This window comes from Carex rostrata, chromosome 11 (assembly GCF_964058835.1).
Source record: "Carex rostrata chromosome 11, lpCarRost1.2, whole genome shotgun sequence".
Classification (NCBI taxonomy): Eukaryota; Viridiplantae; Streptophyta; class Magnoliopsida; order Poales; family Cyperaceae; genus Carex; species Carex rostrata.
The window spans coordinates 12956048-13028136 of NC_135928.1; the positions used below are offsets into that span (position 1 = coordinate 12956048).

Sequence of the window (72089 nt, forward strand, 5' to 3'; positions counted from 1 at the left end):
CAACAGAAATAACTTACTAGATTTGAATTTTACCGTGCTCTTCAACAAAAATTAACCATATCCGTCTGTGTCAAATAAGCTGATTGAAGGCTTCCTTGAACTCGGCGATCTGATTGTCGATGAGTTGATCCACCATTTAATTCTTTCTAAGATGAGAAAATAGGCACAAAAGAGAAAAAGAGGATAATCTATCAGTACTAGAGAGAAAAGATTAAATAATGATTAAGTATGTTAATTTGATTTAACATTTTAGGATTTTACCTGGAAGCAAGATCGGTAGTTGTTTCATTAAGTTTATATATATGAAGTTGTATTTAGCCTTCTTTCCTATCGGAATCATATATGCTATGGATGATTTTTTTCAAAACGAAGATTCAATTGAGCCACAGGCGGTAGCGAGAGGCTAGGGTTGACGGAAACAGTGGTGGTGGCGAAGAGGTGGAGAGGATCGAGTGTGAGCCATAGGCATAGCAGCACTAGGTCCAACAGTCAGTGCTGATGAAGGTGGCACAATTTCCGATGTCGTAGCTGATATGTCTGTCTCTTGTACGGATTGAACACCGTACTCGGAGCTGATCGTGATCTCGAATCATCTCGTCATAGTCATCGGATCTAGATCTGGTGGAAGAGCTCGATGTGGTAGCGGTTGTTTGGTGTTTGTGAGCGAGGAGCAGGATCGGAGAGTCACGGAAAGAAGAGGACCGGGAGAGAATTTGAAGGGCACGGTGTGGGGTGGCGGAGCAGGTGAAAGGAGAGGGAGAGAGCGTGAGAGGAGGAATGACATCTCTACTGAAGAAGAGGGAGAACGTGAGAGGGGATTGGGATTAAAGCTTACCGTAAATGGAAATCAGATAAAGTAACGATCCGAACCGGAGTCCGTTAAAACAAGTTAAACTGGATAAGATGCTGTGCCGTGGACAAACAGTGGACTGGACAATAACCTTTTCTCTATAATTAATATAGCTAGTCCCACGAGGTCTCCATGTAAATTTGATTGGCCAAAGGCGGCAAAGCATATAAATTAATTAATCGATCGCATGCACTTAAAAAATTAAGTGAATTGAATTGCCGTTTCCATTCCGCATATATATATGCAGGTCCTGCACTGCACATGTGACATGACACGCTCCGGTGAACAGAACATCTCGGAATTAAGCAGTAGATACCCAAAGATTCCTACTCTTACGTTGGCGGCACTTTGCATATATTATGAGGATCTCTTATTTTTCCTCCTTCACACAATTAATTTTGCATTTCTAAACCGTATGTTGGCCGACCAACGCCACACTATTTCATCTTCTTTATTGTTTAAAATTAACTACGTAATAACTGTTGGGCTCCATCGATCTGCCACTGCCAGTACTGTTATTGTTCATTTCTTGAGTTGTAAGGAGAAATCATGCATGCGAGGATTTACTGCTGTGTACTTAGTGTTTTATTTAGGAAGCAGCTAACAGTCCTCCAACTCCAGTCCTCCAAAAATCTCCAGAGATTTTCAACTAATCCTGTAAACTAATTCAACAAATCCTGTAAACATAAAAATGCGTGAAAGCTGTTAAAAACATGTGAAAGTGGTTAAAAACGCGTGACAGCTGTCGAAAACGCGTGACAGCTGTCGAAAACGCGTGACAGCTGTTGGGGACCACCTTCTGTGAACATACACATAATATCCTGTAAACATACACATATTATCCTGTAAACATACACATATTATCCTATAAACATACACATATAATTATGTAAACATACATAGTGTACTTAAAATTATAGCAGTTGAAATATCCTGTAAACATACACATATTATCCTGTAGACATACACATTATCCTATAAACATACACATATAATTCTGTAAACATACATAGTGTACTTAAAATTATAGCAGTTGTGACAGTTAAAAACGCGTCAGAACTAAGCTAAAAAGAGAAGGCTTTTATACACGGAGATTTTTGAGGGACTGGACATTACCTTTTCTCTTTTAGTTAATCTATAAATTCCGATGTAAATTAATAGAGTAGGTCCAGACTCACACTTTCTATTATAGGTTCGCTTAATATTCAATTCAGGTTCCCGACTCACACTTTAATGATTGGTCGATTGTCGAGATAAAAAATATCGAACCAATTAAGCTATATATAGTCACGTTTATTTATATTAATAAAATTCAGTTAGGTGAGTAAATCTCCTTATATTATGCACTTAATTATCCTAATCCGCCAATGATTGAGATTGAAATATAAATTTTCGAATTGAATATCAAATATCTAATCACATAATTTGTCTTCTTTTGATTAAATACATCTATTTTATGTGCAAAAGTCTAAATTTAGTTAAAAATATACTCGCCACACAGACTGCTACATGGTTTATCACATTAAATTTGAATAAATCCCTAGCGATCCGTTTCTTTATTTCTCTTTATAACTATCTTCAATTCTTGCAATTAAATTATTTCATTATTTCTCTAAGTGATCCGTTTCCATATTTCTTCTTACAACTACCTTCAATTCTTGCAATTAAATTATTTGCTTATTTTTCCATTTCCTTCGTTTCATTTTCCATCTTCCTTTATGATTTCGATAATGAAAATAAAAACAATCATATCTTTCTGAAAAAAAATTTAGGACTATTTTATCTTATGAATAAATGAATAGCAGATCTTGTGCTGATGGAAACAATCATATCTTTTTGAACTGGAGAGATTAAAAAAAAAAATAATGTTATCTTTTTTTAATTTGTTGTTGTTTCATTTATTGTTATTTATTATTTAAATTTTTTTTCATTTGTCTTTTATTTTCATTTAATTATATATTTTTTATTTTGTGTGAATGTCAAATAAAAAAGTATCTTCGTATTCTATTCAATTTTATAATATATCCCCGTTGCATCGCACGAGCACGATACTAGTACTATACTAGTGTATACTTACACTACTAAAAAAACAACCCTTTTACATCGGTTGAAATCATGTTCCGCCATCGGGATCTGATCCGATGCATATCGCCCCAATAGAAAATGTTTACTCGTACACCATCGGTATGAGCCGATGGCGTTAAGCTCCAACGCAGTTAGAAATTAGGGACCGACGAAAAATATTAGTTTTTTAGTCATTAATTATGCCGTTAAAATTGAAACACCATCGTCTATGGGTGTTATTAGCCGTTAGCAAAAGTGTATTACACCATCGGATGTGTTTGAGTTGGCGTTTGCATGTCGTAGTTTGTCATCTATTATTACTTTAGACCGTTGGTGATTTCTTTTTATATACTTCATTATATATGCCCGTATTAGGGGCTAGCCTCCATTTATATATAGCAATATATATATTTATATATATCTATATATAGAGAGAGAGAGAGATGGGCTACGGTGAGTTGCGAAGTAAAACGTGTTTCTACTTCACGTCGTATTTTTATTTTGAAAGTCCAAATGACCGATCCGAACCGTTAGATGTTTAATCCATATTGAAATGTGCTTGGAGACCAAATTTTACATTTTTTGGAATTTTTTTTACTATTTATTAAGCATTTTTTAAAATTGCTGTTTTGCTGTGAACAATAAAAAAACAGTAAAATTTTCTGGACCATCAGATCAATGACTTTCAAAATTGCTTAATAAATAGTAAAAAAAATTCCAAAAAATATAAAATTTGGTCTCCAAGCACATTTCAATATGGAGAACAAGATGAACGGTTCGGATCGACGTTTTGAACTATAAAATTGTAAAATATGATCGTGAAGTAAAATAGTCGCTTTACTTCGCAACTCACCGTAGCCCACTGTTCGCGTGAAAGCGCAACGCAAGTTTCGGTACGCTTGGGAGCGTACCTTTTAAAATCGCGGTTACACCTTCCGATTAGGGTTGCAAGTGCACAACCCTATCGAGGAGTATAATCGGGTATCGATCCACAGGGACGGTTTCTTTATCTAGATATTTACTTATCTCGACTAAAGACTAGAAGTGAGAAAGAGAGAGTTTTGGTACTTAATTTTCCTAAAGAATCAACTCAAGCAATCAAACAATGTAATAGAATAGTAACTGTGCAAGGAAAGGTATAAACTGTGTTTTGATTTAGGATAAAAGATGTTTCAAGGGTTTCAGACTTCATCTCTGATTTGCCTCTAGTGGTACGGGTCTTACCAAGTTGGTACGGCTAGGCCGCACCAACCTGGTCCGACCAAGCCGAGTGGGGCTTGGTACGGGTAGGCCGCACCACTCTTGTAAGACCCGTACTGATTTACCAGAACAGAACTTACAAGTACGAGTTGATGCATTTCTTGCTGGTACCTCGTATTAAACTCTTGAGAAAGGTTCAATTGACCATACCTAAGGTTCCTAAACCTCAACTCTCGTTTGTTGGTTCAAGATCTAGGTTTTGGAGTCAATTCTTCACCTTCTAGGGTTTCTAAACCTCAACTCTCGTGTTTTGGTCCAGATCCTCTAGTTGATTGATTGGAGATCTAAGGTATCCTCTAATCTGTCAATTAGGGGAGAATTCAACCTTTCGGCTTCAATTCGAACAAGTCTACCTAAAGGGATTGGTTTGGTTGAGAGAAGGCAATGGTCACATGACCTTGTTAGGGTTGATCTACCACTATAGGCACACCATATGCAATCACAGAAAGACAAAGCAATCAAGACAAGCAAATTCTCAATCAAAAGAGTTCATACAAGATCCAAATCAAGAAAAGCAACACAAATCAAGAAAATTCATCTACAAACCCTAGAAACAATGATCTACTACTCACAAGTCATAGATCTGTCCAGAAATACAAATAAAGAGATAAAGAGAGGCATGATAGAACTAGATCGAAGATCGGGAGTGGAGAAGAGGTTGATCCGTCGATTTTCGCCTCTTCCTCTTCCTTCTTCTTCTCTCCTTGCTCCTTTGCTCTCTTTCTCTGAGCTCTCAATCTGGAATATGGAATGGAATGTGGATCTCGAAAATGGAGAGATCCCTCGCTTTAAATAGCCTCTGCCAAGATTTAAATTCTGCCAGGCGGCATCTATGTACGGCCCGTACCAAAGTGGTACGGCTAGGCCGTACAAGATGGGAGGGAGGCTGGATCGGCTAAGTCTGGTAAGGGCCGTACCAAACCTGGTAAGGGCCGTACCAAGCCTGGTAAGGGTCGTACCAGAGAGTCCAAAAACGCCGTTTCTTCGTTTATTTTGCTCCAATCCTGCAGAAAACAAACAAACTCTCAGCAGTACCAAATTCTAAGGATATATCAATGAAATGCACATGATTTTGACAATTTAGAACGTGAATTTGGTACGAAATCAAGTCAAATATAGGCTAAATATGCGAGGTATCATCCACCTCACATATATATATATATATATACAAGAGATCAAGTTACAACAATTTTTGAGTTACAACAAGTTACAACAACAATTTTCTACATTTTTAAAGTCCAAATCATCGATCCAAACCGTTAGATGTGATCTCTACAATAAAATGTGCTTGGAGACCAAATTTTACATTTTTTTTAATTTTCTTACTATTTATTAAGATGGGTACAAAAACTAGTCAAATTCAGACCATTGAATTTTGTACCCATCTTAATAAATAGTAAAAACATTCCAAAAAATGTAAAATTTGGTCTCCAAGCACATTTTATTGTGGAGATCACATCTAACGGTTTGGATTGACGATTTGGACTTTGAAAATATAGAAAATGTTTGTTGTAACTTGTTGTAACTCAAAATTTGCTGTAACTTGATACCTTCTCATATATATATATATATATATATATATATATATATAGGAACCTGCTAGCATGCTACGCGTAGCATAGAGGGCCTTCATGCAACGACTCAATATTCGACTTTTCAAAATTCTAAGGATCAATCCGATTGTTCATCTTATTCTCCATATTAATATGTGTTTGGAGATCAAATTTTACATTTCTTGAAATTTTTTTACTATTTTTTTAGATTTATTGAAAATCGCTATTTTTTTATGGTTCAGATTTGCTAAAAACAGCGATTTTCAATAAATCTAAAAAAATAGTAACAAATTTCCAAAAAATGTAAAATTTGGTCTCCAAACACATATTAATATGGAGAACAAGATGAACGGTTCGGATCGACCGTTAGGATTTTGAAAAGTCAAATATTGAGCCGTTGCATGGAGGAGCTATGCTACGCGTAACATGCTAGCAGATTTGGACTTTGAAAATATAGGAAATGGTTGTGGTAACTTGTTGTAACTCAAAAATTGTTGTAACTTGATCCCTCCTCATATATATATATAACCCCTCTCTAGATCTGTATATATATCATCAAATTAAATACAATTAACATGCAGCAAATTAATCAAGATAATATAGAAGACCAACACACACATATATAGAACAATACATCCAGCACTAAATTAACCAACATAATTAATCTATAGCACTAAAATAATCCAAGTATCATCATTAATTAACCTATATGTTATGTTGCAACAAATTAGAACCACCCCCAAGACATACCAGATCAATCATACACCGGTCCCCTCTACCCGTATGACTAAACTAAAGCCAGCAATGGATCTTTCAAAAATGACACCCCCACTGGTTGTACTTACACCAAAAAACCACCATCATTGTACTTATACCAAAAAACCATTAATTATTAGCTTAGACAATATACATCACAATTACCTAAAGTTTTTAATTTCCCTCCTCAGAAAGTTGTAGTGGTAGAATATACTCCAACATGTACCAGCACCACTGATCACAAATTGAAACCAGTTCTGCGAAAGGATATGAATGTTGTGGTAGGTGAGACACTAGTACAAAAAACCCCTTTACTGACTGTTAAAAAACCTCTTTACTGACTGTTATTGAGGCGTCAGTGATGGCGCCGCCAGTATAGATACTCAACACTGACGGGTAAAAAACAGTCAGTGTAAATAGCCTACACTGACGGTTTAAAAAACAGTCAGTGTTGGGTGCCTACAGTGACTGTTTTTTTAAAAAAACAGTCAGTGTAGAGGGCCAACAGTGACTGTTTTTTTTAAAAAACCGTCAGTGTAGGGTGCCAACAGTGACTGTTTTTTTTAAAAAACAGTCAGTGTAGGGTGCCAACAGTGATTGTTTTTTTTTTAAAAACAGTCAGTGTAGGGTGCCTACAGTGACTGTTTTTTAAAAAAAAAACAGTCATTGATGGTTAAAAAATAGTTAGTGTTGGCGTAAAAATTTTGGCATGGTTCTGCCTGTATCGGGGCTAGCCTCCATATTTTTGCTAGCCATATATATTACTATATTCATTGACTGTTAAATGGAAGATCATGCAAATAATGTACACAACATAAACAAAAGGCAACACAATTTAATAACATAACATATTCATTCACAAAAAAAACACACTATAGTACATAACACATAGTAACAAAATATACATTTGAAATTAACAACATTGCATTTGTTATGACTAGTTTAGAAGTTGTCCAAGAAAAATGTACACCATTGTCGTGTTATTGCATGAAGTTGCGTCGTTGTATATTTTTCTATCGGTAAATCACACTGCATGAATACAAATTAAGAAGTTAATTTTATCCAAGTAATATGAAAAATGAATCAATTTCAATCATAAAATACATACATTAGGAAAAAATGTCAAATTGCGTGGTGACTAGGTTTTGCATGTGTTTCATGACATAAAATCCACACCTTGCCACCTTTTTGCTTAGGGCTATGAAATGTTCAATGCAAGTGAAATAATTATCCGAGAGAGCTCAATAGCAAAGAAGGCAACAAATTAAGTATCAAATTAAAACTCAAGTGTACAATGAAGACAGTTGAAACCCCTTAATTTTTTGTTTATAAAAGCTACCTGAAGTGTAAAAGCAGTGACTAAAATTGTCATGGCCAGAACCAGTCTCCAGGAGGCTAAAATTAAGACCCAAGTTGACTCCCTTCACCCATGCAACAATCAAATAAAGAGGCATCTGCCAAATATGTGATACCCCATAATTAAATATGCCACACATTGAAAGAATTAAATAGTATAAATTTATTGGTGATAATTTAGGATTCAACACCAAATACTGGTAACATTCTTAATATACTTGTTGGGGTTGCATGGATTATTTTTATTTTGGAGATGAAAGACAATAAACTCATTTTATATTTATTTGGTGGACATGTGTGCTTTCGTGTGTAACCATGAGATTTTGCTGCTCTCACCACAAACATAGATATCCGAGTTGCAGAGCCAAGAGTAACACCTAAAGTGATATCCTGCAAAACCAAAAGAAATGAGCCTACTTCTATTTAACTTGTTTCTACAAAATCACATTTTAAGGGGAAGGAACAAATCTTACAATCGTATTCTTGAAAGCATGTTTTGCTGCATATCCAGCAATAGGAAGTAGGATCCCCCAGATGAATCTGACTAGTATGCAAGTCTTTGGCACAGCCTACATAATCAAAGGAGATGAAAAATGCATGCACTTCCTGTACATTCATTTAATATCTAGTTTATTGTGATGTATTATTACCTCAATAGTATTGACAATGTATTCTGATAACTTGATGTAAGATGAATCTGACCGGTATGCCCCAAATTAATGACTCTTCACTAAACTTGGAAAAAAAAATCTTTCGATTTGCATAATATAAACCAATTAACCAAATTAGAAACGAAACTACATAACTTTAAAGCAAACAAAACAACAGAACCATTTTAACCACAAAACATTTTGTTCGGTTGAAACCAAATTGGCTAAACCATTTGAACACTCCAAGATTTGACAATTACCTCTTAGCTTATTTTCAAAAAAAAAGGAAAAAATAAAATAAAAGCAAATGTTAATTAACCGGTGATAAGGAAGACCGATTATCCTCATGTTACCACTTCTACACCAAGTGTATGGATCAGCATTTTTTTAGTTCTTGACCAGGACTTGTATTGTTGCAACTTCCCCCGAGATTTTTTTAGTTCATTAGGCCCAATTAATTCAACAAGAGCGAATGTTCATCACTAATACAACATTTTGGGTCCAATTCATACTATAAATTCAACCAATTAAACCAATATGAGGAATTTTAAGAAAGGTACAGAAAATTCAAGTCACGTATTTAGCAAAGCAGTAAGTCTTTATACAACTTTAGTTAATCAACGAGTTCATTCACACAAATTTCACTTTGATTAGTAAACGTAAAGTTAACAGTAAAACTTACGGAGCGGGGCAAGGAAGTGGTCTAAGAGGAAACCCTAAACCTGGCTGAGCGGGGTGAGGCAGATCGATGACTAAACCCTAAAACTTGGCGCTGTCACAGGGAGAGAGCAGATCGAGCGGGTAGGGGGGTTAGTTAGTGCCGAGAGACATAGAGAAAGGTTTTGAGAGCGGTGTCGCCATTGGTGTGGTTTAGATCTGTGAAGTGATGCGATTTGGGGAGAAGGAAAGACAGGAGAGAGTTTAAAGAAAGAAAATGTTTGGGAGGGATTTAGGGTTTGGCGGGGTGTGAAATATCAAAGAGGCTGAGAGGCGGGGAAACAAATATCAAACTGGGAAAATCAAATTTCATTTTCTGTGGCGCAAAAAAATAAGAGGAAAGTGAAATTTTTGGGGCACAAATTTTAGGAACAGAGACTCCCCAAATCAGCATGTCCAGCACGTAGTTCATCTCTTCTAAAAATAAGGTTTTCTGAAATTCGTCACTGGAATCCAGAAAGGAAGTATTTCATTTGTACATTTACAAGTAATTTATTAGAGTTTTATTTAGTAAATTTTGTAAGATATTTAACAATTATACGTATTTGTTTAAATTAAATTTCTAGATGTAATATATATTTGAGGAGGATTCCAATGCCTCATATTTTTCATACCTCGTCATACCTCATATTTTATATCTTTGTTTTCAAAGTTTAAATTGTCGATCCGAACCGTTCAACATGATATATATACTAAAATATGGCTAGGGATGAAATTTTATAATTTTTGAAAATTTTTTACTATTTTTTAAGATGGGTAGAAAATTATTGTTTTTTGAATGGTTCAAAAACAGTGATTTTGTACCTAACTTAAAAAAATAGTAAAAAAATTCTAAAAAATATAAAAGTTTATCTTCATGCATATTTTAGTATAAATATTATGTTGAACGGTTCAAATCGACAATTTAAACTTTGAAAACGAAGATATAAAATATGAGGTATGAAAATAATGAGGCATTGGAACCCTCCTCTATATATTTTATCGTGCTAATTTAATGGAAAACTATATGAATAATATTAAAAAAAAAATTAATTTTGTACAGCTTCTATGGCCAGATCATACTTATAATTGTCTTTTGATAGAATTTCATCATTATTTGTTCCTACAATGTGTGCTAATATTTGTGGACCGTTCTTTTTCACGTGAGCGATCGACGGTCAATCTGCAAAGAAATGATTCCAAATTTGTTTTGAAATTATCAAGGAAAAACATTAAACAAAAACAACATAAAAATTTTGAAGTTTGATTGTATTTGAGCTCCGATCCAATATGAAGGGTTTATAGCCATTCGATGTTTCGATATTCCATTGCCTAGATGAATAGCTAAATGAAAAAGATATTGATGAAACTTTGCTGAAAGAAAATAAATGCAATGCTCTTTAGTTTCATGTTCATGTATAGAAGATGTGAGTCATATATGCAACATGCATGCCATGCTATATAATTTAATGTGTTAAAATCATTTAATTAAGCAATAAGCATGTTATAACACTAATTATTGCATAAATATTACTAATATAATTTTTATTACAAAATATTCTCTAAAATTAAAGACAAAATTTGTTGTTAATTGCCAAAATTTCATGTTAACATAACGGAGAGAAACACTGACCCTTTTATTAAAAAAAAACAGTCACTGTAGAGTATACTATCAACACTGACCCTTTTATTAAAAAAAACAGTCACTATAGGGTGAAGCAACACTGACCCTTTTATTAAGAAAACAGTCACTGTAGAGTATACAATCAACACTGACCCTTTTATTAAAAAACAGTCACTGTAGAGTATACTATCAACACTGACCCTTTTATTAAAAAAACAGTCACTGTAGAGTATACTATCAACACTGACCCTTTTATTAAAAAAACAGTCACTGTAGGGTGAGGCAACACTGACCCTTTTATTAAAAAAACAGTCACTGTAGAGTATAATATCAACACTGACCCTTTTTTTTAAAAAACAGTCACTGTAGGGTGAGGCAACACTGACCCTTCCTTTAACATAACAGTCAGTGTTGGTGTACTGCACAACACTGACGGTTTTTTAATAAAAGGGTCGGTGTAGGTTGTGATCAACACCGACGGTTATAAAAAAAAACAGTCAGTGTTGATTCACTGACGGTTGTTTACAATTGAACAGTCAGTGTTGAAATTTTTCTTATTTACAATTTTGCCACGCAGTCTCTACACTGACTGTTACACATTAAAAACGTCGGTGATTGAGGGTCAGTGAAAGGGTTTTTTGTACTAGTGAGACTACATATATTTAAGAAATTAAAAATTAGTGCATGTATGATTATTTAAGAACTTAAAAATCAGTGCATGATAGAAACAAATTGACATACCTGATGTGGAAATCGTCTTGCGTAGTGATGAATGATGAAATACATATTTTTCATCACATAGTATCCACGCTCACAATTGGATACTTGCTGTGGAGATTGAAAATAGAGTTTGAAAACAAAATTTAATTTTATAAGTGCAATTTTATAAACCAAGCTTCTGTGAGTCTAAACTCCAAAAGTACATATACTAAGGTAGCAATAACTAAGCCACACAACAAGGGGCTAATGATATAAACTAAGTACACCACAATTTTCATTGACATCTACTGGTGAAGGGGTATAACATCTTCAATGACAGCCAAATACTGTTCAACTATCCTCTGTACTGGTTCCTTGATATTTCTTTTATGTTTGAACTTGAAATAAGTTAAAATGAAATACTCCATTAAATTTTATAATACCTCAAACATTGCCCAGTCACAAGTTTGTCTCTCCTCCGATTGCTGTCCAGTCTCCGGTAGATATTCGACATAAGCCCTACAATTAATAAAGGTCAGTGTGGTATTTATCCTACAAATTTATCACGTAGATAAGATTATTACTTTGTATTTTACATAATAATAATTTTTCTTACTCTCGCAAATGGGATTCGATTGCGAACACCCTACCATCCACAAAGTTGGAGTCGATGCCGTACACCACATTCATTCTTGGAAGTATCACAAGCAGTACCCAATGATCCCTACAATTAAAGTAATAGTAATAAATCAATATGGACTTGTGATTTAGGGAGAAGAAACATGAGTGAATTCTATGATATTACCTCTCGTGATACGGTGCAAAGATGATTGTCTTGTCCTTTAACCTCAGCAAGTTTTTGATGCAGCTCTGCAACGAAGCTTGTATACAGTGTTGAATCATTGTTGCGCACATCATGCATAAAATACGATCTCACAGGAAATATAATTGTATGATGGAAATGTCCAGCGGCCGCCAAGTTATGAAATCCCTGAATTTCGCAAACCCCACTGAGAGATAGAAGCTATTAGCCCTAGTTTTGTCACAAAGGATTTCACACACCCAGCTATCTCCTTTTGATAGGGGCGTCTGAAGATATTCAATTTGAGGCTAACACGCGGTAGAAATTGGAGCACTCACCAAATCCAGAAATTTTGGCACGGCTGTAATGACCCTCAGCTCAAACAACCACAATCAACACAAATTGAACAAAGAAACTCTTGGATTTTATTGAACCAGTAAAATGGATACAAAAGGTGATGCCAGTAAAATGGATACAAAAGGTGATGCCAGTAAAATGGATACAAAGAAGTTAACGAAGTAAGAAAAGTAAGAAATTGAAATTATCATATAGCAATTTTCATTATTCCCCTTGAACTGTTACAAAACACTGCCTTATATAGGCGAAGTTGTTTACAAAAGAATTAAACAGCGGGTCTCCTTGTCAGTACTAACGAATTCAATTAATTCCCTACCTGGGTCTCGCTTTCTTCCTAATCGAACTACCCCAATTCCCTTTCTTCCCCAACGTGAGTCTGACTGAGTCAAAATAAGAATTAGAACGGGTCACTCCTGACCCGGGACATGACAGCAGCTCATTACTTGAAGCGACGCGAAGCAAATGTGTGGTCTACGTACGCTGCTCAAAATTGCGGCTCACCAAAATCCACCGACGAAAGTCGTGATGAACCCAAATCACGAAACCAGAAGGTTCACCTGCGTGGTTCACGGATCAACTTAGGGAAATATGAAACCCAATGACAGCGGAACATATCTTAGCCCTTAAATCACCGGTCGAATTGCCGGCAACAAACGCTCTGATACCAATCAATTTGTTAAGTTTTCTAGAATTTGAGAATAGGAAGAGAGCAAGAGACAAAAAGACAACTCGAAATGATTTTTATTAGACTTAATTCTCTTTCTCACAAAAAGTCTATATATCAAAGATACAAAGTCCAACGGTCCGAATAGCAATTTGGATCAAAACATAACAATAATTTTTTAAAATAAAATAATATATAGATATATATTTGTATGAAGATGATACAATAAAATTTTGTATTTTATTGAACTTTCATAATACAAATTAGTTGTATTCATTAGTTTTTTTTTCTTGTTTTGAAAAATATTTTATCAAATGCACAAATCGAAATGTCAATGATATTTTTTTTTATTCGTTTATCCGATCCATACCATATCCGAAAAAACAGATAAAAGAACAGACTTTTTTTCGTTATTATAAAGAATACTGGCATGAAAATATCTCCTCCCAAGTAACTCCCAACTTGTATGGTAGTAACCATTGACACCTCAAGTGAGTAATTGATTGATGCAACAAAAATAATATAAAAAAGATTTAATTAGACTCCTATATATAAAGCCTCAGGATCCCCTCCCACCATCAATCTCACAAGAAAACTATTCAAATCCAATGGGTATCTCCACCACCACCACTCGCCATTTCCTCCTCTCCACTCTATGCCTCCTTGCAATCTTCCTAATTTTTCTCCATTGGACAAACCCTCCTACTATCAATACAAAAACTAATAAAATAAACAGAATTGCCATTTCATCTTCTTCCCCACAACACCCACTAGATCCACTGTCCTTTGACGAAATCGCCACCGTCCATTCAGTCCTTAGATCATACCCGCAATTTTCTTTCCCCAACTCGTTTCCATCTATCCACAGTCTTTCTCTTGACGAACCTCCAAAACCAGTTGTTCTCTTATGGCAGACAGGCCGTTCCCTTCCGCCACGCCGTGCTTCAGTACTAGCATATACCGCTGGCAAGTCCTATGTCCTGACAGTCGACATAAAATCTTGCTCAGTAATAGTTCACAAAGTAGTCACCTCAGTATCTGGTTACCCCATGCTGACACCAGAAGACTTAGCAGTAGCAGCTTCGATACCTTTCTCCAATTCAACATTTCTTGAATCTCTTGCTTCGAGGGGGATCGACCCAGCTGACATGACATGTGCACCTCTACCTTCAGGTTGGTTTGGTCCCAAGGAAGAATCACGGCGTGTGATGAAAGTACAGTGTTACTCTCATAAAGACACGATGAATTTCTTCATGAAGCCAGTTGAAGGACTCACTGTACTTGTCGACATAGACAGCAATGAAACCCTTCATATATGGGGAATCGATCGAAAGATTCCTATGAACAGAGATTTAGACACTGATTTTAGATATGAGGTGCAAAAGAAGAAGAATAAACCTTCCTCCTGCAAATTAAACCCTATTTTCATGAGCCAACCTAATGGACCAAACTTTGAGGTTATAGGCAAATATTTGATCAAATGGGCCGGGTGGGAGATGCATGTCCGACCTGATGCAAGAGCTGGAGTTATAATATCTCAGGTAAGAAACTAAAATTTAAGAATATCTACTTCGCGAATAATTAATATATTTAATTTGTTCCATCGATCATCGATATTGACTGTACGTAAATTAATTATATGCACTAGAATATTGTCATTTTTAAAGTTCTTGAAAATTCAACTAATAATGCCATAATAACCGTTAAACATGTAATAAAATATCACCTCCAACGCTAAAACTAATTTGCAATTTCAAAACAGTTGTCAATTTCAAATGAGCAATTAATTGCAAAACAGTCGCATTCATGAAATTATACTAATTGCAAAAGTTTACAATATTACACGAATCTTAAAGTACCAATGGACATTCCATTTATTTCTCCCACTGCTCTCTCTCAATTCGTTCTTTCTTCTTGATTAGTCTCTCTCACCTTCCCTCTAAAAAAAGTGAGATGAGATGGGTGGTGGAGGAACTACAAAGGATTTTAAACTTCAACTGCTCTCTAGCAATTTTGTTTCTTTGAAATTCTTAATTGGATATTAAAATTTAAGAGTGTCTTCTAGTTCAGAGACACAGATTGGTTCTGATTGAAATTTTGGAGCGTCTCAAGATGATTCTCAGGGTTCTTGTATCCAGGAGAAAGAGAGTATGGGAATAGGTTGAGGAAGAGCGAAATTTTTGTTAGCAAAAAGGTCATCGGGCGAAGGAGATGAGATGGGTAGTGGAGGTCTAAAAAAGTCAATAGGTTTTGGCAAGAGATGGTAAAAGAATTCAAAATTTTTGGAAGTGGTTTTGGCAGTGAAAGGAAGAGAGAGAGGGAGAAGATGGTTTTGGCAGCAAATAGAAAATGTTTTTTTGTTCCACGTGTCCATTTGAAAGCTTTCAAATGAACTTTCATATTATGAAAACTTTCAAAAATTATAAGCTCTCCGCATCGGTGAAAGTAAAAAAGCAACTGCCACGCAAGCGTCACGTCGTCATTTGCAATTCATTATGCAAGCCGATGGAGATGCTCTAAAGATAGATATATTTTGAAAAAATTTACTATTTCTTTTAGAAAATTTTGAACCATAAAAAATAATTCTTTTAAAAAATTCTACAAAAATAGTAAAAATTTTCCAAAAAATATAAAATGTGGTCTCCAAGCACAATTTAATATGGATATGAACTTGAACGGTTCGGATCGATGTTTTGAACTTTGAAACTCGAGATATAAGCGCAAATTAAAACACTCATTTTAATTTGCAAAGCATGGTAGCCTTACTCATATATATATATATATATATATATGAGTAAGGCCACGCTACTTCGCGAATTAAACGTGCTGTTTTAATTCGCGCTCATATCTCTAGTTTCGAAGTCCAAATAGCCGATCCAAACCGTTAGATGTTTAATCTATATTAAAATGTGCTTGGAGACCAAATTTTACATTTTTGGGAATTTTTTTACTATTTATTAAGATGGTTTGAAAATCGCTGTTTTTTAATAGTGCAGAATTTTAATAAAAACAACGATTTTGAAGCCATCCAAAGATATTTAAAAAAAAAAAAAGTAATTTTCAATATATCTAATAAAATAGTAAATTTTTTTCAAAAACTATAAAATTTGGTCTCCAAACACATATTAATATGGAGAACAAGATAAATGGTTTGGATCGGTTATTTGAACTTTGAATCTGATACTTTATAGTCTAATGTACAAAAATACATATGCATTGCAATGTATGGTAGCCTTACTCTCTCTCTCTTTCTCTCTCTATATATATATAGAGAGAGAGAGAGATTGACTAATATGCTTTCGGTAGCACTTCGGTTGAAGTGTCATAGAATTAAAATTTAAAATTTCATATTTAAAAATTCGACTAGAAAGCATATTAACCTCTGTATGTATATCGTGGATCTTACTAATAGGAGTTGTTTTAAGTATATCACTTTTTAAAAAGAAAACAAGCATGAAATTGATATGCTAACTAGGCGATAAATTGTGACCATTGATATATTTTGTGTAATTCACCCGAAAAGGAGAGGTAGGAGAATAAAATTTCTTACAATGAACAATAGTTGCATGTTGAAGTCTCAGTAATGTAGATATGAAGGTGTACAAATTAATATATTCATGATGTTAGCTAGACAAACTATTCCCGGAAAGTTAATTGAGCAATTAATTGTGTGTAATTTTCAGATTTGTCCATATATACCTACCTTTATATTAATTCATTCATGTACTGGCTATTCAAGAACAGTGTTTTGAGATGGACTAAATTGTCTTATTATAGATTTATAGTAATTTAATTATTGGTTAAAAACAATTAATGCAACTTATTTGAATTAATATATATATGTAGGTGAAGGTATCAGATCCAGATACTGGCAAGTACCGGGATGTGATGTACAAAGGGATGGCATCGGAGCTGTTTGTCCCGTACATGGATCCAACGGACGGATGGTACTTCAAGACATATCTGGATGCCGGGGAATATGGGTTTGGGATACAATCTATGCCACTCGATCGCCTTAACGACTGTCCGACCGGTGCGTACTTCATAGATGGTGTCTTTGCTGGGGCCGATGGGCAACCCTATGTCCGATCTGATATGGTTTGTGTGTTTGAGAGATATGATGGTGATGTGGCGTGGAGGCATGCTGAGGGTCCTACTACAGGAAAAATCAATGTAAGAGTAATACTTTTATTCATATTTGTTTTTTGAGCATCTAGCTAGTAATCATATGTTTAGACAACATGCATGCATCTACATGTACATTTTTATAGACATCCATATATATATAATTTGAGTTACATGCATGGAAATTGCAGAGAAGTCTACAGAGATATCATATATTCTCTGAAATATATGGAACAAAATTTGTTATTTCTTTGTTGGGAATCTTGCATATATCATAATTATCACCAGTTTTCTTCAATTATATATCTATATATAATTAGAATCGATTCTCATATCGATGAATATTGCATATTCATTTTTTCCTCGCACAATTGAAAGTCGTGCGCAGTGCGCACCTATATATGGGTTAATTAACCAGGAGAAAAAAATTGCTACACGATTTAATTGTTGAAAGCAAAAGAAGAATCTTTTTTGTCCTTTTGTACACTGTACACAGCCATTAATTTGTCAACATCAAGATAAGAATTGAATCAATCAATCGTCTATCTAGGGGGAGGACCTGTTCCTGATCGATCGACTTCCTGTCCTATATGAAAGTTTCAAAAGTAGCTTGATAACGAAAGAAAGAAAACCTTGCCAGAGCAGGAAGGAAACAACATAACTGTCACTATTACTTACGACTTATGAGTCATTAATCATTAACGCATAAAATAATCAAATATATAGCAAAATATATGGAAGTCCATAATGGGAGAGAGAGAAGAATTAAATGAGAGGTAGCATAGTTAGCTACAAAAATATCTTAGAATTGTTGTACTTAAAGATCGAGAGTTTGATTTCCCCTCACGAGTTCGTAACTTCTGTGAAGGTTTTCACAAAGAGAGAGAGAGAGAGAGACAAAACCAAACTCTCGGCCACCTGTTGTTTATCCTGTCAAAAATATAAAACAAAGATAAGTTTAATTTGGTCATTGAGTGCCATTAGACAACTGTAATATAATGAACTGTTGTATGGAATTAGCTAATTAAAGAAAGAACAGTTGATTCTTTTGAGAAAAAACAGCTAATAATAGTAATGCAAAAAATTCAGGAATTAGCTAAAGAAAGATCAGCTGGTATGGCTTGACAATAAATATGATGAAATAAATCAATATTATAACATCCTTTTGAGAGAAGAGAGAGAATTAAAGAAAAGGCCATTTTGTTATTAATTTTCATATATTGCCGGAGATAAAAAATAAAATAAAAAGATCCCGTAAAATTGGTATTTTTTTTTTCTATCCAATTACCTTCTTTAGGTAACAAACTCCATGACATATGTCCCAGGTATTTTTGTCAATTACAGTGAGACCCCATGTGATATTTAATCAAGTGATAGCAATGTAACAACTAACAACTACTGATAACGGTTGCATACTGATCAATATTGTGCGCTCTTGACGGCCATTTTTTTGAGCTAGCTAGATTAGCTAGTTTTTTCTTTTTGGTTTGGTTGTGACATTTATGTATAGTGTTAGGTTGAGGAATAGACAACGTAGAATCTTGTATATATTTTTAACACTTTTTTTGATCAATATATTGTAACAACTAACAACTACTGATAATGAACCTTAGAAAAAACAGCTATTGATAACGACAGGTGACGTTTATACGGCACAGAGAGTCAGAGACTATATAGCATTCTGGGGTGTGTGTTCAAAAGCAAAGTTGACATAAAATTACTTGTATAATAGGATCAAGGTAAAGTTGTATATATATATAATGATTTCAAAAGCAACTTAAGCAATGAAATTAATTAAGGAGACCTGGTGGATATACAAGTAGTACTGAATTACCTATTAAGCTATAACTATGCCTTATCTTTTATTTAATTAAATATAAGATGTTGGAAGTTTGCTATAATTGAAAATTCCTTAACTTGAAACAATTCATCCAAATCATCTCATAGTATATATTTAATTATCACTTGTTTAACATGAATAAATTGATAAAATTAAACAGTTAAGAGAAGTGCGACCTAAGATAAGTCTGGTAGTCAGGATGGCAGCATCAGTCGGCAATTATGACTACATCGTCGATTGGATATTTCAAACAGATGGCCTTATTCGCATCAAGGTACGTACAATTTATACAGTAAATTCAAAGGAAAAAAAATCAAAACAAATAGATATCTTTGCATTAGATTTTGACACCATATATGATTCAAATCTGTTACAACAGGTTAGTCTTACAGGCATGTTAATGGTAAAAGGAACCACATATGAAAACATGAACCAAGTTCCAGAGGAAGAGGACTTGTATGGAACTCTTCTTACGGAAAACTTGATCGGCATAGTTCATGATCACTACATCACCTTCTACCTAGACATGGACATAGACGGCTCGAACAATTCTTTTGTGAATGTACACATGGTCAAGAAAGAAACCAGTGAAGGCGAGTCGCCTCGAAAGAGTTATCTGAGTGTGAAGAAACAAGTTGCGAAGACAGAAAAAGATGCACAGATTAAGTTTAAATTGTATGATCCATCTGAATTTCATATCACTAATCCATCTAGGATAAATAGTGTCGGTAATCCATCCGGGTATAAGATCGTACCTGGTGGCAATGCGGCTAGTCTGCTTGATTTGCATGATCCACCACAGATGCGAGCTGCATTCACAAATAATCAGGTACATCGATCTTGTTTTTTAAAATCCTGGCAGAAGCTGGCCAGGAGATTAAATCTTTATTTTTCGATGATATAATTGAGTTTAATTAATTGCACGAAAAAACCTTGTGAGAAAGTTGATTTCTCTGTAGATATGGGTGACACCATATAATAAGAATGAGCAGTGGGCTGGTGGATTGCTTACATGTCAGAGCAAGGGAGATGATACACTTGCAAAGTGGTCTGAGAAGTAAGTATATATATATATATATATTATATCAAATCAATTTAATTAATGTCCAAATGATAAAATATATATATATATACTTAACTAATTAATCAATGTTTTAATTTATGGTTGTATAGGGACAGGCCAATAGAGAACAGGGACATAGTGTTGTGGTACACGCTAGGGTTTCATCATGTGCCGTGCCAAGAGGATTACCCCATAATGCCAACTGTTTTCTCCAGTTTTGATATCAAGCCTGTCAATTTCTTCAAGAGAAATCCAATTCTAAGAGCTGCACCTTATTCCCAGGATGATTTTCCTACTTCAACATCTCAAGCATCTACCTAGCTAGCTAGATGAATCAAAATTATATATAGATGTTATCTCAATGATTATAAACATAATTTAAATAGGGAAGGTGTGAATATATATATAATTAAAAACATAATTCAAATTAAAATAAAATAAAATTGTAGATGTGATGTCAATCATTTAGATAGGGAATGTGTGAAATTTGGGATTCATTATTTGAAAGACTTTCATCCTTCCATCAAACAGAATTTTTAAATTTGAATCCGGTCCATTCGCTATATATATATATATATAGAGAGAGAGAGAGAGTAAGGCTTGGGTGCTATGGATACTACGGCTCAATATTCGAGTTTTGAAAATCCAAACGGTCGATCCGAACCGTTCATCTTATTCTCCATATTAATATCTGCTTGGAGACCAAATTTTACATTTTTCTGAATTTTTTTACTATTTATTAAGTATTTTACAAAATTGTTGATCCAACGGTGGCTGCACAAAACAGTAAAACCGTTGGATTAGCGATTTTCAAAGTGGCTTAATAAATAGTAAAAAAATTCAGAAAATTATAAAATTTCGTCTCCAAGCAGATATTAATATGGAGAATAAGATGAACGGTTCGGATCGACCGTTTGGATTTTGAAAACTCGAATATTGAGCCGTAGCATAGAGGCCTCTATGCTATCCATAGCACCCAAGCCTTACTCTATATATATATATATATATATAGAGTTAGGCTGGGGTGCTATGGATAGCATAGTGGCCTCTATGCTATGGCTCAATATTCGAGTTTTGAAAATCCAAACGGTCGATCCGAACCGTTCATCTTATTCTCCATATTAATATCTGGTTGGAGACCAAATTTTACATTTTTCTGAATTTTTTTACTATTTATTAAGTATTTTACAAAATTATTGATCCAACGGTGGCTGCACAAAACAGTAAAACCGTTGGATTAGCGATTTTCAAAGTGGCTTAATAAATAGTAAAAAAATTCAGAAAATTATAAAATTTGGTCTCCAAGCAGATATTAATATGGAGAATAAGATGAACGGTTCGGATCGACCGTTTGGATTTTGAAAACTCAAATATTGAGCCGTAGCACAGAGGCCACTATGCTATCCATAGCACCCCAGCCTAACTCTATATATATATATATATATATATATATATATAGAGGTGGGCTACGGTGAGTTGCGAAGTAAAGCGACTATTTTACTTCACGCTCATATTTTGCGATTTTAAAGTTCAAAATGTCGATCCGAACCGTTCATCTTGTTCTCCATATTGAAATGTGCTTGGAGACCAAATTTTATATTTTTTGGAATTTTTTTACTATTTATTAAACAATTTTGAAAGTCGTTGATCTGATGGTCCAGAAAATTTTACTGTTTTTCACTGTTCCCAGCAAAACAACAATTTTCAAAAATGCTTAATAAATAGTAAAAAAATTCCAAAAAATGTAAAATTTGGTCTCCAAGCACATTTCAATATGGATTAAACATCTAACGGTTCGGATCGGTCATTTAGACTTTCAAAATAAAAATACGGTGTGAAGTAGAAACACGTTTTACTTCGCAACTAACCGTAGCCCATCTCATATATATATATATATATATATATGCCTTATCTTTTTCATACCTCATTATACCTCATATTTTTATATTTTTGTTTCCAAAGTTCAAATTGTCGATCCGAACCATTCAACATAATATTTATAATAAAATATTCATGGAGATGAAATTTTATAATTTTTGGAATTTTTTTACTAATTTTTAAGATAGGTACAAAATCACTATTTTTGAACCGTTCAAAAAACAATGATTTTCTACCCATCTTAAAAAATAGTAAAAAAATTTCAAAAATTATAAAATTTAATCCCTAACCATATTTTAGTATATATATCATGTTGAACGATTCAGATCGACAATTTGGACTTTGAAAACAAAGATATAAAACATGAGGTATGATGATGTATGAAAGACATGAGGCATTGGGACCCTCTTCATATATATATATATATATATAGAGAGAGAGAGAGAGAGAGAGAGAGAGAGGGTTGGCTACTCTACTTACATAAGCATATGAGAGTATATGCTTATGAGTCATTTTTTCATTTTCAAAATTCAAAAAGTTGATCTGAACCGTTAGATATGATCTCTATATTGAAATGTGCTTGGAGACCAAATTTTATATTTTTCTGACTTTTTTTACTATTTATTAAGCCACTTTGAAAATCGTTGATCCAATGGTGGCTTAACAAAACAGTAAAATCAGAAGCTACCGTTGGATCAGCGATTTTCAAAGTGGCTTAATAAATAGTAAAAAAATTTAGAAAAATGTAAAATTTGGTCTCCAAGCACATATTAATATGGAGAACAAGATGAACGGTTCAGATCGACTTTTTAAATTTTGAAATTTCAAATTTGGACCGGTAGCACTTCGGCCCATATGCTATGAAAGCATGTTAGTCACTCTCTCTCTCAGTCTTTCTCTCTCTCTCTCTCTCTCTCTCTCACTCTATATATATATATATATATATATATATATATATATATATAAGTTGGCTACTCTACTTACGTAAGCATATGAGAGTATATGCATATAAGTCATTTTTTTGTTTTCAAAATCCAAAAAGTTGATCTGAACCTTTAGATGTGATCTTTATATTGAAATGTTCTTAGAGACCAAATTTTACATTTTTCTGAATTTTTTTACTATTTATTAAGCCATTTTCAAAATCGCTGATCCAACGGTGGCTTCTGATTTTTACTGTTTTTGTTAAGCCACCGTTGGATCAGCAATTTTCAAAGTGGCTTAATAAATAGTAAAAAAATTCAGAAAAATATAAAATTTGGTCTCTAAGCACATATTAATATTGAGAACAAGATAAACGATTCAGATCAACTTTTTGGATTTTAAATTTTCAAATTTGGACCGGTAGCACTTCGGCCCATATGCTACCGAAAGCATATTAGTCACACACTCTCTCTCTCTCTCTCTCTCTCTCTATATATATATATATATATATATATATGAGGAGGGTTCAAATGTACCTAAATTTTTGTGCACCCTATCTTTCAAAAAAAAATTCTCTGTTTTCAAAGTCTGAATAATCAATCCGAACCGTTAGATCGGATCTATATATTAAGATGTGCTTGGAGACCAAATTTTACATTTTTTGGAATTTTTTTACTATTTATTAAACTACTTTGAAAATCGCTGATCCAATGGTCCAGAAAATATAAAATCAGCGATTTTCAAAGTGGCTTAATAAATAATACAAAAATTCCAAAAAAAAAAAATTTGGTCTCCAAACACATCTTAATATATAGATCGCATCTAACGGTTCGGATTGACTATTCGGACTTTGAAAACGGAGAAAACAGATTTGAAAGATAGGGTGCATTTGGGTGCATAAAAATTTGGGTGCATTTGAACCCTCCTCCATATATATATATATATATATAGAGGAGGGATCAAGTTACAACAATTTTTGAGTTACAACAAGTTACAACAATCATTTTCTACATTTTCAAAGTCCAAATCGTCGATCCAAACCATTAGATGTGATCTCTATAATAAAATGTGCTTGGAGACCAAATTTTACATTTTTTGGAATTTTTTTACTATTTATTAAGATGGGTACAAAAATTAGTCAAATTCAAACCATTGAATTTTGTACCCATCTTAATAAATAGTAAAAAAATTCCAAAAAATGTAAAATTTGGTCTCCAAGCACATTTTATTGTAGAGATTCACATCTAACGATTTGAATCAATGATTTGGACTTTGAAAATGTAGAAAATGGTTGTTGTAACTTGTTGTAACTCAAAAATTGTTGTAACTTGTTGTAACTCAAAAATTGTTGTAACTTGTTGTAACTCAAAAATTGTTGTAACTTGTTGTAACTCAAAAATTGTTGTAACTTGTTGTAACTCAAAAATTGTTGTAACTTGTTGTAACTCAAAAATTGTTGTAACTTGATCTCTCCTCATATATATAAGGTGCAACAATTACCAATTACAAAACTACATTAATTAACAACTACAATTAACACACAAAGTACACACATCAATACACACATCAATACACACATCAATACACAAAGTATAATTAATACGGCTAGTAATTTCTTGAGTATCGAAATGATTTCTGCTTCAAATATATCTCTTGAACCTTTTTTGTAATCTTGCATCTGAGATTTGCTATTGAAATTAGTAGTGATGTCGCACCAACCATTCCACATATTGCAATTTCGACAACTATAAAATTGTCTTCCATAGTTCTCCGGGGTCCATGCAAACTTCACAACCGTAGGCTTATCACATCTCTTGCAAGAAGGATTTGACGACGAACGACTATTTTGACTACTCATTTTGCCTGCACAAACAAAATTAAGAAAAATCATGTTTTGGAGATCAAATAATGTCTTAATAGACAAAAAGAATACATGTTTTACTGTTAGGGATCTTTTGTTTAAACAATTAAGGGGAATTTTAATTGAAAAGCCAATTTCTACTAACACATGCATAATAGAGCATAACTACACATGCACAATATTCTCCTTGATTATGAATGCAACAAACCATAAAATATGCGATCAGTACTAGTTAACAGCTAGATACAATCATATGGCTTCAAAGATTTGTCAAATTGAAAAATGACATTTTTTTAGAGGTAATTGGTACCGCTTTGGTACAGCTGTAGTTCAAAGATTAATATGTGGCGCTGACTAACCAAGGAGAGGTGGCGCTGACTAACAAAGAAGAGTTCTCAAAGCGTTCTCTGCAATGGAGTCGCCGAAGTTGCAGCTGTGCCAAACCCTAAGTCGCCGCTGGGAGTGAATCGCGCGCGAGAGAGAGAATATAATCGGCGCTGGGAGTGGTCACCAGTGGCATATAATGGCGCGCCGCTGGGAGTGAATCGGAGCTGTTGGAAGTGAATCGCGAGAGAGAGAGAGAGAGAGAGAGAGAGAGGGAGGTAGGAGTCGGGAAGAAGAAAAAATGTGTTTCAAACTTTAACTGGAGGAATCCATTCGTTTTTTCAGCGCAAATTTCAGATCATATCAGATGGGTTTTTCACGAATCAAGAAGGCAATCTAAGGGATGATAATGAAAAGCAGATGTGGTTGTTTGCTTTGCAAAGTAGAGCAGCCTTACTCTATATATATATATATAGAGAGAGAGAGAGAGAGAGATGGGCTATGGTGCATTGCAATGCATAGGCACCCATGTGCATTGGACCATAAAATCACTGATTCAAAGTTCAAATGACCGATTCAAATCGTTCATCTTGTTCTCCATATTAATATGTGCTTGGAGACCAAATTTTACATTTTTTGGAATTTTTTTACTATTTATTAAGCCACTTTAAAAATCGCTGATCCGGTGGTCCAGAAATTTTTACTGTTTTTACTGTTCATCCGGATTTTCAGATTTTCAATAAATCTAAAAATATAGTAAAAAAATTCCAAAAAATATAAAATTTGGTCTCCAAGCACATATTAATATGGAGAACAAGATGAACGGCTTGGATCGGTCATTTGGACTTTGAATCGATGATTTATGGTCCAATGCACAAGGTGTTAGTTTGTAATAATTTAGAAGTCAATAATACGATAATTTATCATAAATCTTTGTTCATGAATTGAATGTTTATTTATATATCATTTTTTTGCCTTGAGTATTATTGAATTTATGGATCATTTCGAGTTCATGACTGAAATTGTGAAACTCCATAATATAGATGGTATATACTCTTAAAAAGTCACTGACCAAGGTAATTAGCAGGAACACTAATTACCGCGATAAGGTTAGTATGTGGATTAAAAGATGGTTAAGTTTTACAAACCACCTGACACGAGATGTCATTTTAATCACATAGATACATGTTTTAAGAACATGGTATTTGACAGACCCCGAATGAAACATTAAATAGAATTGTGTTTGTGTCATTAATGTTTTCATTCAGTGTTAAGTTCTAAAGTATGAGGTATTCATCTTTCCTACTAAGAAATGTATATGTGTGATTGTTATCAAACGCTGTCAGTAAAATGCAGTTATAACGGTAGCTCTTCGGTATACATGGCTTAGTTGAGGTAGTGATGGTTTACAAAAAGTACTATTGTCCCTCGTATCTCTATACGAGATATAGCATCACTGGGCCCCTTGATAGAGTAAGATTATCTGCTAGCAATATAATTACAAGAGTAATTATATTTGATAATCTGCTCAAGATCAAGAAAAGATTAAGTTTGCAAGGATGACACACATCTACCTTGAAACTAATCTAATAGCTATGAGACAAAAGAACTGACACAAGTAAATTGTTTACTGGATCGTGATATTGTACTGTACAGCATCATCTGTGTAATTGGATGGTCATGATGCATTTTTCCAGATGCCTCTCATGATTATAGAAGTTAAAACGGTTTTAACTCTATTTACCAACATAACACATATCCTATTAGGTCACACCATATAGGAGCTAATCGGAGAATCTTATTGTGATTGATTATAAATTGGTTATGATCAGTAGTAAGATGGTTATAATTAATTATACGTGATATAATTAAATTATAAATGTTATGTAAAAATAACAAGCAAAAGCATTGGTTAATTTATAAACGTGTGTGACACGTTCTATAAAAGTTAACCGGTTAATTTATAAATGTGAATGACACGTTGTATAAATTACCGAAATCAACAACCGCAACAGATGTAATTGTTCAGAATAATTATACAAATATTATTTGTATTCGGGCCAAGGGCATTCGGGTCTTTTCAAATTCGTCCTTATCTGCATGACATGTCATCGATCCTATCCACATAACACCTCACCCCCCTAGGTGACATGCCTTGTCATAGGGGTATTTTGGTCTTTTCACACCATTTTAGAGGCTATAAATAGAGGGGTGCATGAAGAGAATAAAATACTAATTCACTCGTATCGTTTCGTGTCGAAACAAATCGGTATTTTTTCTTTTTTTCGATTTCTCTCCCAAATAGTGTTTCGGTTGAGAAAAGAAAGTTATACGTAGTTGACGTATAATCTTGCGGGTTGTTGATTAGTAAATTTACAGGATCGGTGAATAGTGTTTTCCCGAATTTCACGGTATTTCAGTTTTGCTTATTTGTGAAACTGAGTAACCGAAAATTCGTGTTTACGGGTTTTCGTCTTTTCCCTGTGAATAGTATTTTTGCAGAAAACCACAGTTTATAGTATTCTTGGCAAAAGAAATAAACCGCTCTATGGTTAGTCCTAGTGGATAACCTATAGAGGCACCATACGTTTGGTGCTCCGTGGAGAATCATTCCCCTGGTGTAGCTCTTCTCGCTCGGTCTGCATTCCAACTGTGATTTGGAAACAAGGTATAAATTGTTATATTAATCTATTTAATTGGTAAATATATTAAAGCTTTAGAAAATCAATTATGGAGTAGATCTGTAAATAGGATTAAACGGATCTTCTTGATTCATTTAATCCGTAGCTTAAGTTAGATGTAAAAAAAAAAATTTACTCTTTCCGCAGCTTAAGCTAAATTAAGGGGTTTGAACCGACAAAACACCAACACAAGGGTGCATATGCATTGCAATGCACCATAGCCCATCTCTCTCTCTATATATATATAGAGAGAGAGAGAGAGATGGGCTATCCTACATTGCAATGTATTGACTCCTCTGTGCATTGCAATCTAAATCGTTGGTTTCGTTTAAAGAAACGTGCAGATCTATGATCAGATCAGTTCAAAAAATTCGTAACAGGAGGCCTCTAGTCTTTGCCTGGAGACCAAATTTTAGTATAGACCAAATTCCAAATTTGGTCTCCAGTCTTTCTCTCTCTCGCCCTCAAACATTTTCGATCTCCTCTGTGGAAAGAAAAAAAAAATAGAAAACCTAAATCTCCAATCCCGTGCAGCCACTCCTCCGCCAATCCCTGTGTCATCCCTCCTCCGCGGATCATCTCGCGCACATCTCTCACACCCAACGTCACTCTCTCACAGCCCCTATCGCGCCTTGCTTCCAGCCTGTCCTACCTGAGCATCTCTCGCCTCCAACCCCTCATGCCCCCTTCCCCCTCGCGCCTCATTCCTCCAACCTCTTCATTCCTTTAAAGCTCGTTAATTTTAGATATGAAAACCCTAGTTTTTCAAATTGGTAATTTTTTTTCTTTGATTAATAGCTGAAATGTTTGTCAATTTTTTTGGTAATGTTTGGTTCCAAGCTGAAAATTGATGATCCATAGTTTAATTTTTTTTTATTAAATGTTTGGTATGAAAACTCTAGTTTTTTATTTTCTATTTTTTCTTTGATTTATGGCTTAATACAAATTAGTAAACCCTAGTGCTTGGTCAAACGAGGTTGGTACCAGTACTTGTTCAGTGGGCTTTGAATAAGATGTATAATATGTTTTGTACATATTGGTAAACCCTAGTGCTTATTCAAACGAGGTTGGTACCAATGCTTGTTCAGTTGGTACCAGGTTGGTACAAAATTAGAAAACAACACCTTATTGTAGAGAAATGGACTTTGAATAAGTTGTTTGTCAGTGGTTGGTACCAGTTCATGTCCAAAGAAGAGTAGGCTGCATTTTTTAAGTCTACTTTGTTGACATTGTTTCTATTACATTTCTTTAGAATTTGTCGATGGAAGTTTCTAAAGAAGAAAGCTGCTAAAGAAGACCCGAACTCAATTAGCAATTTTATTTTTCTTTATAAGATGTAAAATCTAGCAATTTTATTTTTCTTTATAAGATGTAAAATCTAGCAATTTTATGTGAAAAATTATGTTATGTTTTGAGAAGGGGTAATTTGAATTTCTTTTTGTTTTTTGTACATGTGTCTTGGAATTGCTAAAATCATATTATTATTTTTTATCATAGTTGTTGATTTGTATGCAAGTTTTAGTGGGTTCGAATGAATTATATATCAGTGGCTTTTTTCTCATAAGTTGCATGTATTATGTTGGTACTTGGTACCATAATAATTGGAATATATTATGATGAATGTAACTTAAAAATCAAATGATTGGATTATCCATTTGACAACCATCATCATTTGCTACAAGTTCATGCCTCACAAATTGGTTATTGTTGTGCAATCAAAGTAAACTTTTTTGAGACTTTAGAAGTTAAGCAAAAGCAAACCAAAAAAAAATACGAAATTGCATATCTAGGGAGAAAAAAATTGCAAATTACATCAAGCAAACATATTCATGCAAAAAAAAAACATGAGAAACAAATAGTTCATTACTTGTAATTGATGAAAAACATATATGTTTTGAACAGCATACAAAGGGTTGTGCATCAATGAGAATGCAACGCACATTTCTCACACAAAAATAACTTCTCATTATTGTAATTGATGAAAAACAGACAAATTTGAATAAAATAAGAAAGTTATATTACTCAATTGAAAGTACCAAGAGAATAAATTTATACAATTAATAAGTTCATCCACCATGCGAGTTAAATAAATAGAGGATACAGTTAGAAACTTGTCAAAAGCACTTGTTTCATCTTTGCTCCAAATTGTATGTATAACCATTGCATAAAGTAATTTACAATTTTTTGTACAAAATAAATGACAAGATGTTCTCATAAGCTTCCCTTCATCTTGAAACACTGGGATTGCCAAGTCAGTCTTTGTAAAGAAAATTCAAGTTAACAACACTTATGTCATGATAACTACTCATCTTTGCCTCCTTTGCTCTAAAGAAAAGAATAACATAGTTATAGTACTTATTTAATATTCATATTTACAAAAACAGTAATTGCTGCAAAACAGTATAGCATGTAACTTGGAGTTTACAAAAACAATAATTACCAAAAAGGTGAATAGAAATATTTCTAATTAATTGTGCCTCAATCAGAAATGGTTATGAAAGGGCATTTTTGTAAGATTTTCCTCACTTGACTATGTTACATTGAGCATCACAACAGTAATACAACAACTATTATCTCAAATTGAACATTCAATTAAGAAGTGCAAATAAACTATTCGAAATGTTCACATCCTACTACGTAGCTTACGGAACAAGTGATCTATAATATAACAAAAATGCTTATTTGTTACATGATACTTCATAAATGGGTCCACATTGCTTCTTTTGCTCTGTTCAATCCAAAACCTGAATACCAAGAAGGTTAACAGAAATGATGGATGTTCACATCCTACTGCTTCTTTTGGCTAAATCAGTTCTATTTCACATAAATTAAATTTCACTGCTATTTTGGCTACAAATCAGTGCTATTTCACAGAAATTAAATTTCATTGCTATTTTGGTTACAAATCAGTGCTATTTGGGCATACCAAAAAGGTTTATAATAGGGTTTTGAATCAAAAACAAAAATAAGGGAAAAAGAGAGGTGAACCAAGAATAATCAGAAGTCAAACCAAGTGAGGAAAGTGACAAGCGAGAAGGGTGAGAGGCAAGAGCGAGCAGCAGAGATTTATGGTTCATGCATTGCGGGGAGAGAGAGGAGAGGGCGGGGAGAGACCTTGGTGATTTAAGGTTCAGGCATTGGCGGAGCCGCTCAGGCGGAGGCCAATGGGGGGGCCGGGGGTCAAGAGGTGCAGTCGTTGGAGGAGTGTTAGGCAGCAGTTTTGTTTCTTCTTCTTTTCTTTAGAAGGAGATTGGAAATGTTTGAGAGCGAGAGAGAGAAAGACTGGAGAGGTTCGGTCCAGAAACTTTCTAATTAAGCAAGACTGGAGACCTCCTGTTCCGAAATTTTTGAACTGATCAGATCTGCACGTTTCTTTAAACAAAACCAACGATTTAGATTGCAATGCACAGAGGAGTCAATACATTGCAATATAGGATAGCTCATATATATATATATAGAGTTAGGCTAATATGACATTGGTGTTATTTGAAACTAAATAACACCACATCTTAAATTCTTAGATCTGCTTTAAGATTCGTAATATTCGTTTTTACTGTTCAAGCACTTTATTTTGTACGAATCTTAAAGCAGATTTAAGAGTTTAAGATGTGGTGTTATTTAGTTTCAAATAACACCAATGTCATATTAGTCTAACTCATATATATATATATATATATACTAGCATGGATTTTAAAGCGATCTGTATGTTATAGGTTTGGATGAATTAGCTCAAATTTTATTCGGACTGTCCGAATTGAAACTAAAAAAATTCTGCTACCTCGTAAGATGCATTCCCATTGGGTGACTATATATATATGAGCATTCTGATTGATTGAAGAGCAATACTGTACTTTTTAAACTTTGTTAATTTGTCAAGTGTACGTTCCAACCAAATTAGTATACAAAACAAAAATTTAGTGGGGCAGGTTAGGGACTGGAATCTTCATAGATAAATTAATCCATTTAGATACACAATTGCGTCTCGAGATTCACCACCTCGTTCCCCGTATAAATAAATAGGAAATTTTTCTGGTGTATTTATCTAAATACTTGAAATAGCCAATTTCTCCATTAAAATACTATAATATCTAATATCTCCATACAAATTTTAAATTTTTTCTCCTATCCTCATTTATTTATTTTTCTTTTAATTAATTATTTTAAAATTTTAAATTGCCATTATACCCCTCTAATTGTAAATGAATATGTCCATTTAATATTTCCTTCTGTCTATCGTATTTGTATCGTCCCTTCCTTTCATCGCTAGAAAAATAGAAAAGAAGGATCCGTTCTGTACACCTCCAATTTTGACTTGGGCAAGGGAAAAATTGAAAAGAAGAGGAAGAGATGGGCTTCGTGCAAGGGATGCGTGCAGCACATTAAGAGAAAATTAGCCTCTGACGCAAGGGACCCAGCTTGACCAAACTTCTAAATTGATCGTTATTACAACTCAGCGAAGATTGTTGAAGTGCATGCTAAGTTGTATCTCGTGGTTAATTAGAGTGAATTAGGATACTTTTTGAAGAAAAATATGGGTCTAGTCAGGGCCGATCCTGAAGATTTTGGAGTTCGGGATGAGAGAAAAGTTTGAGATTTTAATATAAACAATTTTTTTTATTATTAATATGTCAATAGGCCGTATAAAATAGGGAGGACATAAAATCAATACCTCTCAAAATAAAACATATACAATGAGTAAATGATTAATATTAGAATCTCTAATAGGATCATTTCCAACAAGCAAATTTCTCAGTTTTGAATCTAATCCGTCCCACACTCTATAATCATATATATTTACAGATAACGAAGAATCTAAGCACTTAGATATATGATTAATTTTTCACTATTTTCATTTGTCTCATTTTCAAGAATATTTGTTATTTCTTCATTTACCTCATTTTTATTTTCAAACACATTTGTTATTTCTTCATTTACTTCATTTTTCATTTTCAAATACATCTGTTATTTCTTGACTTTGACACATCTTGATTTTGATATATCTCAAGACCAGTTGTGTGGAAGGTTGTTGTTGTCTAGATACGAATCATACGACGCATGAATGTTTGTGATGTGGCCCCACATTGACCCGTTATTTTTTTTGTTCTTTCTGACTGATGTCTGGATCTTTTCATCTAAGAAATCAATGGTAACGATTCAGGTGGAATTTAAATTTTCCTTTAGCATGAAACCAAACAAAAATATACTTTGCACCCAGAATGTCCCAAACATTTTTTTTTTTAAAATGACAAAATTTAAAATGATTAAATTTTCCTTTAGCATGAAACCAAACAAAAATATACTTTGCATAACAAATATAATCTTACGAGAATTTGCTAAAATACTTTCGGAAAGCCCTTAAGGGTATATTGAGGCATTTTCATAAATTTTATTTAGTTTGTGAGTTTTAAAGCTTTTAGAATATACATTCGCATTGATTATATGTATGACTGTATATGATTAAGTGTTGTGCAAAACAGAAAATGCCAACGGCATACATATTGAAAATCACTTTTTTTTTTAAATTGTTTAATATCACAATTTGTAAATCAAGTGACAAATTTTTCATTTTAATAACACGGGATTTTATATGATCAAATTTGACGCATAAAATCAAACATATAAAGCTATTTTTACAACAAATGTATATTTATTACCATCGTTTGTTGATCATACTTTCAGCAAGGTTGTCACAACTCACAAGAACTATATTGGTAATAATATTTAAATCAAACTAGCAACTTTTTCATTTGAAGTTGTCGTACTACAGTGTCACACCCCGGGACAACCCGTCACGTATTTACACGTAAGGCATAAGCATATCACATACATTATCAATAATAAATACTCATGCAACATTTAAAAGTCAAACAATCTTCAAATACCACAATTAATTTGAGTACATAACACATATTCAACATGAGATCAAGACAAACATGGCAAACAATCCGATAATTGCCATGTCAGTCAATGTATCTACTTTTAAATAGAGAGAATTAAAGTTTAACTAAAAGAAAATAAAAAGATATTTGAGCCATCTGCTCGTTTGCCTCCTGATCCGCATCTCTCCTATTCGTGCTTCATGTCGGCCTCATGATTTCCTGGAACCCACATAAAAGTGGAACGGATGAGAGATTGAACAGTCTCTCAGTACGGGATTCAGTTCCAGTCCCGGAATTTGTCAAATTCACTTATTAACACAAACATGATATTAAAATTATATCCTTACATGCGATCTTACTAATGAATATTTGAAACAAACACACGCGGGGGCACACACACACACACACTTCTTAAGTTATCTTTCAAGTTTTTAACTGCCTCACCAGGGGGACTCAAACCCCACTAGATCTTGGCCATGTCACTAGACGGGGACTCGAACCACCGCTAGATCTTCTTTACCTCACCAAGGGGACTTGAACCACCCCAGCTATTGGCGTCTCACTAGGGGGACTCGAACCACCACTAGTTCAACTGTCTCACTCAACGGGGACTCGAACCACCGCAAGATATTGACCCGTGACAGAAAGTCCAACTAACGCCACGTTAACGAGGGGTCCAGTCGGACACTAGACCCAATGTATACATTCCAACATGCGTTCAACGCATATTGGCCCCTTTTCCTTTAACTTATCCGTTACTTTCCACGTTTATTTCGTTTAATCACACAAATATCATACTCTACACTACACATCTTAAAAATCTGTTGATTAATCGAATAATCTTATCCTAGTATTCTAAACAAAACAAAAAGGATCGTTCGATTCAACATGCATAATTCCATAATTAAATAAATGCAAACAAAACAATAAGTAACAATTTGACAATGTCCAGGAAACCCGTACCTGAAATTTCGTAGGTTTTTGGAGCGTACTCCTCACGTTCATCAAAATCCGTAATCTCTATATTTGAACCTAAGTTTTTCAATTACTAACTTTAATTAATCGATAGTAAAATACTTGTGTTACTTAATTATATTAAATCTTTTTAATATAATTGAAGAATTCTTATTAGCAAACTGAAGTTCTCGATTTAAAAAAAACAAACAAACTGAAAGAAATACTTATTATTAAATAAGGAAGTTTCCAGATATTTTTATTCTTAAGAAAACAATTTATAATAGATTAGATTTTTCAGATTTTATAATAATAAATAACCTTTCATATTATAATAGTCAGAGAAATTCTTACCAACATACAATTTAAGAACACAATTTTATTCTTACAAAATAGATCGAATCAACGTATCTTAAATTATTAATGAAATTCATTTAATAAAGTATTGTATTTTTCAATAATATCAAAAGATAGTTTTAAGTTTTTAATATAATTAAAAGACTACTCCTCAATAGTTTAAATTATCTAGGAACAAAATTGACTTAACATCGACATGGATTCATTTATCATATTGATTAATTCAATTTATTCAACCATCAATTTATAATGAAATAATATGATTCGAGTTAATTACCTTAAGTGCAGAAATTCTCCAGCATCATAAGACTACTTTCATTTTTCCATTTGGTGCGGTTTGGGGTCTCTTTGATAGTTGTGAAGTAAAGAGAGGATAGAGGGGAATTACGGTTGATGGAGAGAAGGGCAGGGGTGCAGTTTTCTTTTTAGAGAGAGAGAGAGAGAGAGAGATTATTGGTCTATATTTATTTCTAAATTAATGGACAGAGAATATATAATTTAATTTGAAACGGTTATATAAGAATTATGACGAAAAGATGCATTACTAATTTTCAGTTATCATTAACCAAGAGGTGCAATATTTAATTGTGACTAAAATAGGTTGAACATATTTTCTTACTGGAGCCTCTCTATTTCCATTTACTCAGTGACGATTATCAATCATAGAAACTAAGAATTATATTAATTAGATATTGAGACTTTTCAGTTTAGTCCACAATTTATCAAATATAACAAATAGTAATAAAATCTGCATTCTTGAGACTCAGATTTCAATAGAAAAATAATCTATATTTTACGAAATGTTACATACAGAGATATGTAAGTTATAGTGTTAACTAGATAATCAAATATATGCTACAAATAAGGAGTCGAGCATACCAAATTATAAACATGTGTAAAATAATCAACGTAAATTAAAGATGGTAAACTTAACACATAAAAATTAGATTAGAATAGAGGGGTTAATTAACGTATTGTAATTGTTTTTTATTGTTAGTATGCGTTTAAGCCGCTAATTTTAAAAAAATACATAAACATTTTAAAAATAAAAAATATTGATTTCTTTTATTTCAAATTAAGAATTTTAAAAATAAAAAAATATTGATTTCTTTTATTAGGATCGGTTGTTTAAAATAACCGATTCTAATTAGCACTATTAGGATCGGTTATTTTAAACAATCGATCCAGATTAACACCCATTAGGATTGGTTGTTTAAAATAACCGATCCTAATAGTGCTAATTAGGATCGGTTATTTGAAACAACCGATCATAATTCAAACTTTTAGAATCGGTTGCTTAACCAATCCAGATTAGTTTCGTATTAGTATCGTCCGGATCAGAATCGGTTAAATTCTGATCCTAATGTGCGTAAATAACCGATCCTAATTCCAGTTTTTTCACTAGTGTCTATTCGATATTTTTAATTTAAAACATTATAATTAATTTCTTAACAACAAATTTAAGGAACTTTTAATAACTAGTTATATCAATATAATCAAATAAATATCAACAAAATTCCAAACAAACTCTGGTGTTGGAAAACATTTCTCATACGTTGGGGCCGCTAACTATCCACAATCCACATTGAAATATAGTAGAGATGAGAAATCGGGAAAGAAATAGCAAAAAAACTCAATCAAAGCGAAATATAATTTGAAAGAGAATAGAGTGTTCCAGCGCCATAAAGTTGAAAAGTTGTCTGCACGTGCCACTCGCTGCATCTTCTTGGAGTATACTTTGCTTCAGATTAACACTGAAGACACAACCATTTCGAATTTGCTAACCTAACATAAAAGTACAAACACATCCACAACAAATGCCACACAAGTAGAGTGGAAAAAAACTTAACGTGACGTGCCATCATATGTGTCATGTCGTGCTATGATCAAAATATTGAGAGGTGGTCACATCGTGACTCGCGTATCATGATTATTTGCATAACGTATTCAAACGTAACTGGTTACGTTTCTCACATTTAACTATTTTTTTTTCATAATTTAAGTTAATTTATTCAATATTCATCATTTGATTAAAGACCTAACGGTTCTAATTACATGTGATTCGCGTGATTACATGTTGTGCCATGATCGGATCTTTCGTGTGACGTGCCGTGTTGTATCAAAATGGGAAATGGGCTTTTGCCTCTTTTTTAAAAAAAAAAAAAAAAATTTGAAAAGTTGATCACGGCACGGAACACGTGAGTCGTAGTACAGAACAGTTACATGTGCCGTACCATTCAGTACCGTAACCGTATCGTTCCGTTCCGTGACAGAGCCGACTCCGCCGTGCCATTTTTCCCGCTCTACACAAGCATCCAAGTCAATATCACCCCTCACCTGATAGCTACTGTCCGGTTTTCAAAAAAAAAAAAAGTCAATATCAACCCCTTAGAAAAGAATATCCTAATGGATTCCAAGTGTCCATCTCTATCCTCCTCTTTCAGCTCTATCACCTCCTCAACCTCAACTGCTCCATTTCTCCTTCAAACCCCCTCTCCTACGTAACAGACTCACTCACTCACTGTGAGTTTGTGACACATACGCACAAACAAAGATGGATTACTCTTCTCTTAACCGATTCTTCTTCCTCGCTGCTGGCGCTTTTCTCCTCCTCCTATTCACCCATTTCTCTCTCCACTTCCCCTCAAGTCCCTCCTTCTCCCGTTCCTCTCCATTCCCCTTCCATGGCCCCTCAATCACAACCGCCAAACATACAACACGAAACCATGAATCCGACATCGCAACCCATCCGTTTGATCCATTAACCATCCAAGAGATTAACCTCGCTCGGTCTATTCTCCTCTCTTACTCACCATTCTCTTCCTCACCTTCTTCTCTAGCTATTCATTCTCTCTCTCTAGATGAACCTGATAAGCCAGTCGTACGCTCATGGAAACCTGGCAACACCTTGCCTACCCGAAAAGCCATAGCAGTGACTCGGTATAAGAACAAAGCTTACGTCTTATCCATTGATCTCTCGACTAAGGAAGTAGTACAGTTGCCGGTACCTGATTCAGGTTATCCCACAATGACCATAGAAGACATGATGAGCGCCCCATGGGCACCAATGTCTGACAAGGCGTTTAATGAGACTATCACTGCACGTGGGGTCCGTATGTCAGACTTGGCCTGCTTGCCCATCTCTCTCGGTTGGTTCGGACAGAGAGAGGAAGGGAGGAGGCTGATAAACATACAGTGTTACTCGGCCGAAGGTACCGCAAATTTCTACATGAGACCTATTGAAGGCTTAACTGTTTTACTAGACATGGATACTAAAGAAGTCGTAGAGATCACGGACAAGGGCAATGGTGAGTTCAAATTATCACATCAATTTTGTGTACCATGCTATTGCAAAAGAGAATTCTCCTTTTTAATTAACCTTATACCGACAACAATGGCACAAACAGTCAAACACATGCTCTTATCTGATCATCTCCTTCTATGATCTTTTCTTTTACAAGTTTACCAAATAACCCTTCATTCTTATCCTTTTTGTCGTATTCGAATTATAATAGATATTTTGAGATTTTTATTAAATATGTCAAATTTACATATTTCAACAAAATTATAAAAACAGCTTCACCTACTTAACTATGCTTATACTTACTGCGCATGCTTACTGTGCATATTTACTATGTTTATTATTTACTAGAGTTGTTTTTTATAAAAATAAAATTCAATGTAATTGTTTCGTTAAAATATTTAAATTTGATTATAGTTAAAAAAAAATCGACATTTTGCTCATCCCACTTAACAAATTTTTATATCTTAATTTTATATTTAAATATTAAAAAAACTTTTGGCAGGTATCCCGATTCCAAGTTCAACAAACACAGATTACAGGTACACTGTAACGAAAAATAACCAACCGGCCTGGCTAAAACCACCAAACCCCATTTCAATAGAACAGCCTGCTGGTCCCAGTTTCACAGTCTCAGAAGACCACCAGGTAAAGTGGGTCGGATGGGATTTCCACATAAAAGCAGATGCCCGGGCCGGTATAATCATATCGGGTGTCGGTATCATCGACCCGGAAACCGGTAAGAGAAGAGAAGTTATGTACAAAGGGTTGGTATCAGAATTATTTGTACCGTACATGGACCCAACCGATGCGTGGTACTTTAAGACATACATGGATGCGGGTGAATACGGGTTCGGGTTACAGGCAATGCCGTTAGTACCGCTTAATGACTGCCCAAGAAATGCACATTACATGGATGGTGTTTTCGTCACTGCAGACGGGAAGCCTTATGTAAGGGAAAACATGATTTGTTTGTTCGAGAAATATTCAGGAGATATTTCATGGCGCCACTCTGAGTGTCCCATAACAGACATGGAGGTAGGGGCTTTTCCATTAATGAACCAAATTTTAAATAAACTATATTAGAAACAAAAAAGGCATATTTAATTTGGCGGGTGCCATTACGATTATCATAGCTCTGCTATCAAGTAAATATCATTATAAGTTCGATTACAGTCTTCTCATGGCAAAAAAAGAAAAAGAAAGGGAGCATTGATTTTGGGTTTTCCTTGCAATTATTTATGACTGCTTTCTTTAGGAAGAATGACTGCTTGTTAATTTTGTGCTTTATATTTGTATTTCAGGTTGGCTAATATTAAATTTATTGTTCTTGAGGTCCCGTGCAACTAAGTTGTTTTTCAATTTTCAAACTTTAAAAAGTCGATCCAAACCGTTAGATGTGATCTCTATATTAAAATGTGCTTAGAGACCAAATTTTACATTTTTTTATTTTTTAACTATTTATTAAGCCATATTGAAAATCGCTGGTCCAATCTGGTTTTATTGTTTGGTTAAGTCACCATTGGATTAGTGATTTTTAAAGTGGCTTAATAAATAGTTAAAAAAATATAAAATTTGGTCTCCAAGCACATTTTAATATAGAGTTCACATCTCATGGTTTGGATCGATTTTTTGGATTTTGAAAATTAAAAAACGACTTAGTTGCATGAGAACTCACAAACAATCGATTTGATCGATATTAGCCAACCTCTTTGCTCTAAATTTTTAATTTCTTACAGTAGGCAGTCATTAATATTTTTTTTACTTGTGTATTATATTCTTTGACTGGTTCAAAGAATTCTACTTCAATTATATATTACAGATTAATTTAGTAACCTCAAAAATCAATTGAACAAAAAAAAAATAATAATAAACTGATAATTTTTGGGGTGGTACATGCAGATAAAAGAAGCAAGGCCAAAAGTGACACTAGTGGCGAGGATGGCAGCGTCGGTGGCGAACTACGATTACATCGTCGACTGGGAGTTTCAGACCGATGGCCTTATTCGAATCAAGGTAATTAATTTTATTTCCTTAATTATTGTTAATTTTTGTTGTAATATATATATACCTAATCAAGGTTTGATCTCAACCATGCATGCACCTCATCTGTGCCTGTCTTAGTATCAGTTTTTTCTTTGTCTTTGTTGAATCATAAGAAAGCTACTGATGAGATATTTACTTATAATTTATCTGTGGTTGAGATATTTCTCTATTCCTGTCTGTCCCCATCGTCCCCAGAAAAATAATTAAGAAGAGAGCACCAATAATTCATAATTGTGAATTTAAGTTTTGGCAAACAGACTTCCACAAGGAACTTCTAATGAGTGGTCCTTAATTTGTTTTTGGTAGAAAGAGATTCTAAATTAAAGTACATTGAATATTTTGATTCCTCAGACTTCGTCCAGAAATAATAAATATAATAATATATGATTGGTCCTTTGTTTTTGGTGAAAAGAGATTCTAAGTTGGAAGTATTCTGATGTCTCGTCAAAAGTTCAAATCCTTATTAATTACGCGAAAATTTTCAATTATTGGTGGATGGTTGTCACTTAGGGGTGTAAACGGAGCCGGATTATCCGACGCATATCCGCTCCGAATTCGAATTAAATGGATCTGGATAGTTTCGGATACGGATCTGGATAATTATTAAATATCCACAGAATATCCGGATTCGGATACAGATGATAAATATAAAACACAGCGGATATTCGAACCATCTGGAATGTGATTGGACCCGCTAAGAACCCCATTTGCTGAGGCGGACCCGCTAGGAGGACCCTCAGCGCTAAAATAAATTGCTTATGCTGGGATTCAAACCCCTATCCTCTAGTATCATTCATTTATTTTGTATATATAATATATCAATAAATCATCTCCCGTCTCTTCAACATTATAATTAATATTTATATTTAATTCTTTTTATTAATATTTGTATCTTAAAAGTTCATATACCTCAATTATCCGACAATTATTTGTCTTGTATTCATATTCGAATCTGTATCCGTAAATTATCCGCTTCGTATCCGTTTTAGACGGATTTGGTTTTGAATTTTGATATATGTTTACTATCCGTATCCGTATTCATATCCGCTCATTATCTGACGGATGCGGATATGATATCAGCATTATCCGCTCCGTATCTGCTCTATTTTCACCACTATTGTCACTACAAAGAAAAAGAGATGTCACTAACAAATTAAAGTATTGAATATTTTGATTCCTCAGACTTCGTCAAGAAATAATAAATATAATAATATAGAGTCCGGCTAGTATAACATCGGTGTTATATGACACTAACTTCAAAATCAATTAAATAAACTTCAAACGACTAATTCAAACCGTTCAAACCGATTTACTTTATGAGTGATGCGTTTACATACAATTTTTTTTATATTTTCGAGTTATTTTAATATCAAATCAAGCGGTAAAAATGTTGGAAAATGAATGTATTAAAATTAACTTAAAAACTCACACATTTGACCGCTTGACTTTATACTAAATAAATTCGAAAAATTATAAATTTTGATGTAAACGCACAACTAATGAAGTTGATCGGTTTGAACGATTTGGATTCACCATTTGAAGTCGATTCGATAGATTTTGGAATTGATGTTATATAGGCTGAAATGACACTGATGTTATACTAGTCATACTCAATAATATATGATTGGTCCTTTGTTTTTGGTGAAAAGAGATTCTAAGTTGAAGTAATCTGATTTCTCAAAAGTTCAAATCCTTATTAATTACGCGAAAATTTTCAATTATTGGTGGATGGTTGTCACGGCTAAGAAAAAGAGATGTCACTAACAAATTAGAGTATTGAATATTTTGATTCCTCATACTTCGTTAAGAAATAATAAATATAATAATATATGATTGGTCCTTTGTTTTTGGTGAAAAGAGATTCTAAGTTGAAGTATTCTGATTCCTCAAAAGTTCAAATCCTTATTAATTAGGCGAAAATTTTCAATTATTGGTGGATGGTTGTCACTACAAAGAAAAAGAGATGTCACTAACAAATTACGTAAGAGACTCAAAGTGCATTTTGGCGCACACCTTTTTAGTGGATGTATATCTGCTTGGGCAGATTCATTATTTTTATTTTATTTTTTTTGTCTCTATTTCCTTGTCAAGGAATCATCTTAATTTTTCAATTAACAAATTAAGCTAAGCAAAATTATAAAAGCAATAGGTAAGATCGATGATGTCACAGTTCTTAATAATTAATTATGATGTGGCACTGAAAGGGAAATGGTTTTATAATTAATTCAATTAAATTCTCAGGTGGCTCTCAGTGGAATCCTAATGGTGAAGGGTACCGGTTACACGCACACAAAAGACATCCCAAGTGACGAGAACACACACGGGACCCTCTTGTCAGAGAATGTGATCGGTGTAATCCACGACCACTTCATCACCTTCAAGCTCGACATGGATGTAGACGGGCCAGCCAACTCGTTCGCACGAGTCAAACTTACCCGTCAGGCGACCGCATCCGGCGAGTCGCCTAGAACCAGCTACTTGAAGGCGACACGTCACGTGGCGGCCACAGAGAAGGAGGCCCAGGTGCAACTTGCATTGTATAAGCCAGAGGAGTATCATGTTTTTAGCACAGAAAAGACAACCCGGGTCGGGAACCCGACGGGCTACAAGGTTGTGTCAGCTGGCACAGCTGCCAGTATGCTTGACCCGAATGACCCGCCACAGCTAAGGGGTGCTTTCACAAATAATCAGGTTATATTATATAAGTCCATTCCATTATATGAGTGTTTTTGTGTTGTGTAACATGCATATTTTGAGTTAATTAAATGGAATTGATTGATATATATTATATTAGTGCAAGTGCAATTAATTAATTAATTGAGTAGTTGGTATCAATGGTATGTAATTAGATATGGGTGACGCCATACAACAAGAGTGAAGAATGGGCTGGTGGGCTTTTTGTTTATCAGAGCAAAGGAGAAGACACACTCGCTGTCTGGGCTGATAGGTATGTATGTATACTTTCATTACTACCCTTCTTCTTCTTTTCTTTTTTTTTGGGCTCCAATCGCATTTTATCATGGGGATCATGTTCATCCAGGCTGCTTGGATCCTAAAAATGGCACAGAATGGCATAAAGCACCGAATAATCTATGTTTTATAAAGCACCTTAGCTCATTCCATTTATAAATATACTAATCGCTTAATTGATTTTATTAATTAATGTCTTTCCTGAATTACAGAAACCGACCGATCGAAAACAGGGACATAGTGTTATGGTACACGCTCGGATTCCATCACGTACCATGCCAAGAGGACTTCCCAATCATGCCGACAGTTTACTCGAGTTTTGATCTCAAACCGGTGAACTTCTTCGAGAAAAATCCCGTGCTCTGGCTGCCACCACACCAGGAGAAGGATCTCCCGGTATGTTCGGCAACAACAGCTACTGCTTAATTGAGATATATATTAATTAATGCAATGGCAGAGATGAATTAGCTAGTGTTGCTTGGTTCATGAGGCAACCAAAAAGATGTGGTAATTGAACTGAAATTATCATGTTGTTATTCAAAATAAAATGCTGGTCTCATCCTAATTAAAATAATATAATTCAACTCAAGTGATGTTCTCGTTTCTTCAGCATCGGCTCCCTTTTGTTATACTATTTAATTTTTCAATTTGCAATAGAAGGACAATTTTTTTTATATATAATAAGAAAGTTATAATTATCAGTAATTAACTAATTATAAGAACATTCGTATTACTCAATTGCAACCCAAAAGCAATCCAACATTTTTTAAAACAAGAAATAATGTTTTCAGTGTGAGAGGTCATACGTTCAAAATTTAGATTGAATTTTTTTTGTGAATATTAAAATAGTTGGGTAACTTGACTCTCAACTTTACTCAATATATATATATATATATATGGATTTGGCTAATATGCTATGGGTAGCTAAGAGGCCTCCCGTACTACGGCTCAATATTTGACTTTTCAAAATCCTAACAGTCGATCCGAACCGTTCATCTTGTTCTCCATATTAATATGTGTTTGGAGACCAAATTTTACATTTTTTGGAAATTTTTTACTATTTTTTTAGATTTATTGAATATCGCTGTTTTTTATGGTCCAGATTTGTCTGAAAAACAGCGATTTTCAATAAATCTAAAAAAACAGTAAAACATTTCCAAAATATGTAAAATTTGGTCTCCAAGCACATATTAATATGGAGAACAAGATGAACGGTTCGGATCGACCGTTAGAATTTTGAAAAGTCGAATATTGAGCCGTAGCACGGGAGGCCTCTTAGCTATATATATATATATATATATATAGGAGGGATCTGATTACATCCTTTTTTGGTGACACCAGATTACACCCTATGTTTACAAAGTCCAAACAATCGATCCAAACCGTTCAACTTGTTGGATATATTAAAAATGTGCTTGCAGATCAAATTTTACATTTTTCTGAATTTTTTTACTATTTATTAAGATGGGTACCAAAATTCAACGGTCTAAATATAGCGATTTTGTTAAATACTTAATAAATAGTAAAAAAATTCAAAAAATGTAAAATTTGATATGCAAGCACATTTTAACATATCCAACAAATTGAACGGTTTGAATCGACTGTTTAGACTTTGTAAATTTTGAAAATGGAGAGTGTAATTCGGTGTCACCAAAAAATGGTGTAATCAGATCCCTCCTCATATACACACACACACAGAAGGCATGAGAAGAAAATTCATATAATTCACATTTGAATAGAGTGAGTCTCCGTACGCTACTATGCATATTATATATTAATATGTATTATGAATTTATATTTTTATTTTTAAAGTTCAAATAATTAATCTGAATTGTCTCAACGTGATTTCATATTAAGATATACTTGGATGCCAAATTTTACATGTTTTAGAATTATTTTACTAATTTTTAAATAGTAAAAAAAAATCATTGGATCTAAAGATTGCGAAACTATGCATGATTATGTATTTGCCTAATATGCATCTTTAGTTATATATTTTAAGATCATATCGAAATAGAAGGACAATAAAATTTTAAAAACAACTTGAGGGTCACAACTCACAAATCAGAAACGGAAAAAAATAAGAAACTATGCATGATTATGCATTTGCCTAATTGGCATCTTTAGTTGATATATTTTAAAAGAGGGGGTATCAAGTTACAATAATTTTTGAGTTATAACAAGTTATAACAAGTATTTTTTACATTTTCAAAGTCCAAATCGTCGATCCAAACTGTTAGATGTGATCTCTACAATAAAATGTGCTTGGAGACCAAATTTTACATTTTTTAGAATTTGTTTACTATTTATTAAGATTGATACAAAAACTAGTCAAATTCATATCATTGAATTTTGAACCCATCTTAATAAATAGCAAAAAAATTTCAAAAAATGTAAAATTTGGTCTCCAAATAGATTTTATTGTAGAGATCACATCTAACGGTTTGGATCGACGATTTGAACTTTGAAAATGTAGAAAATACTTGTTGTAACTCAAAAATTGTTGTAACTTGATCCCTCCTCATTTTAAAATCACATCGAAATATGACACAAACGCGAGATCTTTTCTCATTTTCAACAACTAAATGGAGCAATACAGCCGAAATTTTTAAAAATACTATATTTTCAAAAATGATAAACCAAAAGACCATAATGCTGTGAAATATCGAAAAATAGCATGGCCGCATCCCCAAAATGCGGCCACTTTTATAGTGGGCGCATCTAGGGGATGCGGCCACCATTTTTTTTTGTTTTTTTTTTGCCTTCTCGTGCAGCAGTTTAACCTATTAAAAAAAAAGGTGGCCGCATCTAGGGGATGCGGCCATGTTATTTTTCGATATTTCACACTATTATGGTCTTTTGGTTTATCATTTTTGGTAATATGGTATTTTTAAAAATCTCGGGCAATACAGACCGCACGATCATAATAAAGTGCTTAGATAGGTCTTCATGTTTTTACTCTTTTCTTTTAACCATTATGATAATTTTATGAAAAAAAAAAACTGGAATTTAGAAAAAAAAAATGCAGAGATATATTTTTTATAAGTAGATAATATAATTTATAAATTTATTACAATTACAATTTGACCATCGATCAACTATTTTGTGGAGAAATTAAAGAATAATAAAAAGACAATTATTTTAATTTGGATTTGTTTAGTTAATTAAGTTTTATTGTGGTATGTCTTCTTTCCGAAGTCACTTGAACTGAAACGTGTCAACCAAGTGTCAATTGCCAAATCGACGTTTATTGTGGTATGTCTTCTTTCCGAAGTCACTTGAACTGAAACGTGTCAACCAAGTGTCAATTGCCAAACCGACTCTAATACTTGAATTCCTTATGTTCGGATCTGCTGAATTTGGGTCCCGCGTACGAAAAGCATACCGAATGGTAGTAAACACCAAAAATTCATTTGTCAGAGACCCGCAACAGCTAATACATGAGAGAAACGACACTGGAAAATCAGAATATGTTTTCTGCTTGTAAGAAGAAGAACTAAGAACCCGATCCAGACAATAAAAGGCACTTCCTTCCTCAACTGCGGCTGCAAGCCCAAAACCAGAGAAGAGAATAAGAGAAAATAGAAGGAGATAAAAGCAAACAAACGAGCATCGATCTAAGATGGAACCGATGGTTGAGATTAACTCTCATGCACCATCCACCTCCGTGGCCGTAGAAGCTGTCGGAAACGATGATGAAGGCGATTGGAGCCGAGATGATGACGGCGTGGCTGTAACCGAGCCGATGCAGAGTAAAACTGAAATCATAACTCCCGCAGCTCAAGGTATGATTATCTCAGCTTCTTTTCGACAAATTGTTTTGTTTTCTAAGGAATTATGTAGTGTATCTTTCCAACTGAGATCTGTTGGAATTGTATCCTTAACATTTGGTCTGTATCTGTTTCGTTTCAGATGAAGTTGTTAACTTAGAAATTGACATAAGTAGAGGTACTGTCATTTAATTATCATTTGTAATTTCAAATTGTTTTTTGATCAAACTAAAAGACCTTTAAACTTAAAGAATTGTGGTTGCTTCTCTGCATACATGTCTTGTGTTATCACCACTGGTACAGATAATTAGATTCTGTGGAATCCTGATGCTCTCTAATTAATAAGTCATGCCAGTATGCTACTATAATTAACCAGTCAATTTTGTGCTTTCTGATAAGAGCTTTCATTAATTAGGTACTAGGCATGGATAGGTTTCACCAACTTCTTTTCTATACTATAATATGTAATTGCATGTGTATATGGAGATTGGTACTAATTACGAATACTAGTTATATTCTGCCATAAAATATTGTGCCTGACAAGAAGCTCTATTAGTGGCTCTTATGTACTTCGTTGCTTCAACTTCTTATTTGTAATCTGGTCTCTTTTTCTTACATCATGTAATTAGTTATTTAGCTAAAATGTACATTTCAATGTGTCAGTTAAAGAATCAAAGATTGACTTTATATTACTTCCTCTTGCTAAATGATGGGCATGGTTATGAGCCAATTCATTAGTCCCCTTCCTTCTGATGCTTCAAAAAGGGCATAATTTTTTTTTTTTCACAACATATTACTATCATAAGATGCATCATAGGCTTCATTCTATATCATAGCACATGGCCACGTTCATAAAAAAAAAAACCAAGGTTTTATCTCTGCTGACATCAGCTCTGCATTATGCTGTCAGATGTAAAGGAAGTTGAGGCTGGTGTTCAATCCCTGGAGTTGGGAACAAAAGGTAAATTGTTGTCTTTTGCAAATAATTTCTAAAAATTGAATTTTACTCCCATTTTTTTTTTTTTTCGTTCTTTGAAATTTTTGCAATTGACAACTAATCTCTCTGATAGTGTCACTGAAAAGAGAGTTGTCTGAAATTTCTGACAGTTTGTCAAACTTCAGTTCTAGTTGGTAAATATAAGGTCGGTTCCAAATTTCAATTGGAAGTATTAATTAACAGAAAAACACCATATGGATGTTATAATGTCAATTGGAAGTATGAGAAATTGTGGTGTTAGTTTCAAATATTGAAGTGCTGATTACAGAAAGCTTTATTCCAATTTATCAGGAAAAGTGAAAGAAGTGGTTCCTGTAGAGGAGCCAGAAGCTGAAGAATATAACGAAGAGAACAAGAAGAGGCACTTGAATGTTGTTTTCATTGGTCATGTTGGTAAGTTTCTTAAGGCAATGCAGTACCATATCCCAAAAAATAAATGAAAAAAGAAGAAGCACATTCCATTGTTTGCTTTAATTTTTTCTATCCATGCAGATGCTGGTAAGTCAACGACTGGAGGTCAGATACTTTTCTTAAGTGGCCAGGTGGATGACAGAACAATCCAGAAGTATGAGAAGGAAGCAAAAGAAAAAAGCAGAGAGAGTTGGTATGCTTTTATTTAATTTGTCTTGCAATCAGTTTTATATTTTTATTTTTTATTATTGGAAATGCTGCAATGTAATGGTATTTCTGTGGTTCCTAGGTACATGGCATATATTATGGATACTAATGAGGAAGAACGTGTCAAGGTGTTGTATTTAATTCTTGCAAGCAATTTTGGTATGGAAAAATGATTGCATATCTTACATGTATGACAAAGTTCATTTTCTTTTCTTTTTTATTATGTTGCTCTAGGGCAAAACTGTTGAGGTGGGGAGGGCCCACTTTGAGACAGAGACCACAAGATTCACAATTCTCGATGCCCCAGTAATTTTCTTTCTTATCCATGTTGTTTTCATTCTATTTATGTTTCTTCAAATACTGTACTAATATATTTCGGGAATAATTAAAACGGTGCTCTTTGATTGAGCAAAGACTGAGCCTTATTTGTGTATGCTAACTGTAGTAAGGATAGCAAATGCTGTATTCTATTTTCAGAATATTCTGTTTTGCTTGTATTCCAAACGCTTAATCAAAGGTTTTAGAATAGTGCTGGTACTGCTATTTTGCAAACCCAGCCTTTAGGTGGAGTAGCGAACTAAGCTCTCTAACCCGAATAGTACTATTCATTTGACTATCCAGAAGGTACCCTACCAGATTATTTTTTTTTTAACAGAATAAATCCCATTCCTCCAATTTTTTGTGGAGATAGTATATCGAAATAAAGTCTTACTATTCCAGTCTTTTTAAAACATTCAAGGACACAAGAGCCATGTTAGGTACCCTACCAGATTATTTTTTTTTAACAGAATAAATCCCATTTTTCCAAATTTTTGTGGAGATAGTATATCAAAATAAAAGTATTACTATTCTAGTCTTTTTAAAACATTCAGCGACACGAGCCATGTTAGGTACCCTACCAGATTTTTTTTTTTTTTTAACAGAATAAATCCCATTCCTCCAATTTTTTGTGGAGATAGTATATCAAAATAAAGTCTTACTATTCTAGTCTTTTTAAACATTCAGCGACACAAGGGCCATGTTAGGTACCCTACCAGATTATTTTTTTTTAACAGAATAAATCCCATTCCCCCAATTTTTTGTGGAGATAGTATATCAAAATAAAGTCTTACTATTCTAGTCTTTTTAAAACATTCAGGGACACAAGAGCTATGTTCCTAACATGATAAGTGGTGCTTCCCAAGCTGATATAGGTGTTTTGGTGAGCATATATTATCTGTCTATTTATTCAATTATTTATTTGATGGTTGAGCACACACATGTGTGCCTGTATACACTTGGATAGTTTTGGTGCTTGAACATTGAACTTAATTACTGAATCCTTCTCTGTTCCTTTCTCAATGAAGGTCATATCTGCGAGAAAAGGTGAATTTGAGACGGGGTATGAAAAGGGTGGCCAGACAAGGGAGCATGTGCTTCTTGCCAAAACACTTGGTGTTGCCAAATTAGTTGTGGTGGTTAATAAGATGGATGATCCTACTGTTAACTGGGACAAGTCAAGGTTACTTTCATCATGTCTTATCCCTTTTCTTCCACCACAGCGTAGTTTATAAGTGTTTGACAATTTCCTGTTTTTCTTTTAGATACGATGAGATAGAATCAAAGATGTCTCCTTTCCTCAAAACTTCTGGTTATAATGTCAAGAAAGGTAACATCCCTAACTTAACCTAAAGTATTTTTATACCAGTATCAATTTCAAATTTTGGTACTTAATTAGTCTCTTATCATGCATTTGGTTTATTCTCAATGTAATTGAAATAACAGATGTTCAATTCTTGCCTATCTCGGGTTTGATGGGGTCAAATATGAAAGAACGGTTAGACAAGAAAACATGCAGTTGGTGGGATGGCCCTTGCCTTTTTGAGGTCTTGGACAAAATTGAGGTTCCCTTGGGAGACCCTAAAGGTCCAGTAAGGTCCATGATATGTACTTCTTATTGTACATTTTTACCTTTCCTTTTTTTCTGTCTGCTTACTATCTGTCTGTTCAGTTCTCATTCTTTTAATATTACTTTCATAATTTACTAGTATGCTGGTTTATTTACATATACAACTAAACTTGCATATAAACTGAAAATGGGAACATAAATATAATTTACTTTTACCAAAATATGATCATTCAGGCAAATGACAGGAAATCTGACCTTCCTCACATCCTTTATGTTGTAGATAACTTTTGCTTTAGTATGTCATTGGCTTTGCTTCAACTCACATTTGTTTTTTGTTTTTGTTTTTAATTCAGAATGCCAATGATTGATAAATACAAGGATATGGGAACTATTGTGATGGGAAAGATAGAATCTGGTTCAATAAAAAGAGGAGATAACTTACTCGTCATGCCAAACAAAGTATTGTGTAGTTCATTTTTTTTAATATGTTTCTATATAATTTATGTAGCAACTAAGGCTAATAATTTATCTATTGAGCAGGCAAATGTGAAGGTACTATCGGTACACTGTGATGAAAATGAAGTCGAAATAGCGGGCCCTGGAGAGAATGTGAGGGTCAAATTGTCTGGCATTGAGGAAGAGGATGTTCTATCTGGTTTTGTGCTCTCTAGCATTTGTATGCTCTATCTCTCTCTCCATCTATCTATTTATTTATCTTTATTGCCTGTATTGGTGGGATTCTGAGTGCTTAATTACTTATTTACATGTACCCAGTACTGAGTATGCTTATCAAATATTTATGACTTGTCCGAGCATTTGTCCATAGTTATAACATTTCTCAATTTGCAACTAGTTTCAAGATTTTTTGGATTACCATAGATTATGCTATTCATAAAAGATTATAGATGTTGACATTTTGCATTCACACCTACTAGTACTCCTAGCCAAAATTAAATAAAATAAGTGTTTGTTGTAAATTTGTGAAATGCTGGGTCTCACTTTTATTTGGGTTAATATTTGAAAGGATCGACGCGAATTGAAAAGAACATGTTGGATCCTAGTAAAGTTGTGTATTGTAAGTGCAATTGATAGGTTTTTTTTCGTGTTCTCTATTACTGTTATGTTCTGGTAAAATTTGAAAGGATTCTAGTATGTTCAGTCAGGATTGATGTATAATTGTGATTTGTTTTAGTTTATGGTAACTCTGTGTGTGTCTGAAGCCTATTTATATGCTATGCACAGTGTGTTGTAATTCAGTTTTTAGTAATAGATATTTCTTTCTATATTCTCCTCTGTGTGTTTGTCTCCTTACTCTCTTTCTAATTTTCTGAGTTGCATCAAGAATTCTGGTAATATTTTGACTAATTAGCCTTTGTCTGAGACATGCAGCTAACCCGGTGACAGCTGTTACTGAATTTCACGCTCAGTTGCAGATCCTTGAGCTACTTGACAATGTATGCCTACCTTTCTGTTCTATTTTTTTCTTGTGTTTGTTGTACTTTCTTTTAGTTTTTATTCTGATTTTTATTGTAGAAAACTAAATAGTGCAAGTTTTTGTTTTGTGAAAAAGGCTATATTCACAGCAGGATATAGTGCAGTGCTGCACATCCACTCAGTAGTAGAGGAGTGTGAAATAGTGGAGCTGATAGAAGAGATCGATACAAAAAGAAAGAAAGATGACTCAAAGAAGAAAAAGCCCAAAAAGCCTCGTTTTGTTAAAAATGGTGCTGTTGTTGTTTGCCGTGTCCAGGTTAGACTTATTTCTCAGACATGCATACAAAAAAAAAAATACAATTTGTTTATTTAATATTAGCAAAAACCTTGTAAATGCTTATGATGTTTACTTCTTTCTGTGCTCTTTATTGTAGGTAAACAATTTGATATGCATCGAGAATTTCTCTGTTTTTCCTCAGCTTGGAAGGTTCACCCTTCGGAGCGAAGGTAAGAAAACAATCTCACATTTTGATCTTTTTCCTTCCTATTGGCATCATTAATTTGATCTTAATTCTTTGTTATTGAATTTTCATGCAGGGAAAACTGTGGCTGTAGGGAAGGTTGTGAATCTTCCCAGGCCTGGAAGCACAACTTTCTAAGCTTAAGACAATTTTGTAATAGTTGGTATGATCTCTTTTGCCAACTTTCTAAGATTTGATTATGAAAACAAAGCATATCCATTTTTATAAGATAGTTATAATATGTGGCCGAGTTGTAGATGTTTCTGGCATTTTGTACATCTTTTAAACAAGATCCTTGTCTGAGTTGGCTTTCCAGTTCAAAAATTGAGGGCTAGTAGGCTGTCTTACGAAAAAAAAATCGGGAAGTTGAAAAAAAAATTATTAGGAAGTGGATGAATTAATAAGTTTATTTATTAGTTTTTGAGTCCTATCAATGTAATAAATTATTGAAAGGGATATCATGTGATTTGGATAATAGGATATCTCCATGTTGGTCTTAATAAATATGATGCTAATTTCTTTTGCAGGAGGGCATTCTGTACTGAGAAGCCTAATCGAGTATTTTTGGAAATATTAGAACGAGGGACCATTTTATCTTTAGCTTAAGTTATTATCATACCCATTTCCATTTCATGTTGTATTATTTAATTGGAGAGCCATGGAATGGGGGAAGAGGGAGTCATTAATTGCCCTTTTCTTGTGTTTATGTGTTTGCAGTGATTATGGAGGGATATAATTATATTATCATCCTTTTTCCTGTTGTCAGATAATGGTATATTATATGTGAAAAAAAACAAATAGTTGGCTATGAGTAGATATTTGCCTTTTATTTTAATATATTCATGTTCAAAGAGTTTATGCTTGTTTATGTTTGCATTATACTTTCCAAACAAAAATTTATATTAAAATATTAACACTTGAAGAGCTTCTGATTAATCTGGGCATGTGCCATATTCACGCCCGATAAGTTTCATATTTATACGACCCTATAAAAATTGATTTAGAAATGTTATTTTTATTTTTATTTTTATCAGCATCCATGCGTTTGCACAAGACAACGTAGGAAAACAAAAGCTGCAGAGTGCAAAATTTAATGAAACTTAGAATACCCGTTAGTAATTTATTGAATGATGTTGTGCACAATTTATATTTTTAATTTAATCGGAACCACAAGAAAAGAGTTCTTAACAATAACAAGTAAAACAAAATTTTCAATTAAAATAAACTGACATGATAAATAATATTGTTCTTGTTTGATTCATCTACTAATTGTCAAATAGCTCAAAAATATGCAGCAGCTTTTACTTGAAGAGATTAGGATTAACCCAGTCCCTGGAAAGGATAAGAAACACATGTCAGAAATCTCCTACCATTAAGAAGAAACAGATGCACACAAAGTAACAATATATAAGATCCAAACTTAAATTAAATCCTTTTATCTACTAACTAGGTAAAAATGGTTAAGGCTGGAATTACAATTCCCATTGGAATAACTTACTTGCTTATGTCATCGAGGTGGTCTTCAAAATCAACTATTTCTAGCCACTTTTTTGATGCAATATAATCAGACAGTAAAGCATGTGCTGACGGCTCTTTTAGAACTAACTTGTTTGTACCCTCAGACCCAACCTGGTGCCAACCTTTAGATGAGTCCCTTGTGAAAAGCTGTAATTGGATTCAAATTTGAGGATGAGCATTTTTTAATTTAGGGATGAAGTTTAATTATTCCAACTTAATTTTTTTTAAATTTTCAGAAAAGAAGAATATTACACATCAACAATGGGAAAATATACAAAGGACAAGTAGTCATGTTTGTGCTGGTATTAGCAAGCAGAAATAAAAATAATTAATTAACTAAATATACAATAAATAAATAAATATCAATTAAATTATAACTTAATACAACCAGTCAGGTTTGTCCTAGTATAAAACACATATGTACAACTGGTAAACAGAGATAGAAAGTCCTTGTATCATGTAGAGATTGGTTATTTGAAAACAAACTTCTTGGACAACCAACCAAACGGTGATCAAAAAGGAAAAACTAGAATTTCAAATACGGTCTTTATAGTTTGCATAGGATCTGTCTCAAATTTGGTATAATTTGAAAAAATATTGGTCATTTACTGAGAAATGTGGAAAGGTTTCGGTTGTAGCTTGAACAGTTGATGAATAACCAAATGATTTTCAAATTGCACCAAGTTTGATACGCAACCCATCTAAACTATGGAGAACATAAAGAGTTTATGATTTTGATAACCATTTTCCCAGTATGCTTGGCAGTCAATATATATTCTTCCCCATCATGATAAGCTTTAACTAGATAAAAATAGGTACAAGGAAAGGTGTGGTTACCATAACAGCAGGATCACGTGCCTTCTCCTTAATTAAATGATCAAGCTTCTTGTTATCCAACTGTCGCAAAAAAAAAATTATATTCAATTTAAAAATGATTGGGATTTTCTAATAATTTAAAAAGAAAAAGATGACAATGTAATAAAAAACAAGAATCAATTAAGGCAGGCATATACCAGCAGCACTGCAGCTTGAGGAAAGTTGCGAAAGATGTGATCCCCATTTCTGCGAGCTGCGGGGCCCAGCTCGCAATCATCATATCTCTCATTTGCATGATAGTACCCCACCACGTTTAGCTCACCTTCCTTCAAAAAGTACTCCTCCCCCTGTACAATTTTTAATTTTATTTCTTCAATATATATGAAAAAGGGAGTAAACTAAAAGATATCCACCAAAAGTAAAGAATCGTAGAAGACGGCAATTACTAAGAGTAGGGATCCAGTTGCAAAGACTTTGGTGCCAAATCCTTTTCAATAAAATTACATCTCGAATAACTATTTTTTTTAACTTTCAAATAATAAAACTAATTGATTAATAAAGTTACACATAAAATGCACTATGTGTCCACAAGAAAATGCATCACTTCAACTTTATTTTGTATGCATCAAGAGGTAACCAAATCAGTGGACAAAATTTTGCTACATTTGAGGATCTCTTGACGGTAGTTGAAATGATGTCAAAATCCTATAGTTTCTAATACACATGGTGAGATTATATGAAACACATATATTAAGCACAGAGAAAAAATTTGGCACCGTTTGGCACCTATATTAATTGGAATGGATGGTTATTCAATGACACCAATTCAGAATACCAGTTTTTAATTAAAGAAAAAGATAACCCTGGATGCTCGAACAGAACATCAGTGTGCCATGTATGCTCCTCTAAATGAAGAAAGCACCGTAGTAATTTGGAAAGTGTCAACTCAAATTTATCCCTCCTCTACTAACTACGACAATGCTTAGAACTATTATTTTTTTCTTGATCATTTGTAAGGAGAGAAACAGTTGGGAAAAGGGACGTTTTGGGGCTCTTGTGAAACTTCAATAGGGAAAGGCATGCTATGTTATGATTTTTTCGTGTTCCATATAAAATCACCTTAACAAATAATAAATTAAACTGAATCTTAAAAGCCATAAAAAATTTGAAGGATGGATGAATGTGGAATTTTATTAGTTGAATGGTGAATCGAGACCATTACTGAAGAAACATAATTGACTTGATACAGTGATTGATTAAAGGTACAGTACTTGGTCAACTCAAAGGGCTGGTTGAATGAATAAGGAACTGAATTTCACCTGATCCGAAAGGGCAGTAGCTACTAGCTAGACTAGAAGTTGCAAAGCGAGATTAATAGAAAATGAAACCTGAGTAACAGCGATCTGAAGAGGAGGGAGGAGAGAGCATGCAGAGTGCGAGACAGGAATCACATCTGCGATTTGAATGGTGGTGGTGTCGGAGCTGAGACGGCCGACGAGGATGCCATTGACGGCCGATGAAGGATGCTTCAAGGCGTGCAAAACTAGCTTGATGTAAGCCTTTTGGGATAGCTCGAACTTGATCTCGTTGGATCCACCCATCTCTCTCTTGTCTTTTATGATTTTATCGCGATCGGATCTAATTGGAGAGGTGAAGAAGGAAATTAAACCCTTGGCCAAGAGATCCTCAATTGTCAATTTTATTCTCCTCCCTCCTCACAGTCACAGACACACAGTCACAGGAATAATTGGCTGTAAGCCTGTAACTGTAATACCATTTATTTTATTTTTAACAGAAATTTCATTTATTTCTCATACTAATATACACATATTTCATTTTTGCTATTAAAAATACTAACTTCCCTACATAAACAAATTTGTTTAGTGAAGGGTAGCTTAAGTGATAGCGGCTTTTTTAATAATAAAGGACAATTTTATGTATATTCTTCAAAAACTTCATAATTATGTATTAGGATTTAGCACAGTTTCAATACTTCATATTTTTCATGCCTCATCATGTTTTATGTTCTATATTTTGTATTTTTTTTATTTTAAAGTCTAAATTGTCGATCCAAACTGCTCAACATGATATATATTTTAAAATATATTTGAGATGAAATTTTATAATTTTTGAGATTTTTCTTACTATTGGTTAAGATAGGTTAAAAAATAAACGGTCCAAAAAAATTATTTTGTACCTATCTTAACAAATAGTAAAACAAATTCAAAAATTATAAAATTTTATCCCTAAGTATATTTTAGTATAGATATCATATTGAGTTGTTTGGATTGACATAACTTTAAAATCGAAGATATTAAAATTCATAATATTATATTTATTCTTCAAAATTTCAAGAATTCACAAATATTTCCAACTTTCTTTTTATTAAAATTCTTTTTAAATTTATAAAATTATCATTTTATCATTTATTTAAAAATAAAATATGTAGTATGTGTAAGAAAAATGTTAAGTCTTCTAGTTGGTATATTTACTTAAATGTCACATTACCGAATTACAAGACTTGTCAAATTATTTTGGATCGGGATTTACCATGAAATTGTTTACTCAAACTCTAATTTTTGTGCTTGAACGAAAAACTTATAAGAAAAAGAAACCTGTTGTTGTACCCTAAAAATTAAGTTGAAAAATAATTATCTGGACAAAGATGCTATTTAATTAAATTAGAATTAGTCAATTAATATATCAATCATATATTAAATGGTACAAAAGCACAAAATAGGAAATAAATTCTACAAAATAAAATTCATGATTAAATCATGAATTTTGATATATTATACATTTCCTAATTCAAAATGATTGAAAAGTTATGAAATTTGATAAATGACAAGCTCTGATTGATGCCATGTGGCTTTGGGTACCCATAGCAATTACTCTGGTCAAGTCAGGTACAAATTGGAGTACCAAAGCATAACCCCAGACCCTGGGCCCACAAGTCAGTCACATAAAATTAATTTCGCTGAAAACTCGCGATGGCTGGGCATGGTTTGCCAAGCTATAACTTGTAAACCAAATTGTCAGAGATACGGTGCATAGTAAACCGTACTCAACCAAAAACAGGGGTCTTAAGTAAACCGTACTTAACCCCTTCAATTCGCGCGAAGACCACCCGAAAGTAGGGGATTAAAGTCGGGTAGGGCACGGGCGGGCCGGGTATACCTGGGCAGGGGCAAGGGTATTGGTCGGGCACGGGTATCACGGGTAGACCGGTATCTCGGGTGTTTTTTTCAAAAATCGTGCCCTGCCCATCCTATATCTGTGCCGGTTGTACCCTTGAGGGGCAGGGCAGTCCGGGTAGGGCGGTCTGGGTAGGGCGGTCCGGTCCGGTCCGGTTTTTTTTTTCTTTTTTCTATTTTTTCTGTTTTTTTTTCTTTTTTCTTTTTTTTCTTTTTTTTTTTGAACCGGGTGGGGGAAAATTAAATTTTGGGTTTGAATTTGAATTAAAGTGGGTCGGGTATAAGGGTACGAGTACGGGTAAGGGTAGATGGGTACCTGGGTAGAGTAAAGTCGGGTACGAATATGGTCGGGTATTTGTCCAAAAAAATTGATCCGGTCTGTTTTTTGCTCAACACTTCTTGAATTTTAGGAGTGTGGCTTCTTTGCTTGCCCCTTGCACCAGCATCACATGTGCCAGTATCATATCAGGAGCAGTGTTGTAAAAAGTGTTTTAACAAGCGTTTAATTAGCCGTTTAATTGTTAACGGCGGTTAAACCGTTACGAATACACTTAACGGATGCATATTTGCGAATGAAAATGATTAATCGGTCATTTTTCCGATTAATCAGCCGTTTTACCGTTTAATCATTCGTGTATTCCCGTTTATTTCAATTTATTCCCGTTTATTCCAATTTATTCTCATTTATTCCTATTTATTCCTGTTTATTCTCGTTGATTTCTATTTATTCCAATGAATATTTATTTTCCATATTGACTTTTTTTTCTGTGATAGCGTGTGATTAGGGCTGCACAAAAAATTCGTAGTTCGTGATTCGATTTGAGTTTGATTCGAAAAAGCTTGTAAAAAAATCGATTCGAAATAGTTCAATTTTTTTTCAAACCAAATTTAAACTGGACCTGGTTCGTTCGAAATAGGTTCGCGAATTATTCTAGTTCGAAATTCAAAGTAACGTAAACCGTTGATTTCCACTAATAACTTATATTCGCTGATGACTTAAAAATTAAAACATAAGGCCGCCCAGCCATAAGTTATAACTCGTAAGTCGTAATTCTCTCTCTCAGTTCTAAAATCCTAGATGACTTTCACCTCTCGCTTTCAATGACTACGATCACTCTTTCTTGTCGTAAAAAAATTCGTAAAAGATTCAAAATTGAGTTCGTAAAAAAATTGATTTGAAATTAATTCAAACCAAACTCAAACTGGAGTGAGTTCGATTCGGTTCGATTCGTTTGCAGCCCTATGTGTGATATAAGTTTTATAAATTATGTTTTATATTTTTAGAACTAATATCAAACTAATATCATGACAAGGACATGAAATTTTGAGCAAGAAACTTGTTGCATCGTTTTCATTTTTACCTTCATCGTAAGATAATTTATCTATTATAAAAATCACATGTGCAGTATTGATATGACGACATAAGTAATGCATGTATATTGCATATGTTAAGTTGATGCCAATGATAATTTATATTGATATCTGCGGCCCATACAGACATACAGTCTGTACTTCTGAGCCCAAATATATCAATGCTTCCTAAACTTGTTTACTTTTCTCTCGTTAATCACAGGAGTTTTAACTTATCAAATGAAAGCCGCACAGTGCATAGTTGCATTTACTGATCTGTGATTTCTAATTGACCAAAAGAAAAGCAGAGATAGGTTAAATTCTTTATGAAATAAATTTGTCTTTTCAATTTACAAATGACAATAATCTAGCGCGGAATATATTTTATTCTTTTTTTTTCTTTTTCCTTTTTTTGCAAAATGAATTATTATTCACTGGGCACTTTTCCAAGGAAGAGGAGAATGAGGAGGAGGGGGACGACGACGACGAACACAGTGATGAAGTTGTAGTTTTCTCTCTTCTCTTTAATCATTCTTTAAATCAGTGCGGTATATCGGAATTGACAACTAATATAAGAGGATTAAATCTCATTTATTCGATTACTGAAATCAATCCATATTTCATTTTTATTAAAAAAGAATCTATACATTCATTAATCATAGAAAATAACATAAATGAATTGAAATAAATGGAATTATTAACAAAAGCTTCCAAACCCTTATATCATGCAGTGTCTGCATAAAAATCTTGAATGATGGTACGGACAACAATTGGAATCCGCACCGAGTGGTTCGAGCTGTCAGACCAAGTCAAGCTTCCAAACGTATAGCCTCCTTGCACCTTGCGGTTTGCCACAAAAGTCACCTTAAATCTTTCAACGCTCTTATTGCTGTTGAAAGAAAGCAAATTTGGCTCAACAACTACACTGACTCCAGCTGGAGGCTGTATAAAAGCCCTGTAAGTCGAGTTGGTGGGTCCCACATTGGTAACAGTTCGCCAAACGGAAACGGTATCCTTAAGATCCGGTACAGCAATTGATGGGACGTTTAGTTGGTACAGTTGGCCTGTGTACGAGTCACAGTCATCTGATGGACCGAGAGTGCAGTTGAAGAACTTGGTATAATCGTTTGGGTCTATGTCATAGATTAGGCCAGGATCAGCTGCCTTGTTCGGGTCGATGTGGCCCCCTCCATAGTCAAATGGATCTGCGATTTTTCTGGGAGTAGCCTCAGCTTCTATTTGTACACCATATGCATCAACAACAGATGCTAAAAAAACCATCAATGAGTAAGTCTCTCTATTAATCAATAACAAGTTCGATAAATAATATTGGATTTGATGGATCAAAATTGGAGTTATTCATCTATTGAATCACGAAAAATGATACAAGTTTTGCTAACTGGTAAGAATAATAAATCTGGTGTTGTGCAGTTGGTCTAGGTACATGACACTTAGTGGGACAAAATTGGGATAAGCTGAACCCAGAAAGATTAATTAAAGAAAAGGGAGTCAGTTTTCTAGAAAGTGAACTGATAATTTTGCACTGACCTGTTGTGACAATTGCAGATTTGATAGCTGCAGGCGACCAATCAGGATGCAGAGATTTGAGTAGTGCAACAATACCAGTCACATGGGGACATGCCATTGACGTACCGGAATTAAACTGGTAACCTCCATTCACAGCTGCCAGTATGCTCACTCCAGGTGCAGCTATATCAGGCTGCACACATACAGATGAAAAAATGTTAGAGCTTACATAGTATGTAAATAGTGCTGAAAGTTTATATCACAATTGTATTATGGATCGCATGCCTTGAGGATGCCGGGAAATCTCGGGTTTGGACCTCTTGATGAGAATGCAGCAACTTCTGGTGCTAATACTTGTTTGCCTTCTATATTATATGCTGGAGAGATTTTCACCAGTGGAGAGCTGCTTTGCAATTTTAAAAAATGATGGGTTAATCACAAATCTATTGTAGTATCAGGAAAATAAGTATGTTTCTCTTTTTTCATGTACCGTGTGGAATATATATAGGAATAGATTTTGTTTGCAATCTCGAAATCTACTAGAGCATAAGGAATTCCTTGACGTGTTGGTAGTAAGTTCACCGTGTATTGTGCATATATGAGACCCCTACCCCCAGCATTTAGTACATTTTGTTCTGCTACTGGAAAGTTTGATCGAGGTAAAGTTCGTGGTATTGCAGTCGGATCATAGCACAGCACAATCTTGCCGGTTACTGTTAGCTTGGCTAATATTGAATTGTCACAACTGCAAAAGAAAAATAAAACCACAAAGAGTTCAATTATTATTTTTATTTGAAAAAAATTAGAACATTGTAAAATTAAATCTCATAATGCAAAACATTTTTCTAATTTCATATGTATGGAATACCTCCAACCATGAACAAGCTGTAGCATGGTGAAATTGTTGTTATTAGATTGTTGAGTTTCGTAGAAGATCGATTGACCCTATAAATTAGAAAAGAAAAAAAAAATTAATGAGCCACCTCTATATAGGCTGTGGCTAATTTGCTGCCGGCGGTGCTGCCACTGTTTTTTCTATTTTTTGATGTTCAAACGACAAATCTAAACCGTTAGATGTTTAATCTATATTATAATCTACTTGGAGACCAAATTTTACATTTTTTGGAATTTTTTTACTATATATTAAGCTGGTTTGAAAACCGCTGATTTCAATGCTGCAGAAATTTACTGAAATCAGCGGTTTTCAAACCAGCTTAATATATAGTAAAAAAATTCCAAAAAATGTAAAATTTGGTCTCCAAGTAGATTATAATATAGATTAAACATCTAACGGTTTGAATTTGTTGTTTGGACATCACACGGCTAAATATAGCTCCGGCAGCACCTCTGCCGAAATGCTGCCAGCAGCAATTTAGACAGACCCCCTCTATATATATATATATATATATAGAGAGAGAGAGAGAGAGAAATGGGCTATGGTGCATTGCAATGCATAGGCCATGGTGTGCATTGGACCATAAATCACCGATTCAAAGTCCAAATGACCAATCCAAACCGTTCATATTGTTCTCCATATTAATATGTGCTTGGAGACCAAATTTCATATTTTTTGGAATTTTTTTACTATTTATTAAGCCACTTTGAAAATTGCTGATCCAACGGTGACTGTTTGGAACAGTAAAATCAGAAGCCACCGTTGGATCAGCGATTTTCAAAGTGGCTTAATAAATAGTAAAAAAATTCCAAAAAATATGAAATTTGGTCTCCAAGCACATATTAATATGGAGAACAAGATGAACGGTTTGGATCAGTCATTTGAACTTTGAATCGGTGATTTATGGTCCAATGCACACCATGGCCTATGCATTGCAATGCACCATAGCCCATCTCTCTATATATATATATATATATATATATCTGAAATTAGTTTTTCTGAAATAAAAAAAATTATCAACTTGAATTACATACCACCAATCTTTGACTATTTCCAAGTGTGATAACAGTTGGAAAAGATCGATCGATTGTGCTGGCAGCCACGGTTATTACCCAAGGAACATTATTTTTTACACTCTGAGGTGCAGGCCCCTCATTTCCTGCTGAGAAAACCACTGTAATTCCTTTAGCAATGGCATGCAATGTTCCGGGAAACTCGTCTGCGCCACCAATAGACATAGATATAACATCAACACCATCATTTATTGCATCATCTACTGCAGCAAGAAGGGCAGCTCCACTGCACCAGACATTTCGGCCCCAGCATGCCTTGTATATAGCAAGCCTGGCACGAGGCGCTCCTCCCCTGACAGATCCAGCAGCAAAACCATGGAAGCTCGTGTTTGACACTACATTACCTGTAACAAGGAATGAAAATCTAGCCACTTAGAAGGAAATTTCTTCTGAGATTTATGATCGTTTTGTTTTTGGGTAATTAATTAGGTGGCTATGTTTTCTGCTGTGCAAATCTTGATCTTTTCAATTTTATTTTGTTTAATAATGAAATCGTTGGGTTTCTCAAAAAAAATAATGAAATTGTTGGTTGGTAATCACCAGCAGACCTTCAAAATATTAGTTGACTATATCAACTGAGTTAATCAAATAGCCTACAATGCTGATGATGTCGTAGCAAACTAATCAAAGACCGAGTATTATATTATCTAGACTAGGAATATTAGTATGTACCCAAATTAACATTAGGATCAATTGGAAAATATACATGGTGCATCTTGAAATTTAAGAAGAAACCCTTAATTACCTGCAGCTGTAGAGGCAGTGTGGGTACCATGTCCTGCATAGTCTCTAGGTGACCGGTATTCCTCTTCGAGGTCACTGGAAGACAGATCGCTGTCATACCAACGTGCACCAATGATTTTATTGCTGCAGTTGCTGGCACCAAATAACTCACCAGTTTGACATATGCCTCTCCACCGTTTCGGTGCGGGTCCAAAACCGGTAGCATCAAAGCTTTTTGATTCGGGCCATATACCTGGTGAAATTTCAAAAGAAGCCATATCAGAGAGTACATAATTTAGGAGAAGCCCTTAATTATCAGAAAAGTGAATCTAACCTGAATCTATGATTCCGATAATTATATCTTCTCCATAATTTCCTTTCTGAAGTAGTGTATTAGACTGGGAATTAGTGTCAAGCCCAAGAAAGTCCCAGCTGCGTGTCGTGTGTGCTGCGAACTTGCGATTAGGTGTCACACTAATTACATCTGGCATATCTGTTGACAGTGATAATAAATTTAAACAAAAAGGTTATGACATATAGAGATAAAATAAGGAAAAACAAAAATTTACTATCGCTGTTGTCTTCATTTAAATATAGCTTGCTTGAGGCTGTCTAGCAACACAAAAAAGGAAACTAATAATACGTTCCTAATTAATGTGAGGAAATAAGTAAAATCACAAACTATATATATTACATGGTACGTAACTACGTAAGGAAAATATACAATTAAATTAATAAACTTTCATTTCTGACAGTAATTACTTGTAACTAACTGTACAAATACACTACACATGTTACTTGTAACTAACTTTCATTTCTGCGATGCAAAAGAAATGCATTCAATTTATTGTAGATTAATTATAACCTGAAAGAATTTGTGCTTGGGACTTGTTGAGCATTGCGGCAAAACCCGAGAAGCCATGCTTATAGCTGTACACAATTGAACTCACTGCTTCCTCCTTACTGTATGGTACGCACATTTAATCACATCTTAGTTGTAATCGTATACATATGTATTAATTGTAGGTCAAGATATATATTCCACTTGAATACTTTTGATGTCATTTTGAAAGGGAAAATTAAGTTGGTCTTCAGGTTCTAAAAGCAATTAGCGGCTTTTCACCTAATTAACTAATTAAAATCTGAAATAATTAGAATGAAAAAAAATATATAAGAACCTTTCAAAGAGAGGAGTTAGTTTCTCATGGTGCGAGGCCGTTACAAATTCCGGATCATCGTGTTTTTTCTCTCCAAGGTACACAATATAGATCTGAAATTTACAAGAAGTTTTAGCAGAAAGAAATTTAATATGTATATATGTGTCATTTAGTTAATTGACGTGAGCATTACTTACTTTGCTTGATGCATCTACTCTATGCACTGTTAATTGGAAAATTTGAATGCAGAAAATCAGTGCAAGAACGATAGAAGAGGAAGGCTTCAAATTCATTTTTGATGTGTTTGGTGCAGATATATGTTTGTATTTGCTCCCTATATATATATATAACTAATACTTCGAGACTTGGTTCATATGACTATTTGTTTATTAACTTTTGCAAATCTGACCTGGTCAAGTCAATGTTGAATATGTGTAACAATTTTTTTTTTAGTTTACTTGGCAATCGTGAACTCAAGTAATTAACAAGTTAGAAGTAGTTTCATTGACAAAATAATTCAATATATATCTTAATACAAGTTGACAATTTCAAGTTGTACATTCTTTAATTATTACCTCACAAACGGCTCTTGTACATGCATCCGAAATATATATTTGGAATTTAAATTTAATTTAATACTTAAGAGGTAAATTAGTTAATTAATTCATGAAACTCTCAAATCTATTTTCGGAAATTTGGATTTTGAATTTATCATGAAAATAACAAAATCAACAATCATCATATATAATCTTTGTATAAAAGGTTCGCATGCTTAAAAATTAGCTAGAGAATTTATAATAAAATTTTAATTAAAACTGAAAGATTTAAATCTTCATCTGTTTATCTCAAAAGGAAAATAAACAAACTTAATTTAAGAGCAAAAAATTATAAGGAGATTTATACTCGTATGCACCAATTCTGAGCCCAAATTTTTCCAATGTGTATGATATTACTGTTAATGTAATCTTCTGTAATATAGTATTGACATTCCGGTCTCTAATTGGAAGCACCAAGTCCTTTTGATATATATAGATGAATTTTATTTTTCTAGAAACCTTTTAGACGTAATTGCATATTCTGAGCCAGAAGATATATATATAGATTGACTAGCTAGGTAATCCTTGCTAACTATTTTAATTCTTTAAGAGTATATTTTATCTGCATCAAGGCGTACATATTTGACTAATTTACAATATTTATCTCTGATATACCATATATTTTTACTTCATAAAGATTGTGAAACATTCAAAAAATTTCAGCAATACATGCATACAACACGTCATCTAAATTTAATTAGTTGTCCGACTCAATTTCTCTCTTCTTATCTTTTTATCACATAGCTCTTGTATCATGCTTCTCTCTTCTAATCTAAAAATATATATTTTTAACATGTCTAAGATATAATATATTTTCATAAGTTTATCAAGCTCCTTTGTGAAATCAATTCTAAAATCTATTAAATTGGCTTCAAACGACGAATCAAAACCATTGAAATCCATCTACTTTACGCGAGTGATGCATCTTCATGCAAAAAAAAATTAATTTTATTAAAGTCATGAAGTGGTCAAAAAACATTCAATAAATGAATGCATCAAAATTAATTTATAAACCTTCTAATTTTGACTGCTTGGCTCTATACTAAATTAATTTGAAAGATTAAAACTTTTAGATATAGACGCATCACTCATAAGATACATGAGTTTGAACTATTCAGATGAGTTCTACAACTTTTTAGTTTTTATTTTATTTAACTGCGTGGTCAATCATATTATTTATATTGTATATCTCTTCAATATTTCAAAATGTTATTTATTTATATATTAAATTTTTTGAATGTAAATATTTTTTTATCAAAAAATAATTTTAGAAACTAGCATTTTCTTATAGATAATTTTTTTTTCCTGAAGCGAAATCCGAAAAATATTTATAGTTGACCCTAATTATGATTGATACTTGAGAATTATATACATACAGTCCTCTACAACCATGTAAAGGAATGATACAACCTCTGAATATAGTATCATTCCTTTGCTTCCAAATATATATTTCGGATGCATGTACAAGAGCCGTTTGTGAGGTAATAATTAAAGAATGTACAACTTGAAATTGTCAACTTGTATTAAGATATATATTGAATTATTTTGTCAATGAAACTACTTCTAACTTGTTAATTACTTGAGTTCACGATTGCCAAGTAAACTAAAAAAAAAATTGTTACACATATTCAACATTGACTTGACCAGGTCAGATTTGCAAAAGTTAATAAACAAATAGTCATATGAACCAAGTCTCGAAGTATTAGTTATATATATATATAGGGAGCAAATACAAACATATATCTGCACCAAACACAGCAAAAATGAATTTGAAGCCTTCCTCTTCTATCGTTCTTGCACTGATTTTTTGCATTCAAATTTTCACTAGTACAAATAACCCCTTTACTGACTGTTAAAAAACCCATTTACTGACTGTTATTGAGGCGTCAGTGATGGCGCCGCCAGTATAGGTACTCAACACTGACGGGTAAAAAACAGTCAGTGTAGATACCCTACACTGACTGTTTTTAAAAAAACAGTCACTGTAGGTACCCTACACTGACTGTTTTTTAAACCGTCACTGTAGGTACCCTACACTGACTGTTTTTTAAACCGTCACTGTAGGTATCCTACACTGACTGTTTTTAAAAACAGTCACTGTAGGTCCTAAAAACAGTCAGTGTTGGCGTAAAATTTTTGGCATGATTCTGCTTGTATCGGGGCTAGCCTCCATATTTTTGCTAGCCATATATATTACTATTCAACATTCATTATCATTAAACAAAATATCATGCAAATAGTTTTGTAATATACACAAAAGATGACAAAATATAAACAACATACCATATTGATTCACAAACATCCAAACAATATAAACAAAATTTACATAACACATAAACTAAACTAGATGGAGACCTCATCTTGCTTCAGCAATTGCTTTGGAGATGAATAAAAAGTATATCTACATGGAAGTTATACACAACAAAAATTAATAAGTTGTATAGGACTTTTACAATTTACAAAACTATACTATCAAAATGAGGATTGATAAGAACCAAATCAGCATGAAGTAAAATTGAGAAGAGAAAATTACTTGAAAAGCTGGTGTCTAACTAAAAATCTATACCATATATCAGGACATGTAATAAGTTAGATGAGTATTAAATAAAATTCACAAACACAACTGAGGTCCTGATGCCTAACTATAACAATATTTCAATGGATTGAAAAAAATATTGTAATTATAAAGATAAGGACATACATTTGCACATAATACAATGAACATCTACAACAGATTTGCAAAAATAAATTAAGCATTGACATTAGATTTGAGAATGTATTTTTGTAAAAAAAAAAGATTAGAGGAATACCTTAATAGATGTATAAAACCAAAGATACTCAAGCAGATGTATAAGACAGTAGAAAAAACCTGAGGAATTTTATCATGGATTTCTACCACTGAGAGCAATCAAATAGCATATGAGCATATTAGTGGATAAGAAAATATTATTTTTAAGTAACAAAAGTAACATTGTATAGCATATTACAAGTTGTAAAAAATCATGAGCACGTCAATTATTGTAGAACTTCTACTGAGAATCATTTATACCATCACAGAACTTCTTCTCTATCTGTTATTCCTTTTGTTACTCTATTGGTAATTTATCCAAGCACATTATAAGTCTAAGAATGACATGGAAAATTAAAAACAAAATGAGGATTATATAACTTACATGGATCAGTAGTGGTGGTTATATACATAAGAAGCCAATTTGACCAGATTATTTGCCTCATAACAAGCTTGACCCTATTGTATGAACGAATAGTCGGCTCCATCAAACTGGTGACAATAAATGAAAGAAATATTAGAGACAAATATGCATGTGACGAGATTAAAACCAAGCACAAGATTGAATGCTAAGACAAACGACACATATCTTGAAGTTCAATCACAATATAAATCACAAGATCTCTGTTCTTACAATATAAATCAGAATTTTCAATATTGATGTTCATCCGGGTTTGGAGCACTAAGAAGTGCTTGAATACTGAAACAAAACAAAAATAATAACCAATTACTTTTATATGTAACAAATCAAAGTAAAATATGATAACATAAATTTTGAAAACATTAAGGATTACCTTAAAAGAACGGTACTAATCTGGAGAGCAGGAGTACTCCATTTGTCCTTTAATATTTCAATAGACGTTGTTAGTGTTTATATAAGAGTATTCTACAGGGTGACATTGGCTATAAATTATGATGCGAACTAATCATGCCCTCAATTAATGGAGAATCAAAAGATCTTCAGGGTGACATTGGCTATAAATTATGATGCGAACTAATCATGCCCTCAATTAATTTTTGTACCTAAATATCTCAACTCTAAGGTAATCAATGGTACCGTGTACCGCTACATGAGGCTTACCGACCTTGACACACACAGCTGAAATCTGAGAGAATTTGACAAGTGTGGTGTTTGCAATTAGATGAGCCACTGATTCCAAAAGGTACCGTACCAGTAAAGTAACACTGGTACCATGCCAGTAAAGTAACTAAACTGGGTTTGAATATAAATAAAGAAAGTAATTAAGGTTAAATAGATGGTCCCTTTGTAGTTGAGGCCTACTTAATTTTTCAGTGTTATACGCATGCCAATTAAAAGTAATTAATCTCCCATATGAAAATAGAGTTTGATTACGATGACCTTTCTCCAGTGACAAATCTGACAAGGGCGACCTTCGCCTGAGTGTCCTGCTCAACAGCGATGCGAGAGATGAGAGGTCGGTGTCGTCAAAATAATCAGCGAAGGAGTTGAAGAAATCGGAGTCGACGGGATAGAGATGCTTATCAAGATCGAGGAGAACATAAACGGCGTCGTTTCCACTACCTCGTCGCCGAACGGATGCTCCAGCTGAGGGAGCACATCTCCTACCTGTTGCTTCATTTGCACTGAGGTGTTTTGATTTGGAACTGTGACCTTAGTTAGGAGGGAATCCGACTTAGGGTTTATGTCTCTCTGAGAGGGATTTGGGAGAGTTTGTTTCTCTGAGAAGGGGGAAAGTTGAGAAGGGGGAAATTAAATTTTCTTGGCGGCTGATCGAAAAAGATGGTGGGAAATTAAATTTTTCGGGAGGGAGTAAATACAATTGAGTTCCGAAATAAAAACAGTCATATCAACTGTGACGGTTCCGGAAAAAAAATAGTCAGTATAGTGTATCAACACTGACTGTTCCGAAATAAAAACAGTCAGTAAAGATATCAACACTGACGGTTTCTGAAATAAAAACAATCAGTAAAGGTATGAATACTGACGGTTTTGAAATAAAAACAGTCAGTAATGGTATCAACACTGACGGTTTTGAAATAAAAACAGTCGGTGAATCAAAAATTACAAAAAAAAAGACAATAAAATCAACATAAAAGGAAGTTTGGAATCAGACCGTTCATTTTCATGCGGAAAATTAACGGTCGATCTACAGTGAAATCATTCCAAATCTATTTTAAAATGATCAAGAGAGAATATTGAACGTAACCAATATAAAAGTTTGTAAGTTTTATTATGTATGACATTCGATCTAACACGAAGTGTTTATGGCCATACGATGCTTCAATTTTCAGTCAACTAGATGGATGGGTTAATAAAAATAAATTTTAATCAAACTTGGATGCAAGACAATAAATGCAGTTCTCTTTAATTTAAACGGTTCCGATCGACCCATAGACGACATATTCTCGTGTGTCTTCATTAACTCACGAAACAAGAGTTTATGTTTCATGTTCATATGCATAAAAGATGTGTCATATATGCAACATGCATGTAATGCTATATAATTTAATGTGTCAAAATTATTTAATTAAGTAATAAACATGTTATAACATTTATTATTTCATAAATATTACTAATATAATTTCCATTACAAAATATTTTATAAAATTAAAGTCAACTTTTTTATGTTAATTTCCTAATCACGTATTATTACTAATCATACTTATTAGGATAAAACCAACACTGACTGTTAATAAGATAAAACAGTCAGTAAAAAGTTCAATAGTGACGGTTCTATCAAACCCGTCAGAGAGCTAGGTTTTTTATGAAACATAACGGAGAGAAATACTGACCCTTTTATTAAAAAAAACAGTCACTGTAGAGTATACTATCAACACTGACCCTTTTATTAAAAAAACAGTCACTGTAGGGTGAGGCAACACTGACCCTTTTATTAAAAAACAGTCACTGTAGAGTATACTATCAACACTGACTGTTTTATTAAAAAAACAGTCACTGTAGGGTGAGGCAACACTGACCCTTTTATTAAAAAAACAGTCACTGTAGAGTATACTATCAACACTGACCGTTTTATTAAAAAAACAGTCACTGTAGGGTGAGGCAACACTGACGCTTCCCTTAATACAACAGTCAGTGTTGGTGTACATCTCAACACTGACTGTTTTTTAATAAAAGGGTCGGTGTAGGTTGTGATCAACACTGATGGTTAACAAAAAAAAACAGTCAGTGTTGATTCACTGACGGTTGTTTACAATTGAACAGTCAGTGTTGAAATTCTTGTTATTTACGATTTTGCCACGCAGTCTCTACACTGACTGTTGCACATTAAAACCGTCGGTGATTGAGGGTCAGTGAAAGTGTTTTTTGTACTAGTGTTTCCAATTAACAGTGCATAGAGTAGATGCATCAAGCAAAGTAAGTAATGCTCACGTCAATTAAATGACACATACATATATACATATTAAATTTCTTTCTGCTAAAACTTCTTGTTAATTTCAGATCTATATGAGTAAAGCTAGGGTGTGATGTGCTCACCATGAGAGTTTGGTGAGCACAACTTCAAAAGTATATCGGATCGACTTCAAATGCCGAATCCAAACCGTTGAAATCCTTGTACTTCATGAGTGATGCATGTACATATAAAATTTTAAAAGTTTCGAGTTTATTTGCTATACGGTCAAGCGGTCAAAGAAATGATAAAAATTGAATATATAAAACAACTTATAAATTAAGTTATAAAAAGTTCC

General features: G+C 33.7%; 5 protein-coding genes across 5 annotated transcripts; 3 read left to right on the top strand and 2 right to left on the bottom strand.

Moving 5' to 3' along the window:
- The first annotated feature begins 13904 nt into the window (after positions 1–13904).
- On the top strand, positions 13905–20872 carry LOC144561481 (amine oxidase [copper-containing] gamma 2-like). Its single transcript, XM_078310445.1, has 6 exons — positions 13905–14872; positions 17178–17504; positions 19457–19570; positions 19676–20125; positions 20256–20353; positions 20470–20872. The coding sequence occupies exons 1-6, from the start codon at positions 13940–13942 to the stop codon at positions 20678–20680; spliced, it is 2133 nt and encodes a 710-aa protein (XP_078166571.1). The 5' UTR covers positions 13905–13939; the 3' UTR covers positions 20681–20872.
- LOC144561482 (uncharacterized) lies at positions 19920–53573 on the top strand. Its single transcript, XM_078310446.1, has 18 exons — positions 19920–19930; positions 47120–47319; positions 48215–48265; positions 48593–48694; positions 48794–48905; positions 49002–49047; positions 49154–49225; positions 50058–50120; positions 50266–50420; positions 50503–50567; positions 50684–50834; positions 51161–51266; positions 51348–51483; positions 52197–52261; positions 52378–52557; positions 52676–52748; positions 52839–52925; positions 53290–53573. The coding sequence occupies exons 2-17, from the start codon at positions 47157–47159 to the stop codon at positions 52898–52900; spliced, it is 1602 nt and encodes a 533-aa protein (XP_078166572.1). The 5' UTR covers positions 19920–19930; positions 47120–47156; the 3' UTR covers positions 52901–52925; positions 53290–53573.
- Positions 37630–44143, top strand: LOC144561480 (Copper amine oxidase family protein). The gene is made up of 6 exons (XM_078310444.1): positions 37630–38525; positions 39024–39556; positions 40421–40534; positions 42806–43255; positions 43414–43511; positions 43747–44143. The coding sequence occupies exons 1-6, from the start codon at positions 37772–37774 to the stop codon at positions 43958–43960; spliced, it is 2163 nt and encodes a 720-aa protein (XP_078166570.1). The 5' UTR covers positions 37630–37771; the 3' UTR covers positions 43961–44143.
- A 264-nt stretch (positions 53574–53837) lies between the features above and the next one.
- EMB2731 (ER membrane protein complex subunit 8/9 homolog) lies at positions 53838–56762 on the bottom strand. The gene is made up of 5 exons (XM_078310979.1): positions 56485–56762; positions 55294–55443; positions 55118–55177; positions 54261–54427; positions 53838–54094 (listed from the first exon to the last, which is right to left on the bottom strand). The coding sequence occupies exons 1-5, from the start codon at positions 56695–56697 to the stop codon at positions 54064–54066; spliced, it is 621 nt and encodes a 206-aa protein (XP_078167105.1). The 5' UTR covers positions 56698–56762; the 3' UTR covers positions 53838–54063.
- A 3601-nt stretch (positions 56763–60363) lies between these two features.
- On the bottom strand, positions 60364–65308 carry LOC144562434 (subtilisin-like protease SBT3.9). Its single transcript, XM_078311657.1, has 11 exons — positions 65213–65308; positions 65037–65128; positions 64724–64821; positions 64193–64351; positions 63881–64111; positions 63097–63479; positions 62036–62112; positions 61658–61912; positions 61453–61570; positions 61189–61360; positions 60364–60908 (listed from the first exon to the last, which is right to left on the bottom strand). The coding sequence occupies exons 1-11, from the start codon at positions 65306–65308 to the stop codon at positions 60364–60366; spliced, it is 2226 nt and encodes a 741-aa protein (XP_078167783.1).
- Positions 65309–72089: the final 6781 nt, after the last annotated feature.

Excerpts from the sequence above, each read along its gene's own strand:
- LOC144562434 (XM_078311657.1), bottom strand. The coding sequence starts at position 65,308 with ATGAATTTGAAGCCTTCCTCTTCTATCGTTCTTGCACTGATTTTCTGC. Across the intron at positions 65,129-65,212 it reads GAGTAGATGCATCAAGCAAA|ATCTATATTGTGTACCTTGG; the intron begins GTAAGTAATGCT and ends TGTAAATTTCAG. Across the intron at positions 61,913-62,035 it reads CAGCTTGTTCATGGTTGGAG|TTGTGACAATTCAATATTAG; the intron begins GTATTCCATACA and ends TTTCTTTTGCAG.
- EMB2731 (XM_078310979.1), bottom strand. The coding sequence starts at position 56,697 with ATGGGTGGATCCAACGAGATCAAGTTCGAGCTATCCCAAAAGGCTTAC. Across the intron at positions 55,178-55,293 it reads CTCAAGCTGCAGTGCTGCTG|TTGGATAACAAGAAGCTTGA; the intron begins GTATATGCCTGC and ends TTTTTGCGACAG. Across the intron at positions 54,428-55,117 it reads CACGTGATCCTGCTGTTATG|CTTTTCACAAGGGACTCATC; the intron begins GTAACCACACCT and ends ATCCAATTACAG.
- LOC144561481 (XM_078310445.1), top strand. The coding sequence starts at position 13,940 with ATGGGTATCTCCACCACCACCACTCGCCATTTCCTCCTCTCCACTCTA. Across the intron at positions 17,505-19,456 it reads CTACTACAGGAAAAATCAAT|TTAAGAGAAGTGCGACCTAA; the intron begins GTAAGAGTAATA and ends AAAATTAAACAG. Across the intron at positions 20,126-20,255 it reads CTGCATTCACAAATAATCAG|ATATGGGTGACACCATATAA; the intron begins GTACATCGATCT and ends ATTTCTCTGTAG.
- LOC144561482 (XM_078310446.1), top strand. The coding sequence starts at position 47,157 with ATGGAACCGATGGTTGAGATTAACTCTCATGCACCATCCACCTCCGTG. Across the intron at positions 48,266-48,592 it reads CCTGGAGTTGGGAACAAAAG|GAAAAGTGAAAGAAGTGGTT; the intron begins GTAAATTGTTGT and ends CCAATTTATCAG. Across the intron at positions 48,906-49,001 it reads GAAAAAAGCAGAGAGAGTTG|GTACATGGCATATATTATGG; the intron begins GTATGCTTTTAT and ends TGTGGTTCCTAG.
- LOC144561480 (XM_078310444.1), top strand. The coding sequence starts at position 37,772 with ATGGATTACTCTTCTCTTAACCGATTCTTCTTCCTCGCTGCTGGCGCT. Across the intron at positions 43,256-43,413 it reads GTGCTTTCACAAATAATCAG|ATATGGGTGACGCCATACAA; the intron begins GTTATATTATAT and ends GTATGTAATTAG. Across the intron at positions 43,512-43,746 it reads CTCGCTGTCTGGGCTGATAG|AAACCGACCGATCGAAAACA; the intron begins GTATGTATGTAT and ends CCTGAATTACAG.